This window comes from Convolutriloba macropyga, chromosome 7 (assembly GCF_964194025.1).
Source record: "Convolutriloba macropyga chromosome 7, txConMacr16.3, whole genome shotgun sequence".
Lineage (NCBI taxonomy): Eukaryota > Metazoa > Xenacoelomorpha > Acoela > Convolutidae > Convolutriloba > Convolutriloba macropyga.
In genome coordinates, this window is record NC_134474.1 from 39,495,525 (window position 1) to 39,562,500 (window position 66,976).

A 66,976-nucleotide genomic window follows, 5' to 3' on the forward strand; every position below is an offset into this window, starting at 1 on the left:
ACTGTAGCTCAATATCACTTCCTAGTCGGCTTTCATGAAAGAGATTGTGCTTTATGTACACTGTACTTAAACTTTCGTCTTCCAGCAGTAGCTATTTTTTACAAATTTTTTAGAACTGGAAATTTTTTCACAAGAGTCATCAAAAATAAGTCAATACTTTGTTCCATTATTAGGTAAGTTCTGTATCAATTCAAAATCAACACCTTGTACGATTTCAATGTTCTCTTGTTTTTTGACAATAGTCCGTAAAGAGATTGATAGTGTTGATAAAATAGTAACTTTTCTAAATGGGATATCGTACTTGGAGATTCGAACTTTGTCTCCAATTTTAAATCAAGGTTTTTTGTACTCAACGATAGGGTTTCTGTAAAAAATTGATAAAAAATCTGAATTTTAAACGTTTTTGGGGGATTTACCTATAGATCTGTTAACTCTTGTGTTCATAGTGTTAACGAAACTATCCATTTTGTGAACGTATTTTTCACCGTTTTCCTCCATGTAGCGATAAATTATGTTTTTCAAAGATCTAATTGCCCTTTATGCTACAGCAGCTTTTGTTTCACTTCTTGTAGAGTAGATTTTGATATCTTTACTCTTGCAAATTTTTTTGAATTCCCCCGAACTCAGTACCTTGATCAACCCACACTATATCAGGTTTAGTGTTCTTCCTTAACAGTTTTTCTTCCTTAACAAGGCAGCGACAGCATCAGAGGCGTTTCCTTGACTTCATTGATTGAACACGGACCAGGCTAGAGAAGACGTCAACAAATATCAATAAATATTTCTCACCGTTATTAAATTCAGACAATTTATCCATTTCTTTTGGAGAAGTTAAAATATATCCAACTGTACTCGACAAAATGGCGATCCAAACTGTTGTCTCCTCACAAGTCTCAGATGATGCAATTCTTACAATACAACAAGCTAAAATCTATAGTTTGACAAAAAACTACTAAAGACCGGTTACACGTCTGTCCAAAACATTTCCAAGATTGACGTTCGTGATTATTGTCATCAAAGACAAAATTACCTTATTGAAGTCCCTTATCAGTGTGATCAGTCATTTATACGCTAGCTTCTTCCCTAGAGATAAAGAAACTGTGCAAATGAATTGAAACGTAAAAAAACAAAAAAAATGCCAAAAATTAACAAAAAATAAGAACTAAACATAACACACAACCAAATTATTGTTCCGTCAAATAAATCAGTGAGAAAAAGCATCAAAATTGTAAAAAAAAGTACCAAAATTAGGAGCAAGACTATGAAAGAATAATAAAGTATGGGAACACATTATTTGTAGATACTTTTTAGCCAATTCATTCTCTAATACTAATTTCAGAGAAAAAAATACAATTGAAAATGATAAATTACAATCACGAATACAAACGTTAAATCTTATCAAAAAAATCAAAGTCCAAATCCCATAAACGTAAACCTTCTTTTCGGCACAGTGAATAGTCTTCTTGTGTCGATACGGGTAGTTGCTGCAATTCCATTCCAGCAGCGTCGTTTTCTAATAGTTTGGAAACCTTCGGACAACCAAGATCATCAAGATTTTCCACATCCTTACAAGAGCAGGGTGATAAATTTTTGCATTTTTCGAGACCTTTATTCAAGTACTCTATTGTTGGTGTATAATAGAAGCCAGCTCAGAATAATCAAGCTTTCCATGGTTCCAATTTGTACCGTGCTTATTCTTTGTATTCCATTTTGCTTAAAAAGTTGGTTTATAGTCTTTAGGTTGGAGAAAACTGTATTTCCAACTCTTTGACAATTTTTCCTTCTAAGCATTCAATATCAAATACAACGAGTGCAATTATTTCTTCTGGAATGATTTTTCGAAAAATGATCAACAGTCTAGCATTTGGAAAATACGGATGACAAATTTTTATAAAGATGCAAAAGAACAGACAAGTAATGTGACCCAAGAGACATGAGCTCAGAGTTTGAGGTAACATGTAACAATAACCCGGTCCTTGGTTTGTAGTTGCTTTAACCGCTCCAGCAGAATCGTGTAAAATTGCATGTAAACGGAACACTTTCGATTTTGCTAGGAAGAAGTCCAGAATTGAATTACCGTAACCAATAAGTCCTTCGTGGGGGAAATTTTGGTCAGTTTCCTCCAAATTAATGTTCTGATCCCAAATTTTACATGCAGCTAGGAAACAATTTTTTCGTTTTTCGTAGTTGGGAAACATTGCAAAAATACCACTGTAACAATTGAAGATGTTTCAAAGTGTGAAAATATCCATCAAATTTTATCTTTATTTTTATAAAGTGATACTGGTCTTTTTGAAAGTCTCTAAATAAGAAAGAGGGCCAGGAAGATGTTCCATCAATTTTTTGTATTCTTCTTTTTTGAGTTCAATTTTGTCAAAAACTCCATTGAACTCCTTTCCAACGATGTGAAATGGAAATTTCTTGTTTATCAGATTGATATATTAAAGTAGTGCGTCGTAGTCCGTTATGAATAACCCACTTTATTTCTGAAAAATTGAACTCACTGTCAAGTTTATCAACTTTGGGAAAATTTAGAGCTTCAAGAACCGTATCAGAAAACTTTTTTAGTTCGTAGTGAAGTCTAACGTGGAGTACTTTTGATTTATTTCTTAGACTCAGAAAAATATTTCTGGAGGAACCAATATTCCAACTCATTTTCAGGTTGAAAAAAAGGAAAATGAGCAAAACATATAAAATTAAAAAGACAAATACATTATAAATTTACACATTGAAATGTACATTGCTGAATATAAGAAAACTCCTTCAAATTTTGTATCAACTCCTTCATTTCATTCAGAGTGTAGCTGAAATATGTCACTTGTTTGAACTCATTGTTCTTTCGACAAAAAAACCCGAATTTTTACAAGTTGAAGCTGGGTTGTCCTTGATGTTTTGGAAGAAAGTAACATAGAGTCTGCGGTTTCGTTCAATGCTAATCTCTCTCACTTTGTGACACTGTTCCAGAATGTGTTCCATGCCTATGTTTTTGTCGAATTGAGGTTGGTTTTCTCCCATCTCTAGTTCTCCATTAAGAAGATCCTCCTTGAGGAAGCAGAATTTTTCAAAACTCATAGTCTCCAATTCGCATCTACTGGTACTTTTCAATAGTTCCACAGTTGTCTTTTCTAAAGACTTGAAAGGTTGGTTCAGTTTGAAATTGTCCGTTTCTTGAAATCTGGGACACAGTAAATCTCCAAATCTTTTTAAATTGGAACCAAAGTACATATAAAAAGGAACCGAATCAGTTCCTGGTTTTGGTGAGGATTGAGTGTACATTGAAGGAGACTCGAAAGAAAAGGTGATATTTTAGAGAGAGAGAGAGAGAGAGACATTTCAACAACTTGAGCTGAGAGTGAAAAAAAGTTTAAATGATGTTTTTTTTTGTATGCAATTCCTCTCTATAACAAAAATCTTCCTTTTATGGTAATGACGTCATTTATACCCATAAAAGGTGTGCTAAATGATGTCAATTCCTTATAAGGAAATTATTCGGAATTCTTGAGGTTCGGGAATTTTTAACCAGAATTTCAAAAGGATGCTGGTGTTTAGCTCGTCTGTGTTGCATTAATGAAAAATGGTGCTTGAAATATTTCGAACAATTATAACAACGAATTTTTAGAAGCCTACTGTTTCTTGAACTGTATCATTTGGAAAATGATTTTTAAGAGTTTTGTTCCGAAACAGAATTTGTTACCTCTAAAAATAGAAAATTACGTTACCGTGTTTTTTGTTTCAATATATAGGTTCTATTCTGTTATCGCGATATAGAAATGGCAGCAATAATGTGTCAGGTTTTACCTCAATTTTACAGAGATTATTACGACGAAACATTATTAATTTCTGTATCAGTTAAGGAGTATAAACCTTATCTACTCACTAATTAAAACTCCGTTGCTGCTCTTAATGACAATTTTTGTCCATTAGAGACTTGTCCCTACCACATTATTCTCATTTCGTCCGCAGTGAAAGAGATTTTAGAGAAAATAGAAAAATGGTCTTATTTTTATTAAACAGTCGATTGCTTGTACACACTCTATAAACATCAGTTCTTTGGTTCCAGTATGGAAGATTCAGGACTGGTCTCTACCCAGTTAACCAGAGCGGTGGAGCACAACTTGAAGAATAAGTACGTGGAAAAAGTACCCAGTATCTCCAAAAAACGATTAAGTAGAAAGAAGTTCAAGCGTCACCTACTACGCGCTGAACAAAGAAATGCGATCACTCAAACCCTTGGATCATCTTTTCTAGATAGAATTCATTCCCTTAGAAACTCAAAGAATAAGAGTGAATTTATGAAGATTTCTGATTGTGTGTCAGATGGTCATCGCATAATTGATAATCCTTTTTTGTGTCTTGAAATTAGAAAATAACGTATTTAATTTCTTTTTTGTGTTTTGTGATTATAATTTGTTTTTATAATTTGAATTAACTTATTGTTTAAAATCAATTTTAAAAAAGTTTTTGAAAATCAAAAAATTGAAAGAACTTTTTTGTTAAAAATCAAAATTTTTTTTCAACGTTTTCTTTTAAAAAAAATGCATAAATGTCGAAAAGATGTTCAAAAAGTGTCATTTAAAAGCGCAAAATGTATTCAATTTTCTTCATTTTACGATATGGTTTTGAGCAAAAAAAAGCTTTCTTTACCTTACATTCTTAAATGACAACTTTCGAACTTGTATTGTTTTAATAAATATCAATTTTTTAAACAAAGGTGTTGATTAAAAATCGAATAACTGATTCAGTTGTTTTCTTAAAAATTAATTTTTAAATCGGCTTTTTCTTGTTAAGAAGCAGAATTTTTGTGAATGTGTTTATAAAATTTTGACAAAAGTTGCAGTTTTTGCTTGAACATAGCTTGCATAGTCTTTGGAGTAAAGAAACTGTTCAACTTGAAAAGAAATGAATTAAAACAAAAGTATAAATACATCACAAAGTACTTTAAAAGTATTCAAGTATAAAATTTATAATATCAAATTTACTCAAATAGAGTTCTCTCAACGGAATCTGTTTGCATTTCATTGCCATATGTTTGGACTCTTTCAACGATTGCTGGAGGTTCTGTAGGTCGAACACTGATGGGAGTAACCAGAGCCTCATCAGTCAGCACAATTGGGTTGTGAGCTGTTCCATCCTCTATGGAGGTGGTTGTCATTGACGGTGTAGTCGACATATCAGTCGAACCATAATACTGAGCTGGATCAATTTTTTCCAGATCGTTGAATGACCACGTGGTGCTAGTATTGACACTCATTTCGCTTTGTTCACTGCTGCCAGCATTGCTCACTATCTGGAGAAGGCTGTTTTGCGGCTCTGGACTGGATACTTGACTTGTCTCGGGTGTATCGAACCAATTGATGGGAACCTGTCCTTCCTCCCACGGAAATGTGTACTGAATGCTTCCAGCAACGTAGTTGTCGGAAAAATCTGTTCCATTAACATGAGGATAGTGATGCCCACTTATCACAGCAACTTCTTGACCCATTGCGTGAGTTCCAAGCTGATTCTCGGTGAATGGAACCTGTCCCTGATGATATGTGTCAAACTGTTGTCGCTGGGGCTCAATGTGCCACACTGTAATAGGTGGGGTTACAGCAGACTCGTATAGCCCGTTCGATAAGTCTCTGATGCTTATCCGAGCAGTCTCCTCTGTGAAAGAAACTGAGTACAGAAGACTGTTGTTCTGCACTGTAAATTCCATTTCTTGATGTGGCGAGATGAGAAGAAGGATTAGAGTTAAAGTTAGTTGAGATAGAGGTGATGTTGTTTGAAGAGAAGAGAAAACAAGTGATGCTGGGTAAATTTTCCAGCTCTATTTATACTAAACTCCAACCAATGAGAACAAGGTATCCAAAAAGGGTAATGTTTAGCAGAAAAAGTGACGTAAAAAATGTTTAGCCAAAAATGAAAATGTATCAGTTGTAAAGTGACCAAAGAAGGAATCAACTCATAGAAAATCTAACAAAACTATACGAAGCAGGTGAGCTCAATACTGAATAGTGACCAAAAAAGGTAACTTTACTTTTACACGTGTTACCCTAAGTAACAGCCAAAGATGGATAAGTTAGAGGAATTCAGTTGACGTAATTGACCAAAAAATTCAAGCTATGATAAATTCTCTCCATCTCGTTAAATCTCAAATCAACCTCGGAAAACTTTTTAAATTTGGAACTAAATTTTATAATATAAATGTTGGGGAGTCGTATTCCAAATCGTACTCTTACCCCCTCTGCATTGTAGTCCTTATAATAATGAAAGAACAGCGCACTCTGCAGAGGTGAAGTAATTGTTACTGGTTCAGGAATTGGGATATAATTAGATTGAGACAGATGTCTGTACTGCTCCATAATCTCTGGGACAGAATTCAATATGAAAAGCATTTCATACTTGTTGATGTGTAGTTCTGACGACAAATTGAAAGATTCTTTTGTTATGAAGTCGTCATACTCGAATTTTTTGATAAAGAAAGTTGCATATTTAAATCCTTTACTAAATCGAATGATTCTGTTTTTTCAGTAAAAACGTCCAAGAAATTTTAAAAGAAGTAAGAATCAACATCAATTTCGTCTACTCTGTAAGCATCAGCGATTCCTTCCTTCCTTTTGTAAATTTTTTCCAAAAGTTGTAAGTGATTCTTGATCAACATTTTTCACAAATGATTACAGTATCAAGTAAAACCCTGTTAATATTAAAGAAAATTAAAATAGAAAAAGCAATGCATAAAATGATATCATCTATCTTGAGAATAAGATTTTTAAAAATGAAATCTGATTGGATGGGAGGTTCTATTACAACAACATTATGTTGTACAACGTAAACCTGTTCTTCAATAATAGATGGAAACTTTTTCTTCTCTCTCTCTCTCTCTCTCTCTGCTTGTTTCGAAAGCTTAATTATGCGCAGTTTCTTTTTTCAATAAAATTAAATTTAATCTCAGACAGTAATTTTTATTAATATTTGAGATACACAATTTTGGATTACATCCACTTAAAATACTGGAACAATCGGGAATTTTTAAAGAGTAATTTTCTGGTTGTATTTTCTTTGGTGAAAAAAACCTGTTTTGAAAAGGAACAAATCAAGTGAAGCTTAACAAATATGAGTGAGAGGAAAATGAGAAAGAATGTAAAGTTCAAATTTTTTTGCCACGGAATGAATTTGTACATTTAAACTGAAAGTTAGTTGTATGCAAAAATTTCGCAATCTCGATAATTTCAATTTTCTAGAATGTTCTAACACGATGCTCGTTTCTAAAATTAAAAATGACTTCATTTCCATATGGAAGTGATGAGTTATTGCTGATTAAAATGAAAGTTATTTGATTATATGTATAAATGTCGAAATCGGGATCATATCAATCTTCTAGAATGTTCTGATATAATGCTTGTTTCTAAAAACAGAAATGACGTCATTTCCATATATGGAAGTGATGAGTTATCGTCGAGTAGCTCAAACTATATAGCAGCTTTAGTTTTTATACTTTCTTGTTTTTTCATTTTCAGTTGCTCAGCAATTTACCTGAATTTTACTCAATTCTTCTTGAACTAACATAACAAGGCCTGCTCTTGATAGAAATCTCCCAGCCAAATGCAACCAAAAGGTGGTGAAGAAGAATATGCCAAAACATAAACAGTCTTGTGATAGTGAGACCTTATCTTGTCCCAAATGTCCTAATTTTTATACAAAGAAGGAAGACTTGAATTATCACCTTGCCAAGCATCATGCCCCGAAAGATGCCCCAAAGCTTAGTATTTTGTGTACTGTGTGCTTGCAAGAATTCCGGAGCTTTTATTCTCTTCAACAACGCAGGAGGAGAAAGCATGGAACTTCGACAAAAGTTGGGACCAAATCGAGTGAAAAGCTCAAAAAAGTCCTAGAATCAGAGGAGCTAGACCAGAACAACGAGCGATTGCAGCAGAAACTAAGTGCTTGCCAGCACTTTTTTAACGATACGGAAATGGAGAATGGGAGACATCAAGTGTTCAACTTCAAGTTGTCCAAGCTCGATCCCAATGAGATCAACGAGAAGTTAAAGGAAATTTTTGCAAAACTGAATTGCGCTGACAAAGTGAATCTGGCTCTTGGATTTATCTTGCGCAATGTGGACACAGACGAGTATCGGTACCTTTTTGCACATGAGAACAACACTCCTTTTGAAAAATCTCATTTACTGTGCTCAAAAGGAGACTTGGTCTGTCTTCAAGACAGAATTGAAAAGATGGATCTAGTGGAGAGGTGTGCACAGGAGAGGGAAACACAAAGTGGCGGTTTGCTTTGACTACTAACTTAACATATTCTGCGCTCTCCTAAGCATTCTAATGGGTTGCATCAATGCCGTTCTTCCTGAACAATTACTCAGACGATCAGATGTGAATTGTCTTCTATCGAATGGTTACTGCGAGAAATACAAAGATTATCTCAGCTTATTCCGAGCTATAGCTGTTCACTTTTATTGATCATCTGAGTTGGAAACGAATGCAGCAAATTTGTTTGGTTCTTTTCTTCGTGAATCCGGACATGATGCAATCAACTTCAGAGGAGTATCAATCGATCACCTCGTGTTTGTTGAAAATGCGATAAAGCATAACATCTTTATATATGATATTGATATAGAGGAAGGAGAATCTGTCGGTGAACTTGCAAAAAAGTGTTGAAATGTACGACAAGATCATTAATTTATTGCGTTACAACAACCACATATGCTATATGGAAAAAATTAATACATTCTTTAAACGATTCCGTTGCCCCAGTTGCGATACCTTTATAAAGCATGCAAGTAATTTCAACCGTCATGTAAAATCTTGCAAAGACAGAGTACAGCATATTTACCCAAAGAGTGTGTATACATTGCGCGAGACCTTATTTGATAAACTCGATGGGTTTGGAACTTCCTACAACGATGATCAAAAATTGTTCAAACACTTGGCTATTTTTGAATCCATCTGAGTTCCCACTGAAGAGCTAAAAGATACAAATACAACTACTTGGATTGGAAAACATGAGCCAATATCTGTTTCCATTTCATCTAACTTGATTGAAGAACATGTGTTCTTATGCGACAAAGACCCTAAGACCCTGATTGTTTCTTTTGTCGAAGCTCTTGAGGTGTTGGCTAACAAGAGTAAAAGCGAAAAGCAAACAAAATTTGCATCAATTCAGGAGATAATCAAGAGTCGAGTTAAAACCATCTTTGAAAAATTGAACGAACGGAAAGGTCACACACCTCCTGCATTTGATTTCGAAGATGAATGTATTGAGGATGAGAAGGAAACTGATATGTCCACTCAGTTCCTAAAAATTCAGAAAAATTGGACTTGCAACAACACTTGGAGCGTTATATCAACACATTACCTGTATTTGGATTCAACAGTGGAAAGTACGATTTGAATCTCATCAAGTCCTACCTTCTACCTCATCTCATTCATGAACGGGATATTCAACCTACAGTAATTAAAAAGGCGAATCATTTTGTTTCCTTTAAGTTCGGTGACGTGCAGTTCCTTGACATTCTAAATTTTCTTGGAGGAGCTACATCTCTCGATTCATTCCTCAAAGCTTACAAGACCAGCGAGACTAAAGGATTCTTCCCATATGAATGGTGCGATTCTCCAAATATACTTAACACAACTTTTCTTCCCCCCTATGAATGTTTCTTCAGTAAATTGAAGGATCATAACCCCTTGGAGAAAGAGTTCACTGATTTTACAAAGTTGCTGAACAGTGGACTATCTCAACAAGAAGCTCTGAAAAAATTGAGACTGAAAGAAATTCCCCCATCTGGATTCGATAACTACAATTACTTCAAAGTGATTTGGGAGGAAGAGCAAATGTCTACATTTGAAGATTTTGTCAAGTGGTACAACAACCAGGATGTTGTTCCAACACGGGAAGCGATACAAAAAATGATGGAATTTTACTACAACAATGGAATCGACATGTTAAAACTTGGATGTACACTTCCCAATTTAGCAAACATTTGTCTTCACAAGTCAACAAATCACAAATTTTTCAAATTTTTTGAAAGTGACAAGGACTTACATGATAAAAAACGTGAGGACATGACTGGTGGTCATCCTCTTGTGTTCGCAAGAAAGGCAGTAGTTGATCAAACCTAAATCAGGAATTCAGAAAACATGTGTAGATCTAATGTGGGTATTGATGCTAGTCAACTATATCCCTTTTCAATGTGTCAAGAAATGGCAACTGGTGGGAGCTCGACACAAATTCTCAGAAATTCAAAGCTTGAACCAATGAATTGCAAAAATTTGAGAACATGGTCATGTCTTATCTTCAATCACAACGCCTAGAATGCACTTTTGAGAGCTATTATACAACCGGGAAACAGAAAAAGACTCACTGTTTTAGCGGGGATGGATTTTGTGCTAATTGCAACACGGTATTCGAAGCCATGGGTTGTTATTTCCATTTTTGCCCAGGTCAAGAAGCTCCAGCAAGCCTCTCGGACGAGGACATGTCGGCGGATATAACAATCCTAATACACGTCGGCGGCTATAACTAATCCTAATACATGACGGCGGCTATAACTAATCTTATTACATGTCGGCGGCTATAACTAATCTTAATACATGGCAGCTATACCAATTCCAAATACATGGCGGCTATACCTAATCTTAATACATGGCGGCTATACCTAATCTTGATACATGTAGCCTATACCTAATCTTAAAACTTGGAGATTCTATTCCTAATCTTTTTACATGTAGCCTATACCTAATCTTAATACATTAAGACCGCTATACCTAATCTTAATGCATGCAAATTCATTCCTAATCTTAATACATTAGGGAGGACCCAAATCCCGAAAAAGCCGCTATACCCTATCTTAATACATGGGGGGTCGTAACCCCCCCTCGCCCCCCCCCCCCACCCGAGGAGGATCGCTCATCTATACACTACTAACAATTAATTTCAAAGGGATTATTATCATTAGATATTAACTGAAATCAATAAAATGTTAAATTATATCTGCATAGGAAGAACTTGAGACCTGTATTTATTCAATGTTAGTTATACGACTACAAAAAGAACGACAAATACTGGCAAAATCAAAAAATCAAAATAAACTTCGTGCGAAAATGGCAGTGAAGCCGTTTAAACCATAAACTTGTGACGAAGAGCAATTAAATGTTCGATTGTGCAATATTTCAGAGCCAATGGAACCTATCATGAATGTTATATTTTAGAAGGAAAACTAATATCCTTTGAAATGTACATATACGTATTCTCAAATATTAGTAACAGTAGTAACAAAGCCGAGAAACAAATGGTTGAAATAGAAACCGATATAAAGATTCAATTAGGCTCATTGGAAACTCGTTGTGACCTGTCTTTATAGAAAATAAGCTACAAATCGACCAAAAAATGATTTGAAATTGTCAAAGCTCAAAAATCCAATTGTTTTTGAAAAAAAATGTTTTTAAAAGTCATAACAGACATAAGCTGTCAACAAAGAGATTAATTAAGTTGCAACACCTCAGGAAGCCATTTGGGCCTGTTGTTTTTGAGATTAAGCCACAAGAATACAATTTAACAACAAATACAGTCAGAAGCCAGAACTTCACAAACAATTATACGACACCAGTGTTCAAGACACTATATTGATAACTATAACAGTTTTCAAGACACCATATTTGTAAACTTCGCAAACAATTATACGACACCAGTGTTCAAGACACTATATTTATAAGATATCTACAAAAACTGTAAGTCATCACTTGCTTCTCATCTAAACATGAACGGGTCTTCCGTATAAAAAGGACTATTGAGAAATGACAACAATAATAAACCCAAAAATTGAACAGTATAGAAATCTAGAAAATTATTTATGAAATTAAATGGTCGAAGCCATCAGTCAAAACATAACTAACAGAGAAGTAAATGTTTGAATCGACAAAGGTCTATTAGACTTCTTGTTTGTGAGATTGAATTACATGGCAACAAAAATTATCAAAAAAAAATTAATTTGAAAGTCATTAAAACAAATAGCTATAAACTGAATTCTTTAAATAGGTTCAGTTATACGTCCTGGGGAAGCAATTTTTATCAGGTAAATTTTGTACAAGAACGACAAACATAGGCAAAAATTTATTAAAAAATGCACTGAATTTTGCCAGAGACCTGTGTCTTAGCCCGAAAGCAAACTATTCAACAAAATCTGTTATCATATTCAGATGTGCCTTTTTCAAGGCTGTGCATTCTCCAACTATAATTTCCTTCAATTTAACCTGTCTTTAATGTGGTAATTCGACAAGGAAACAAAGTGAACCTATTAAATGTGCAATTATTATCAAAAATAAAAAAATGAAAACTCGAATGAAAACCAAGAAACCATTAGTTAAATACAAAATCGTTGCAAAAAAAATTGTAACTAAGCAAAATCGATTTCGGCGTGTTTTTACTGAAGCTACTCCAGAAGTTGAGACGAATAAAATAAAATGGTAGCAAAGTATAAAAATTCACCGACTTTTTCTAAAAACAAAAATATTCAAAGTCAATAGAGAAATTAGACATATATTGAAACCTTTCTATTGGTTCACTCATAGCTCTTAAAATCCCAGTTGAATCTTTGATTTTGGAGAGTAAGTCGTTGGTCTAAGTAAGTATTATAAATGAAAGCAAATTATAAGAGGCCCAAAAAAGTTTACGAAAACGATTAGTCAGAGCTATAAAACCATGAGCGTATCTTTGAAACCATAATATATGGTTGTGGGTCCTCATTTTTTAGTATCTGTCAATAATTGAGCCTTGATTTGAAATGCTTGTCAGTAGTTTAATTGAAATCTATAAATGCGGAATATTTTGAAAAATGGCCGCGCTCCTTACGGTGAAATCTAAAATTTAACCGTAAGGATCCATGGTGAGATCAAGATCAGACCTGATATTGCTGCTCGCCTAAGCAAACACCCAATTGTTCAACTGGTTGCAAAGTCAATAAATTTTTTCTATATCAAAAATTAACGATGCTTTTTGTACAATTATCGAGTTTAAATCATCGGAAGCTGGCAAAATTATGATTCCAGAATACTACTTAAGCCAGTGGGAGTACAACTAACTCTCTTGTTGAGAGTACGAAGAATATGACCGCAGTTTTAAGGTGGCTACTTTCGGCTATTTTAAAGAAAGTGGCTAAAAAATATTTGATGCCGTTATTGAAGTCTGAATTTTGAGAAATTTTGCATAAATTCTGGGCAAAAAACTTTGATCGAACATTTCAGCAAACCTCCTCTATCTTTGATGACAAAATCAATCCCACTACCGTTAACGATTCTAACTTGTTTTACAAAATTGACGAAAATTTGGTCAAAAATTCCCAAAATGTGGATAATGACAACGGAATTTCTTCTATTCACTAAACTTTAACCTCGATAACTTCCTGTAAAATTCAAAAATGGGAAAAAAATGTTTTTGGTTCGATGTTCTACGTTGGACAGGCTTTCTTATTATAGCACTCACATCTCTCCAATGATATTATTAGTCGGCCAAAGTTGACAACAAAAAACCATTTGAGTCTCGAATTCCTCCCCCCTCAAAAGTGATGTGGAACAATAATGTGCGATTGGATTATGTCCTGTGTGCCAACAAAAGGGTGTGGGATCATTACAGGAAAGTGAGCACGAATACAAATTGAAGTTGCTAATTGATATCAGATTCAAAATAAACTAACATACCTTGCACTAACTTACATAAATTTCATAAATGTCTGAGTTTCAAGAAAATGCTGATCAGATCCGTCCAAGTTTTTGCATGTTGTCCACACTTTTTGAGGGAATTGACAGTCCCTTAGTGAGGAATCTATTGAAATGCTCCCTCATGCCCTTCGGCTCGTTTTTGGAAAGTAAATTTTGATGTTTTTAATAGCCTCTGTCAGCCTCCCGAAGGCTATTAGTTAGGCGCTCTCCTTTTTTTTTTACAAACCAAGAAATCGGTTGTTTTGCTGCTCTGTCTTTTAACATTTCAAAGAATTTGAATTGTTTTGAGGCGCTTCATTTTTGTTTTTGTGTGCTGTTATTTTTGTGCAATCCAAAGTTTTTAATAACCCTGGAGTAATAAAGGCAAGAATAAAGCGAGTGAGTACGCTTGAAGCTTGGTTTTCCAAGTACATTTAAAGTGGAGTGAGAAGTATGTATTTGAACAAATCTCAGGTTTTTGAAAGCAAAGCTTATTCACGTACTGCAATTTTACGTGCTGCTGTTTTCAATATTTCTTCTCTTGAGTGCTATAAATATGATACATATGTGTTCCACTGGCCCCTATTTGCAATTGATTGATTGATTGTGCTCATCGACCGGCAGCTAATGATTTTTATTACACTGACACCATTTGTTGTCATAAAATCTAATGGATTTTGCCCCTCTTCTCTTTTGTTATCACCAAGTATTGTTGGCTGTTAATGAGCCATAAATGAACGTAATTAATTGTTTGAGTGCATGGCTGGTGATTATCATGTTTTTGACAGAATATTTTAATGATTTTTGTTGAGACTAATTGATGTACTTTTTGTTGTGTTATCATTTCTGCTCATTAAGGACAGCTCTCATAGGTTTCAAATATTAATTTAATGTTTCAGGTCAAAGCTAATTCTTTCCATGACTTTGACTTTCATTCTTTTCAACAAATGTCATTGAATTGTTGAGTTTTACAAATTTTTGTTAACCAATTTGCTGTCTTTTCTCTTATTATCAATGACATGTATCCCCGGCTGCCTAAATAATAGAATGATTCGTTTCACTTTTTAGCAATCTCATTGATGGCAGATTTTGTCTGTTGCTAACAGGTAATAGGTGAATTGAATTGGTGGCTATGAAAAGGCAATTGTTTTTAAGCTTCCATTACCTGCTTTTCTCGGTTCATAAGCAGGTTGATTCCCCTGCTTTTCAAAAATTAACATTGATATTTATTTCTGGAATGTTTTTGCTTCTCTTGTAGTCTTTTTCCTCGAAAACAAGAAAATTTTTTCTGGCCTTTTTAGTATGGCGTAATTTTACTTCTAACTTTCTTAATAAGATAGCATTTGTTTCTAAAAGTTGAAATTTTGAACCTTGCCTTCATAATTAGTTGTATTGTCAATTTTTCAGCCATTGAAACTGCTTGAAAAAGTTTTGACTTTAAAGTTATAACATGCTGAGAATAAAGGATTTGGCCTGTAGTTCTGTATTTTGGTGCCACTGGTTTTCACAGTTACTGATTATTGCCTTTTTCTGCTCTATCTGTCATTGATAACCACAAGTCTGTTGTATTATGCACGCAATATAGGGACGCAATTTTTAATGTCGAAAACTGTCGGTGTTTAGAGAATTTTTAAACACTCAATGTTGGGAAAAAAATTTTTCATATATTTAATTCAGTTTTGCGCCGATAGGTTCAAGGGAATAAATGTTTGATTTTGCTGTAACAATTTTGACTCTGAGTTCATAAGCTACTCCAATTTTTTCTGTTACATGGTACTGCCAAACAGGTAGCGCCTATTTTTTGTGGTTTTGTTACTGCTTGTTGTTTGTTTCAGAGATATATCTATGAAAGATATAGTTTTTTTTGTGTTCGATTTTTTGTATTATAATTATCGGTTCTCGTTACCCTAACAACAAAAGTTTTCTGCAATACAAGTTTTTTGTTCGATTTTTTGTAATATAATTTCGTTAACGTAATATTCTGCGATACAATTTCTGTTTTGATAATTCTCAATTTATGGAACAAATTTTTGGCTTGTTTTGCTAATGGTAAACAATTCTTCTGGTAGCCAATTGGGAATTTAAATTTTGCCATTCAATTCTTTTGATTATAATACAGGACTTGTCTGATGTTTTTTTCTAAGATACGTTCACCCTTCTTAATGATTTCTGATGTCAAATTGAATTGTTTCACGCCGAAACATGAAAGAGAGCAAAAAAAGTGTTTTGCGGTTTTTCGCTCTAATTTTAAAGTGAAGTGAGAAAGTGTTGTTTTAACAACAACTCGCTTTTATTTAGGTCTTTGTTTTTTAACCTGATTTTTTTCTAAACAGTTTCCCCCATCCTTTCATTGTCTGTTCTCAGTCCTGCTGTTTTGTTTAGTGAATGTAATTTCTTAGATTTGTGTCCTGTTGTTTTTTTGTTATATATTTTCACACTTTTTGATAGTTTAAAACGGGATAAACGGCTAACACCCAGTCTGCATTAAGTTCTCAGTCTTGCTTAGAGGTTCAAAGCTGGCTTCAGTTGTCCTTCGAGAGCTTAGAATGGTGTAGCTGCTTGGACGGCCTTAATTCAAGGGTCAAAGGTTATTTTGTGCCAAAAATTGTGCATATTTTCACGTTTTTGTCGTATTCAATTTTTTTGTTTATAAGTCATGACTTGACGTCTGTGAAAACTGATAAAGTTCTATTGCATGATATTTTTTTTACCTTCCATAACTTTTTTGAGCTATGTTTTGGTTCTGCAAACAAACTTGAAAATTGTTATTCTTTGGCAATTTTTGGCATTTTTTGTTTCGCCAGCCTCAGGGCTGCGAAAACCTCCTCTAGAGTCTCATTTTGCAATTTGATAAATTTTGATTTTTTTTAATTATCTGATAATGTTTTTCATGTTTGAACTTCAACGATATTTTTGTCATTTGTTGGTGCCTAGCTTTAATGGCCAGTAAACCTCTTTCAAGGATGGTGCTTGGGTTAATGGATATATTTAGATGAATCAGATATGGCCAAAAGCTTGAAAAGTGTTACCAACTATTATGTTTTTGTTTTGTTTGTTTGTTTGATTATTTTCATTTTCTCAGCTTTTGAGATTGTCTTTTTATCTGGAATTATTCAGTTTATCTGCTGGTCAGGTACAATAGTTATAATTTTTTGATTCACGTCTTTGTATTGTCTTTCAGGACTTGTCATGCTATGATCTACTCGTACTTTTTTTCGGCTTTTCCACGTCAATGAGAAGTCATGTTAGAGTGGTGATATTAGTCATGCTGAACTAGTAAAAGGACTGCCACATTGAGTTGGTCTCAGGCGTCATTTTTTCAAACTCGCTCTAAAGTGGAGTGAGAAATTGGTGTTTAAACAAATTCCGAGTGAAATTTTCTTTTGCGTGCGTCAAATTGACATCTGTTTTCATTGTCTCTTTTGCGGTTTTTTAAAGTGATACAATTGTGCTTTAAATGCGAATTTGTACCGGTCAAACATATTGCTTTCCAGGATCTTGTCGTTGTTCGTTTTCAAAAATTTTGATGAACTTTTGAGTTTCGCATATTGTACTTGCTGCTGCTAATTGAAATTTATTCCAATTAAAGAATTTCTGTGCGTAGCTATTGCTTTCGTTGACTTTAAACTTTTAATGAGTAAAAGGTAGAAGCTATTTCATTGTGTTTTTGGAGAACTGTTTTTGCCAATTTAACTGTTAATGATCAAAAAGTGGAAGCCAGTTCTTTGGTTTTTGCCATAATGGTTTTTTTTTGTGGCCTTTTTGGTCTACTTTTTGACACGTCTCATTGGTTGCTAATGAGGAAAAAGTGCATCTAGATGAATGTATGACATGCTGGGAATCAATATTCTGGTTTTCACAATTTGAAGTTTGAAAGTTGATTTTTTGATCTTCAATTTTTTGTTGTTTTCTGGTAGTCCTGTTTTGAGCTATGTTTTGGTACTGCAAACAAACTTGAAAATTGTTATTCTGTGGCAATTTTTAGCATTTTTTTGTTTCGCCAGCCTCAGGGCTGCAAAAACCTCCTCTAGAGTCTCATAATAGGCTACTGTTTAGTTTTAGTGATAATGGAATTGCGTTCCACATTTTGATATCCATATTTTAAGCCATTTTTTGATCAAATTCGCATTATTTTTCATTATTTTTGCAATAAGTTTCAATTTGTTTTTCTTGTCTCAGGGGCTAGATAGCCTCTTCAAGGTTTGATACTCTGTTAATGCACAGCGGCTAGTGCCAATGAAATGATTTTGAATATTTTGGATCTATAGTTTTTGCAATTTGATTAATTTTGATTTTTCTAATTATCTGATAATGATTGTCATGTTTGAATTTCACCAATATTTTTGTCATTTGTTGGTACCTAGCTTTACTAGCCAATAAACCTCTTTCAAGGATGGTGCTTGGGTTAATGGGTATATTTAGATGAATCAGATTTGGCCAAAAGCTTGAAGAGTGTAAGCAACTATTATGTTTTTGTGTTGTTTGTTTGATTATTTTTTTTCTCAGCTTTTGAGATTGTTTTGTTATCTGGCATTATTCAGTTTATCTGCTGGTCAGGTACAATAGTTATAATTTTTTGATTCACGTCTTTGTGGTGTCTTTCAGAACTTGTCATGCTATGATCCACTCATTTTCGGCTTTTCCAAGTCAATGAGAAGTGATAATTGAGAAAACAACAAAAAATTGAAGATCAAAAAATCAACTTTCAAACTTCAAATTGTGAAAACCAGAAAATCAATTCCCATAATGTCATACATTCATCTAGATGCACTTTTTCCTCATTAGCAACCAATGAGACGTGTCACAAAGGAGACCAAAAAGGCCACAAAAATATAAAACATTTCGGCAAAAACCAAAGAACTGGCTTCTACTTTTTGATCTTTAACAGTTAAATTGGCAACAACACTTCTCCCAAAACACAAAGAAATAGCTTCTACCTTTTGCTCATTAACAGTTTTAAGTCAACGAAAGCATTAGCTAAGCACAGAAATTCTCCAATTGGAATAAATTTCAATTAGCAGCAGCAAGTACAATATGCGAAACTCAAAATTTCATCAAAATTTTTGAAAACGAACAACGACAAACTCCTGGAACGCAATATGTTTGACCGTTAAAGATTCACATTTAAAGCACATATGAATCACTCTAATAAATCTCAAAAGAAACACTGAAAACAGATGTCAATTTGACGCGCGTAAAAGAAAATTTCCCTCGGAATTTGATTAAACACCAATTTCTCACTCCACTTTAGAGCGAGTTTGAAAAAATGACGCCTGGGACCAACTCAATGTGGCATTCCTTTTACTACTTCAGCATGACTAATATCACCACTCTAATATGACTTCTCATTGACTTGAAAAAAGTATGAGTAGATCTTACCTCCTCAATGAATTCAACTAAAGCATCAACCGTGCTGTGTTTAGTTCGAAATCCGAATTGCTTACAGCATAGTAACGAAAGTTTTTCTAGGTAGGAATAAACGCGCTTGTAAACATCTTTTTCAGTAAGGATATTGGTCGGAAAGGATTCAGTAAGGATTCCACACATTTATTAAGGAAATTGGTCGGTAGTTATTTTCGTCAAGTTTAGACCCATTTTTGTGCATCGGTATAACTTTTCTTTTTTCAGTTCTTTCGGAAACTCACCTTTGTTCATCGACAAATTTATTAGGAAAGTCAGATACCTAACTGTATCAGGTGACGAGACTTTGACTAATACATTACTTATATCGTCATCACCGCTTGAGAACTTATTCTCCAGATTACTGATTATTTCAGCAACTTCACGCTCTTTTGCTTGAAAGAGGAACATAGATTGTTGCACTTTGTGGACCAGACATACAAATTCTCCATTGAGATGTTCACTTATCTCAGAGCCAATATTTGCAAAGAATTTTATTAAAGAACGCAGCATTAACCCGCAAAGAAGGATTTTCAATGTTATTGCTGCATGACTCGAGTATTGATATTTTTTGCTTTCATTTTTTTTACCAGTGAGCTCATTTAGCATATTGTATATTTGTCGTTTATCCCTTTTAAAAGAGTTGAACTTATTCCTGTAGAACATGGCTTTTGTTATTCTAAAATTCTTTTCAAATAGCAATCTCGCGTCTTTGAACTTTTCTTTAGCTCTAAAACTCGACTTATCTTTCATCCAGTCTGCATGTGCCTTGTTCCTTTTCGTCCTTAAATTTTAAAGTTTATTATTGAACCAATTGGGCAGGTTTTTTGTATTTATTTGTTGATTGTGTCAATGGCGCGTAATCATTTACAACCGACAAGAAAGCCTTATTAAAGACATCAAAAGCTGTAGAAGCATCTGGGGCTAAAACTATATCCTTATCTACCTTGGATAATTCTGTTTTCAATTCAACCTGAAAACTGTCCCTCAAATTTTTATTTTTCAGAAATCTCGTATCTGTAAAACTGACAAGGTCTGCAGTTTTTTCACCGTATATTTTCAATTTTAAAATAATCGGGTAGTGATCAGAAAAACTTTGTAGCTCCAGTACATCAGAATTTGGGTGTTTGACATTATGATAAATGAAATGATCAAGACAGGTGGCTGAGTGTGCCACAACACGTGTTGGTCTTTCTGGTGCTAATTCAAATCCGTTTGCGGTTATTAAATTTTTTTAATCTCTTGTCAACTGGTTATTTTTCAGCGTATTTTTGTTTATGTCACCACATATAACCGTTGGACATGCAGAGTAGCACTGTGTTTCAAAGAACTTTTCGAGTTTAAATACGAAGTCTTTCTTATTAGCTCTAGGTTTATTATAAATAACAATCAGATTAACTCTTCTGTTATGTATACTAACTTCATCAAAAATGGACTCTTCGAATGGACTTTTACAAACTTTGACTAAATTACATGAGTTTCTTAGTTGAATCATGACACCGCCACCTTTAACCGTATTTCTGCTTTTAACAGCTAGATATTTTTAGCCATTTATTGAGTAACTATTTATGTTGTCGTCATTTGACAACCAGGTTTCACTTAGACATAGGATATCAGGCTGAGAATCCAAACCAAAATCAAGTGATTCTTGTTCCGCATAGTGTTTCTTAATGGATCTCACGTTTAAATGAAGAATTGTTACATCAAACTGCTGATCCACATCTACAAAATTTACAATTTCGTTATTTAGTTTGTCAACATCAGAACCCAACATCGATCCGAAAGGGCTGATTCCTTTGACTTTGGCTATAGTCGTGCCGTCCCGAAAAGGGCGTTTCGAAACAACGCATTACATCTGCAATGTTGTAACTGAGATCTAGACCCCCTTCGTATAACCCGTTTATTTTGTATACAAGGCCATCTGCTTTCCATTCGTAAAAAGTCGCACCCTCTCTGGTCCAAGTTGCGTTGATTCCAATATCACTGCGCATCAAATTGACAAAAGCCAATCGTTCTCTGCTAATATCTTCGTAGATTTTGGCTCTATGGTTGGATGGAATGATCTTCTTTTTGAGCATAGCGATTTTAGTTGACCTACGAGTAAATTTAACAATGACGGGCTTGATATGAGCTTTCGATGGCAGTCTGTGCTAATGAAATATCTTGTTCCTCCAACTTGACTCCAATTTCTGAAGCTAAGTTGACCACTGCTTTGCTTGTCTCTTCGTATGTTTCCTTCCCTGAGGATTGCTCTGGTAGCCCGAGTATCTTAATGTTGTCTCGTCGGTTATACGTTTGCAGGATTTCTGTCTCAGATAGTGCTTTTAGTTCTATTTTCCGTCGCTCAAAGTTGCTGTGTTCTTCTAGCTCTGCTCTGAGGTCTTGAACTTATCTTCGACAATTGCCTTGATGGTTTCACTTAATTCTTTCTTCAATTTCTGGAGAACGGTCGGTATTAGGTCTTCTAATGCTTTCTGGATGCCAGCTTCTATTGAAATATTTACACGGTTTTCATTTAACAGTTCTTCGGGACTCAGGGACGCACGGGAGCGTTTGTTGTTTCCTTTAATAGGAGGTGTATAGCCTCTAAACTTAAGCTGGGGGAACTCAGAACTATTAGATTCTTCTGCTATGGTAAAACACTCCTCTGAATTGTCAACTGTCTCATTGTTTTCTTGCATGTGTGCTTGAAGGACTATTGATAGGAAGATGCGCAGATAATGGCTACAGTTGCTACAATATATAAAGATTAATGACAAAAAGCTATAAAGTAATATGAAATAAAGTAAAGTGGAATCCTCTTTGCAAACAAACTCCCAGATCGCTCCAAGTAATGAAAAACTCAAAAACTACCGGGAGGACTGCTTACGAAAAGGTAAACGAAAAAGCACCTTGAATGCCCAAACAAGGAATGATGATAATATACAACACTAGCAACTGACACTTTATCTACAGATCATCTGCATTTTCTGATTGGTCCCGCGGTTTCTGAGCCAGTTTTCGTAACTTTTGTTTCTGTTTGATGCTTTTTGACTTTCTTTTTCTGGTCTTAGATCGCTTCTTCAGAGTTAGTTTCCTAAGGTTACTCTCGTGTGCCAAGATGATATTTACAAATTTGATTTCAATATTAACGTCAGGGTGCACTTTGTGAATTTCTGGGATAAACCACGGAGATTTCTGTTTTCTCTTTGACAAAAGATGTTTCCGAACTGAGATAATAAGTGAAATTCTGTGTTCAAAGAGCTTATCAAATATTTGGGGCGTGCCGAAACGTCTATTGTATAGTATGGCTTTAATGTTCTGTTGAAAAGCTTTAATGTTGCTACCAGCTCATCAGTGCTCTGCGGGGTGTTGTTGTTGGTTCTGTGCGGGATGATTGAGTTAATCAAAATATCGTGCAAAATAATCAGATCTGTTCTTCCATTTAGGCTTCCATGATTCAGAAGATGTTGCAGGTTTTTGAATTTAGAAATACAATTATTGTTGAAGCTCAATCCAGGTCGCGCGATTATGTTTCTGTCTAAAGATTTCTTCTGCCAACTTGGTAAAAAATTGATGGCTATATACAAACAGCTCGCTCCAACAATGAGAACCATAAATACTTCAGATGTTTACTTTCATGCCTCGCTGGCTCATCTCTGAAACTATTTAATAAGTTTATCACAACAATTAGGCTAAAATTTTTGAGGTCTATTAAAGTGATACATATATGCTTTAAATGTGAATCTTTACAGGTCAAACATATTGCTTTCTAGGATTTCGTCGTTGTTCGTTTTCAAAAATTTTGACGAATTTTTGAGTTTCGCATATTGTACTTGCTGCTGCTAATTGAAATTTATTCCAATTGGAGAATTTCTGTACTTAGCTAATTCTTTCGTTGACTTAGAATTGTTAATGATCAACAAGTAGAAGCCAGTTCTGTTTTTTGCAAAAATTGTTTTTTTTGTCGCCTATTTAACTGTTAATGATCAAAAGGTAGAAGCTATTTCTGTTATTTTTGTCAAAATGGGTGTATTTTTGTTGCTTTTTGGTCTCCTTTGTGACACTTCTCATTGGTTGCTAATGAGGATTAAGTGCATCTAGATGAATGTATGACATCATAGGAATCGATATTCTGTTTTTCACTATTTGAATTTTGAAGGTTGGTTTTTTAGTCTTGAAGTCTTTGTTGTTTTCTGGTAGTCTTGTCTTAGAATCGTTAGAAAGGTCATAGATTTTGCTTTCTATGATTTCGTCGCTGTTCGTTTTCAAAAATATTGATGAATTTTTGAGTTTGGCAATTTATTGTACTTGAGGTTGTCAAATAATTTAATCTCAGTAATGATGGGTTCATTGGGTTGCTAATTGGAATTTATTCCGAGAAAATTTTTCTTTGAGTAGCTAATGCTTTCGGTTACTTCTTTTTGCTAATGATCAAAAAGTAGAAGCCAATTCTTCTGTTTTTGAAAAATACTATTTTGTTACCTATTCAACTGTTAATGATCAAAAAGTAGAAGCTAGTTCTTTGGTTTTTGCCCAAATTGTTTGCATTTTTGTTGCCTTTTGGTCTCCTTTGTGACAGTTTTCACTGGTTTCTAATAAAAAAAGTGCCTCTAACTGATTGAGTTCGTAGGTTTCGATATTCTGATTTTCAAATTTTGAAGTTTGAAAGTTGATTTTTATCTTTGCGTTCTTTGTTGAATTCTGTGGGTCATGTCTTTGACTCAAAAATTTATATTCCATTTATTGTCGCTTCAGTGCGGCTTAATCAATTTTTTGTGCTTCAACTTCTGGCTCCTTTTTTCAATGACTGAGGCACATTAAAATGATACATATGAGCTATAATTGTGAAGCCTTAAATCTCCTTGTTATTGCTTTCTATAGTTTGGCTGCTGTTCGTTTTCAAAAATATTGATGCATTTTTGAGTTTTGCATATTGTTGTACTTGCCGCTGTCTAATCAGCTAATCCGAGTAACGATGAGTTTATTTGGTTGCTAATTGAATTTTATTCCAATGAATTTTTTCAGTGCGTAGCTAATGCTTTCGATGACTTTTATTTAATGATGATCGAAAAATAGAAGTAATTTCTTTGGTTTTTGCAAAAACTGTTTTGTTGCCTATCTAACTGTTAATGATAGAAAAGTAGAAGCCAGTTCTTTGATTTTTGCCCAATTATTTCATTTTCTTGCTTTTTTGTTCTCCTTTGTGACACGTTTCATTGGTTGCTAATCAGGAAAAATCTAATTGAATTAGTGACGTCAAAAAGAATCGATATTGTGATTTTCATAATTTGAAGTTTGAAAGGTAGATTTTTAGTCTTGCATTCTTTGTTGTTTTCTGGTGGTCTTGTCTTTGACTCAAAAAAATTTTCTGTATTATATTTCGCCATTGATTCCCAGTGAGCTGTGTTGTGCTTTCTGGTTGCCTAGGGATGCGGTGTCAAGCATGCGTTGGGTCATTAATTGTTCGAATTATGTTTCACAAATCAATAGATCTTGGAAAACGAAATTTTCTAATTGTTTCTAATCTTTTTGTTCAAATTTGCGCATATTGGGTTATGCGTTTTTTGTCCGATTTATTTTTATAATGCTGTAAAACTAATAATTGTCAGGTCACTAAATCAGTTCTTCGTATTGTAGTTCGGGACTTGTCCTGCGATAGTGTTAGACTATTTTCACGCTTTTTTTCTGATGTTTTTTAGCTTTCGGAACGGAATAACCAGGTAAAGCTCGGCGAGCATTAAGTTGCAATAGAAGCAGTAAGCTGACTTAGTAATCATTTAACTGCGTAATGTTCTGAAATTGAAGGGAATTCTAAATTCAAGGTGAAAGGTCACTTTTGAAGTTTTTGACCTCAAAATTGTGCTGTTTTGTTTTTTTTTCTTGAACAGGATTTCAATTGACTTTTGTTTAAGGTTCTAGTGGTCTTGTGGCGGCTCGTCATAACCTTTTAAGCTGTGTTTTGGTAATGAGAATTAATTACAAAATTGTATCTTTTGCAAATTTTTTAGGTTGGTTTATAATAATATTTGGTCACATAAGTATGAATATTTTTGGCAAATTAACAACGAATTTAAGAGGTTGAGTTATTTTGGATTTTTGTGGTTTTCAATTTTTCTGAACTCAAGTGGTCAAGCAGTTTTGAGTTGCTGCTGCCCTCACGCTCAAAATTATAGAATTATAAATTTGGTTATGATGGCTTTAAATCAGGAAGATGTGTTCTTCCTGATTTCTTTTTTGAGTTAATACCTGATTCTTCCAATAGATGCATGCCTATTTATCGAGCAATTTGTGTTTTTGATTCACAGTATCATTTTCCTTCCCTTACGACAGTTTTGATTTGAGAGCATAGTGTTCAACTCTATTATCCTGAAGTTGTATAAATCTTGAATTCCGATGGTTTTCTCTAAATTTTTGCAACTGTTTTGTTTTGATTTGTTGTGATCAATTGATCTGCTTGTCTGACGGCAGAGTTGTTTGTGCTTTCTACTGTTCTTTGGAATGTAATTCAGGACTTGTCCTGCTATGTTTTTGTAAGATGTTTTCACTTTTTCTGATGATTCAGCCTTCGAAACCGAATAAACATGTTTTAAATGCTCCGTTAGTTAGTTATTCTGCATAGTACAAGGATGAGCTTATTTTGATGACATGAGTATGAATAATTTTAATAATTTAGCAATAATTTTTTATAATTTTAAACTTTTTGGAATTTGTTGTTTTCCTTTTTTCTGAACTCAAGGTGTCAAATTTTTTTGAAGTTTCTGCCACGGCGGGCAAAATAATAGGATTACAACTTTGACATTGCTGACTTTGAAATCAGAAATATGAATTCAGGAGGATCTGTGTTTTTTCTTTTTTTAGTTTTTGCCTGCTTCTGCCAATAAATGCATGGAATAGACATTGAAATTGGGAAAATCAGTGTTTTTCCTTGTTTTTATTAGTTTTTGCCTGCAGATGCATGCCATATGCAGCAAGTTGTGCATCTGATTCAGAATTTTTTTACTTTATTCAGAGTTTCATTTACTTTGCCTAAGTTTTGAGTGGAAAACGCTATCTGCTTTGAGTGGTGATAAATAGCTTTGAGTGGTGTTCAACGCTTGAAAAAATTTTAAATATTGAATTCTGTTGTTTTTCTCTAAAAATCCGCAATTGTATCTTTTTGATTCGTAATGATCATTTGATCAGTTAGTAGAGTTTTTTGTTCTTCCTACAGTTCTTTGGAATGTATTTCAGGACTTGCACTGCTATCCTTTTCTGAAAGATGTTTTCACACATTTTTTGATGACTTAGCTTTCGCAACGGGATAAACAGGTAAAGCTTGGTGGACGTTAAGTTCAATTGAGGACCTCAATTGGCTTTAGTACTTTTGGTGCCTGATATGCTGAAACTACTGAGGCCTAAATTTAAGGCGAAAATGTCAGTTTTGGCCATTTTAGTCCCTGAATGCAACATTTTTTCCTTGTCTTTGTCAGTTTTTAATAGTTTTGTGAATTCAAAGTTCGGTCAGAGTTTATATAGCTATTATGTTATTAGAAATACTCTTTTTATTTTATTGTATTTGTTTTATTTTTCTAGTTAATGCCAACTTCAACATCAGAGTCTACGCATTTTTTGTTAATTTTTTCAAATTTTCAAAAATTTTTGGCATTTTTTAGTTTGATTTTTTTAGCGCAAAGTAATTTCTTCAAAATAGTTAATGGAATACACATTAGCAACGCAGAAATAATTTTTATCATCTGCATCTCAATTTTTTTTAGCTGAGTTATTTTTTGCTGATTTGGATTATTTACTTGTTCTACTCTAGGTGACCAATGAAACATTTCAGGCTCAGATTTGGGTTAATATTTAATTTTTCATGACCCAGATAAGTTTGTGAGGATATGAACATCACAAATTTCAGCAAGTTTTTAGTTTTTCCATTAATTTTGTTTCGGATTTTTCTTTGTACTTCAAATTATTTTATTTTAGTGCCCAACGAAACATTTTTCTTGATCAAAACTAAGTTAATGAACAGATAATAGCATTATAGGAGCTATTGTGAGTTTTTTAGCTCCTAATTTTAATTTTGAATTTTGGTTTGGGTCATTTTCTTCCCTCTGCTTGGCTCGTATATATCCAGAATTTTTGCAGTCTGCAGGTTTGCCATTTTGTAGTTAAGCAGGAGTTATCCGGTTTTCATGAAATTAATGTCCTTGAACGTAAATGAAGTTCTATTTTTATTTAAATTATGAGTTGAAGTTTTTTTTGTTTTTCAACTGCACTTCTTCAACGTGTTCCAGTTAATCACTTTTGCTACCAGTTTATCAGTAGCGTATCTTGCTGCTGCGATCTCGAATAAATTTTAACCACAAAAATGTTTCTGAGCAAAATGGCACCAGAGATTTTAAAGTTAATTTCAAAAAAGGGTCTTTGTGGTTTTGTTTCTGCTTGTCGTTTGTGTACTGAGAGATATCTATGAAAGTTATGTTTTTTGTGTTAGATTTCTTGTACTATAATTATTGGTTCTCGCTACCTTAACAATCAGAGTATTTTGCAATACAAATTCTGTTTTGATCATTATCAATTTGCGGAACAAACTTTTGGCTTGTTTGGCTTATGTTATACAATTTTTGGTAGCCAATTGGGAGATAACAATTTTCCATTCAATTCTTTGGATTGTAATACAGGACTTGTCCTGCTATATTTTTTATAAGATATGTTTATACTTTTTCATGATTTTTGAAGTCAGATTGAAGTGATTCTCGCGAAAGACGAAACAGCATAAAGCAAGTGGTTTTGCTGCGTGAAGTTTTTTTTTGCTGTATTTTTAAAGTAGAGTGAGAAAATGTTGTAATAACCAAAATTTGTTTTCCCGCTATTGACGTCTTCTTGTTTGTCTGATTTTTTCTAAACGGTTTTCCCAGTTCATTCATAGTCTATTCTCCTTCTTGCTGTTTTGTTTAGTAAATGAAAATTTGATTTGTGGCAGGACTTGCAGCTGCTGTGAAGGCCGTAATTCAAGGTTAAAAGGTCATAACGCCCAGTCTTTTTTTAATCCCAAAATAGTGCAATTTTTAATGGTCTGTTTTTTGACCAGTATTACAGTCTTACATCGACGTTTGTCAATGTTGATATGGACTTTTGCAAGATATGATGACTTTTTATGATAATTTTGAAGGCTATGTTTTTTATACTGCAAACGTAAACACGTAAAATGATTTTTTGCTGTTTTTTTAAAAAAACTTATTGAGGTTTCCAGCCCCGGTGCCAGGGAGCCTCAACTAGAGTTAAATGATGTGTTGGTGCATTGTTCCTAGGCTTAAACATTTAAAGGGAATGGCTTTAAACATTTAAATTTCTCAAGTTACTGCAATTTTTGAAAAGTTTTCAAACTTTCTGAAAATGATCCTTATGTCAAGAGTTTTTCGATCTTTATGGGTCAGTTAAACTGAGTCTTGCTGATGATTTACTCGACCGATTCAAAAGAAAAAATAATGGCTTGAAGCATATTTTTATTGTGATATTTGAAAATTTTCCAAAAAATTTTACAATATTAAGTTTTAATGTATTTGTCATATTTTTCAAGTTTTTCTGTATTAAGTGGCCAGTAAAACTTTTTCGGAGCTTGTGCGTAGGGTAATGGTAATATTGGAATGGAACAAATTTGGCGTTTAAGGTAAAAAAATTGAAGAGTTATAGCAATGGTTATTTTTGCTTAGTTTGTTTGAGTTTTTGGTGTCCAATCTTTTGAGACTATCTGCTGTCAGTAGTTTTTAGTGTTTCATTCAATTTTTTAGGTTGTCTTTCCGGACTTGCCCTGCTATGTTTTTTTAATGTTTTGTTTTTGATCTTGTTTTTCGTTTTATATTTACGGTTTTCCTGTTTGACTCGTGACTTACACCATGTCAACTGAATGGATTTTATTATTTTACGCATTGAATTACGCATTGTATTGAATACGGTCAATGTCAAAAGAGCAAAATCAAAAGAAAGGGATAAACTGATAAAGCTCGGTCATTAGTTCATATTGCATTAGGATATCAAATCATTAGGCTATAGCGATTGCTAGATGAAATTAGTTTTAAGCTGAATAGATTTCAGTTTAGAAGCTGAATGAAGTGATGTTGAATATAGTAAAGAGTATAGTAATGACTATTTAAGTATCTTAGTTGTTTTGATGAGTTTATTAGACAGCACTGGCTTTTCAATAAGGAGTGTTTCGTCTCTGATTTGCGAAATACAGGCAAGATCCTGATAAAATTTTAAGGTGCTTGGTACGTGTATGAATGTGGCCTTAGAACCCAAGAAAGTCAATGAACTAATTAATAGCCGTCGTCAGCATCTCAAAAGCCGTTACTCAGGCGCTCTACTTTTATACAATCCAAAGATTTGGATTGTTTTGGTGCGCTGTCTTTTTTTCGATTCGGAGAAGATTAATGGCAGTTAATTGCTCTCAAAGTTTGTGGCAACTATATAAGTCGTGTGGTCTTTTTATACGATTTTGCATTGAACCGATTTTTTGTCGGAATTTTCTAACTTTTCATATTCAAAAAGGGGATAAACAGGTGGCGCCCGGAGGTCATTAAATTCTCTTAGAGCATTTCGGCTTATTCAACTCATGAGTATGCGATTCACCGCGAAATTGTTCTGAGGAGACAATTTTCGGTTGCGATAAACGATTCTTAGCCTGAACATCTTGACTCCACCTTAAATAACATGTTACCCAACCCCACCCTTCAGTCACCCCCTCCTCTCCAGGGCTCCACGGTCCATCTTCCTCCTGGGGATTTGGACCCTTCTTTCGTCCAGTCATCTCAACTCAACCCCACTCACTCATCGCTTGACCCTCCTCCCACTCCGCTCACCCCATCCCCTTAATGCTAAAATCCCTAAGCGCCGTTGGCTACTTAAGGCAATCGGTCGACAGTAGTTTGAGAGCAATTCGACTGACGCTAGTCGGATATGTTCTTTTAAATCTTCTAAACTTCTATTTTGAGAGGAAGTTTTTAAAGGAAGTTAAATGCCGCACGTGCGAAGAAGTGTTCAGGCGAATCTGCCGAACAGAAGTCAAAATCAGTAAGAGTTTAAGTGTGGGCTTTGTTCAAGCATCATTTTGAGAGAGACAGAGAGCAAGAAAAGTATGTGTGAAATCATTTTGCGCCTAGCGCACGATTTCTTGATAACGTGTCAACTACTTTTTCAGCCGAAGGTGTATTATCTCTATTATATAGGCTAGTAATAGAACGTTCGGAATTATTTTTTCAATGTTCTCTACTTTTCATGTTTTTTTATTCTTGAGCTTTTGGGTTTGTTTTTCATGTTCAATCTTTAAATAGTGCTAGTTTGAATAGTGAAAGTGTGGTTGTCGAGGGGAGGCATCTTAATTTTATGCAGGTCAGTTCTCATGAAAATAAATTCAACGGTTTTTCTCTAATTGTCTTTCCGTGTGTCTGTTGAGTGATATCAGATACTTCAGGTATCAGATCTGCATGGTAACTGAGCAATTGTCTACATTGTGTACTAAGATCAATAACTCTTTTTGATATAGTTTTTAATTGCTCTCCCACGAAATTTGCGGCAATTATTGTTGTCTTTGATTATGCAAAATTTTTGCTTTACAGTTTTGATAATTTGCTCCATAATACTTTTTTTCGCCTCAAGTGTCTTTAGCTCTCTTTGAACCTTTGTTGGCTCTACGAATGTGAACGGATGGATCTGCCGATGAGGCAGAATTCCCATTAGAGGCTTATATACCCTCCTCTTACTCAGTGTGGCTGGCCTCCCTAAGCTAAAGCCAGCTGGAACCAAAGCCGAACCCTCGCATCTGTCTTTCAAGAGCAATTCTTTCTACGGTAGTCGGTATTCGCTTTACCTATTTAATCTTAACACTCAAAGGCTGGATTTGATGCAGGTCAGAACTAGCTGTACGAACTAGCTTGCTCTGTTTACATTAAATGAAGTATTAATTTTTCAGTTCTGAAATGGACCTGTTTGCTTGTTCAGGAGAGGTCGGCCAAGCGGCCCTAGTTTGGAATGAAATCTTCCAAAGTACCAAGGCTGCCAACACCGCCCCTCCGTCTCTGAAAAACGTCTCCAGCGCACCTGTGCTTACTGCCGTCCATAACACTATGCTCGGCCACCAGCACCAGGCGTCGTCCAATGAGAACAACGCAGCAACAGGAGGTCTTGACCAATCACAATCGAGCTTGAACGAACACGACGAGGAGGAAAACGCCGAATCATCTTTCACCGGAACCTCTGCTTTCGCATCCGATAATGTTCTAATAACAATCGGCAGCAAAAGTGACAGAAGTGAAAGTATAATATCGGAAGAATTCCTAGCTCATGACTCGTTACCGAAAACTAAACGTGTGTCGAACAAGAATTATAGCTCTAACAATAGCAGTTGTAGTGGGTCGAAAGGCATCAACGGAATCACTACTTCGGCCGGCTTGATTCCTAGTTTGGTAAAGGACGATTTGGACTTGATGATGAAAAACAAAGCTGCGTCTCGGCGAGATTACCGCTCTGATCGTGAGTTTTTGAACGGTGAAATGGCTATTCGGAGAATTTTGGAGCCGAAAAATTGTCCTGGCAATTTGGATATTAGATTGTCTCCTGGGAAAGAAAAACTTAATTTTAGCAAGACTCCCTGGATCCAAGAAGGTAAAACGTACCCGGCGACAGTTGTTGGTCTTCACGAAGAGATCCACGATTTCTTTAATTGGATTTGTCCCACTGAAGCTGAGTGTACAATGCGCAGCGAGGTCGTGAAACGTGTCCAAAACGCTGTGAACAAAGTATGGCCGGCTGGTTATGTTGAAGTTTATGGAAGCTACAAATCTGGATTATATTTGCCAACAAGTGACATTGATTTGAGTATTATGGTGTCCAATGTTAGTGCTCAAGATATTGCGAAGTGGTTGTCGCTGCTTGAGAAGCAGCTCAAAGCGGATAATGTCTGCAGTGATAACGGAGCGAAAGTGTTACCACATGCTGTTGTACCGATCATTAAATTAACTGACCGAATAACCAATGTACGTGTTGATATAAGTGTGAATATCGTGAACGCGAGCAATAGTGCCAAACTGGTCTGTGAGTTTGTGCGGAAGTTTCCACCCTTACCGCATTTGGTGTTGGTTTTGAAGCAGTTTCTGCTGCAACGTGATCTGAACGAAGTCTATCAGGGAGGCTTGAGTTCTTACAGTCTCATTTTGATGGTGGTCAGCTTTTTACAGCTTCATCCTAGAGCTGAAGGCTGTAAGAGTGCTGACGTGAATTATGGTGTGTTGTTGATTGAGTTTTTTGAACTGTACGGGAAGAACATGAATTACTTGAGAGCGGGCATTCGGGTGAATGACGGAGGATCGTACGTGCCAAGGAAGGAGAGACAGGATGCTCCTTTTCTGTCCATTGAGGATCCGCTGGACAAGGAGAACGACATTGGAAAAGTGTCGTGGGCTGCGCAAATTGTGAAGGATGCTTTCGAGTATGCATATTACACGTTGATGAGAGCTGTGACTTCTCTTACCGGTAAGGACAACCAATAAATTGACTTTTCATCTATTCTATTCAGTCCTTTGGATGTCGAAAGGAAATATTTTTTGAGAATTTTAGTAATCCAAAGGAGAGTAGCATTAATGGGTTATTATGAAACGAAAAGTGAATAATGACAGAGAAAACGTCATTACGCAATTCTCTGAGCAGATATCATCAGTTCAAGTTACCGGAGTGTATAACAAGAAGGCTCGCATGATTCTGTGCGTGGCAAGAATGTCCGCATTCGAATCTGACAGCATACAATGCATCATAGTACCGTATCTTTGAACCATATAATTGTCATAATAGTGGTTATCAATAGAATGTTGCTCTGAGTACAACCAGTTCAGTTTCAAACTTTATTCTGTCATTGTTTGTTAGAAAATCTAGATTTTCTTCATCAATTCATCATGTGTTAAAATTTTACTCATAAAGATCATTTTTTATTTTTCCGGATCGGACAGAGAGTTAAGTCGGTCAAAGAGAAGTAGATCGGAGGCTTCTGATTTTTTAAGAAAACCTCTCAGCATGTTTCGAGAACATGTCTTCTACCCTTCAAACACCGTAGTCATTTAGAAGTCACGTGAATACGCGAACAAATTACATTTCGAGAAAACTTCGGAAAAATACTCTTTTTGTTAAAAAGTTTGTTTAGAACGACATTTTCGTTTTTAAAATTAACTCAGCAAACTCACATTTTTCAAAGAGATCCTTTTATGAATGCTGAATTTCCTTCAATGAATGCTGAATTTTACAATGAAAGATCATTTTTCAATTAATCGTTTTACATTAAAAAACTGACATTTTAAAAAGATCCATGAAAGAGTTGAGTTTTATTGTTCGACATCTGAAAAGACGTGTCGATTTACGACATTTTAAATTCAAAATTAGTTAAACAAACGACATTTTACTAAAAAATAGATCCTTTTACATTAATAAACTCATTTTTAAAAAAGACTCATGATCGAAATGAGTTTTATCGTTAGAAAGTTGAAAAGACATGTCGAAGAACGACCTTTTTAATTCAAAAATTAATTAAGCAAACAAAAATTTTCAAAAAAATCCTTTTACCTAAAAAATTTGGAAGAAACTAAATTTTTCAAATAATTAGAGAAATAAATTTCTTTGAGTATAAATTTTTGTAAAATATTTCGAAATAGAAACTAAATTTTTGTGTGAATTATCAATTGATCAGTTACGTCTTTGAACAGTCACAATTTTGATAAAAAACCATTCAACAAAAATCTTCTTAGAAAAACTTTTTCCCGAGGAATTCATTAAAAAATGCTTCTGTTTTTTATGGGTAGTTTGAAGCAGTTAATGTTTATTGAAAGTTCCGTTGTTCTTGCTCAAGGAAATTCGACAGCTCTATCTTGTAAATCCAACACACTTGTTATTATGATGTAATTATGATGTAATAATTACAATAATGGGATCACCTTAGATTTCTTTGTTGTAATTAAGATAAAGAATTTATTATTTTTTTAAATCTTTGCAAGCCTGGAACACTATTCTTTAACTTGTTACTATTCTTTAAAACTCAAATCTCTTTTGTATGCCTGAGCTCGACTTGGCTTTTATCAAAAGGGGTTGTCAGCAAAATCTCCAAGTCTTATTGCATAGGTAATTCATTCCACTCAAAAGTTTAATAAAGAATCGAAAATGAAAGAATTAAATTTCAAGCACCGGCTTAATAACAGAAATCAGAAGCGATATTGAAATTTACATAAAATTTGATTTAGACAGTTTTTGCGTCTCGGGGGCTGGCGCCGTATCTGACCGACATGCGTTCAATTTCTGACTTGTATAAAGTACACTGTACTTATTTAGCACGACCAATCAGCTCTTAATTACCAAGCTAGAAACCATATATAAGAAAGAGCAATTAACAAAGCGAAAAGACTTACCAGAATCTTGGGTTGTTACACAAGTGCTGGAGTCTTATAAATTGGGACAGTTTGGGTGTAAAAATGCGTCATTGGGTAGTTTTTGTTTAAGAAATGGGTGTTTCGGTTGAATTTGAGTGGTATTCGCTTAAATTTTCATTTAATGGAATTGAGGAATGGGCTCTGGAAGAGTTGCCAACATTCATGAAAATGTTGATTGCGAAATATTTATTTTCGCAGGAAGACGACGACAATTGACTTGATGCCGGCCTCCTTTATTTTTTCTGTTGAACTTGATTTCTTTTTTCTACTTATCTGCAGTAACTACTGCCGAGTAGATACTGTCGGTTTCGGTTTAAAGCATTTCCGACTGCCTTTTTTTGCTTGCAGTTAATTTTAGCAGACTCCTGTCTTGTATTGTTTCTCTTTTCTTAGCCAGTCGTTTTTCTGTTTCTTCTTTATTCAACTCCATTTGTAGTTAAGGCTTTAAATCTTTCCTCGTCTTTGTTTTGTGTTTTTGACCTTGCATCCTTTATCCGCGTTTTCAATTGTTCATTTTCGGCCTTTAATCGCTTCTCTTTTTCGGCTGACCAAAGCTCCTGATTAAATTCTTGATTAAATTTGCATGACAAATTCTCTATCTTTAAGATTTGATATTTCACTTCTTAAGGCTCTAGCCTGTTTTGGTGTGTGGAATCATCCATTTAAAAGTACTAGCTCTCGATGGTTTCTCATTCTGGATTTCGGATCATTTTGTAGTAACTAAATTTCCCCACAAAGGTTCTTCTGTGTTAACAAGGGTGAGTTGTCCGTGAGACTGAAGACAATCATTCTTTCTTTTAGCTCAGGCTTGATTTCTACCTTTTCCGGAAAGTAATTTTTCCTTTTGACCTGGCTTTTTTTAGGTACATTTTATTTTCTTGGGAATTCTATACTAGCACATCAATTCTTCATCTGTATTGTCCTTTTTAAAGGATGCAGCGTTTGTTGCTGTTAAGTCCGCGGGTTAAAGAGGCGCGCCGAGGATTTTTCCATCGTTGTTTCGTTATTTGTAGGAACGGAAACGGCGGAGTTTTTGTTGGCACCGGGCCAAGTGTTTCCGGTGTCTCTACATAAAGCGGCATGCATAAACTGGGAATATCGGCCTCTAAAGGACCCCTAGTTTTCTCGACTTCCTCGGCCCAACATCCAAGTACGTGGCTGAACAATGGCGCCGAGTCATTAGATGCAATCGGGCTGTTTAGGATCTCGCCAAGCGATCGGTTGTTGTTGTTGCTACTGCTGCTGTTGTTGTTGTTGTTCTTGTTTCTGCCTTCTTTCCTCATGAATGCCATCAACATTTTGTACTCTGAAATTTACATCGTTAACTTTTTTCGTGATGACATAAGTTCCCATCCAGTGGCTTTTGAGCTTCTTTGACCTGCTTTCACAACTGGTGAGTGCACCAACACAAGATTTTGGTCTCCGTATGAGGCGCCGTATTTTTTTAAATGAAAAATTAGTCGTTCACCTTGCTCCAAAGCACATTTTGAACGTATATATTGAAAAAGTGTTGTTGTGAACCAATTTATCGTGAACTGCCGATTGAAAATTACTTGGTGTTCGTAAATGGAAAGTGAATGGGTTTTCTCATTTCATGTGCAGACATAATTCAGAAAGGTGACTGACCAGTTGATTCATGAACGGTTGACCTGTAGGCCATCATTATTCCTTGTAATAACCTAGACCACTGAGTTTGATTTTCTTCAATATATAGTCAAGCCTTCCTCTAGCATTCCATTTATTTGCTCAATTTTGTCGTTTCATGGTGCATGATAGGGCGTGGAGTACGTCGGCTCATTTCCCAATTTATGACAAACATTCTTGTAAAGTCTGGAAATCAATTTGACACCATTGTTCTTGTGAATATACTCCAGGACTTTAAACTGGGATATCTATGCATCAATCAGAGAATCACAGATAGTAATTGGTTTAATATCTTGTAGAGGAATTGCCTCGAGCCACCGAGAGAATTATATCAGCTATCATGAAATATTTAGGGCCTTTGCTGATGGACAACGGACCTAGGATATCGCAAGCTATATGATAAAGTAGTTGTGAAGCGAGCCATGTCAAATCAACATGGAAACCCGATATTTTTGTTTCGGACACTTCCGTTTTTGACATCAATCACAACTTGTGAACCAAGCGTCAACATGGTCACCAGGCCAATAGATACGTTTATCAAACCGCTGCAGGGTTTTAGCAGCCCCGAAATGACCAGCGGCTCTATAATTACGGAACATAGTTAAAATTTGAACACTTCTGTTATTGGAAAAAAAACTTGCTCTATTTGAACTGAAGCAGCTGTGTCTATAATCTCGCGATAAACACAGGCGGTAGGCAAAATCAATGATTGAAATGTTGCCAGTACTCTATTAGATCTGTCGGCTCCCAAAAAGTTCTTTGAGGCCTATTTTGAGGGAACAACCAATTACGCACGTTTCGCAAGGTGTAGTCATCGTCCTGTGACTTAGCAAAAGCAATTTCGAGCTCTACTGGGGGTTCTAACTCAACGGCTAACACATTGTTGATAGTATGTTGCAAAGCATCAGCATGTACTATTTGTGCTCCTGTTCGGTGTTTGATTTCAAAGTCAAATTAATTAAATTTTTAAATCCATCTAGCTACCAAGCCATTGGGTTCTTTGAAATGTACAGCAAATGAGTACAGCCAAACGAGAGGCCAGTGATCAGTTTTTACTTCAAATTTGCGAGCAACAAGGTGTTCTCAAACGTAATGCGTAAAGTAAACAAGACCTTATAATTTTCGATTTGTTGCTGAGTAATTATGCTGTCTTTTCTGTAATGTTTTACTAGCATAATAACTTTTGGTTGACCACCTTGGCTCTCAGAAAGCACAGCTTTTATACCTGAGAGACGAATTTGAACACAAAACAAAAGGATCGGTCTCCGTTTGAAAGCCGAAATTCGTAGCATTCAGTAATGCTTTTGCAAATACTCCAACGCTTTTTTGCGATCTTCCGTCTAATTAAGTTGTTCTTTTTGTTCAATGAGTTGTACAGAAGCTTCTCCGTTTAACCAATATTGGGAATGAATTTTTGGTAAAATCCTGTTAATCTTAAAAATGCGCGCACCTGCCTCAATGTTTTCTGTATAGTGTTTGCGTTAGCGGCTGCTATTTTAGCATGATCCGGTCGAATTCCATCCTTGGAAATGATGTGACCAAGAAATTGGATAGAATTTTGGAAAAGTTTACTTTTTGAAAGCTATTTTTTAAGATTTGCCTCTTCTATTCTACCCAGAGAAGTAGCTAGGCTCTTAACATGTTCCTCAAACGACCTGCCATAAACAATTATATCATCAATGTACACCAGTACAGTTTCGTAAGTTAAACCTTATAACACCAGTTCCATTAACCTTTGAGATGCCCCACGTGTTTTACAAAGCCTCATTGGCATTCGTTTCCATTGATACAGACCAAAATGTGTTATAAAGGAAGTCAGATTTTGATCTTCTTCATATTGAATTTGATGGAAACCTGTTCCTAGATCCAGGTTTGAAGAATGACAGCTACCTTGTAAGCTTACTTGAATATCCTAAATCCGTGTTAATTGTCAAGATATTTTAACACTCTGAGCGTTCAGCTTACTATAATCTATCAATCAGTAGCTGGCGTCTTTCTCTGGAACTAAGTCTGTGGGGGCTGATCATTCCGAATTGTTCGGTTCTATAAGATCATACGAGAGGAAATCGTCAACGAAAATCTTTGAGAGCTTTCCGTTTTGTTGGGTTCATGGTTTTATATGGAGTTCTACTCGGTTGAGCATCCTGTTAAAGATTGATTTGAAGTTTTTGTAAATCACATCTTCCCAGATCTTTTTTTTCTCGTGCAAGGATGTGAGTATGGCTCATAGTCGTTGAGCCACCAGCCGCTGTTCCATGTTAAGGTTTTGAAAGACCTCTACAAAGATTGCCTCTAAAGATGGCCGAACGCCTGTTTGGGGAGTTTTATTGAACGAACGATACAATTCTCAGGTGTCTTAATTAACGCTGCACTTCTTTGATTAGCTTACAAAGTGATGTTGCTATTTATGGGATTCGGGATTCGAACTTAAACTTTATATACGCGAGCACTGATGAATTAAGTTAATCTCACTGTTTGTCTAATCGTTCAACCAAACGAATTAAATCAACACAATTTGTTCGCCTCAGCAACACAGGTTAGGTTTGAGTTATATCTGGTGCGACGTAGGCCTACATAAAACAAGACGTTCGCTTCTTGGCGGAAGCACCTATAGCATTAACGTTTACCGAATTTCCGTTGAATCCGCTCGGCGTAATAGTGGACGGACTTACTTATTCTAGAACTCCTTCATATTTAACTTGCCCAAAAAGATAGTTTGTATTTGTGCTGACGACTCAAATCCACTCCTGAGTTTACTGGGACACTTATATCAACAGCAGCGTAGAAAGTTCCAGCCAGCTTTTGCGCTGCCGTAAAACCATTCCCACAATCAGCGAGTCTGTCCCACGAAAGACAGCGGCACTCGGTTCACAAAGGCGGCGTGTATGTCAGATGATTCCAAGCACGCGAGGGAGAAATCCGTCCTCTTCATAGTCGATTTCGTATATCACTGATACCGGCACCGGAATCTATTAGAGCGGTGAAGAGGATATTCAAAATTTTAAGACGGGTGATCAGGGATTGAATCGCATATATTGGATCCAGTTGTGTCATTTAGTAAACTCAATAAGACAAAATACTTTATCTCAATTTATTACGTTTTTGTTTGTTCAGTTTCTTCTTGTATGAGAACTAAAACCACATTACCAACATTTGCGACAAGCAGTTTTAGTATGCCCCTTAAGATGGCATTGAAAGCAGACAATGTATTTATTAAAGTGAACGCGTCCACCGACGCTTAGCGAACGAGATGAATTAGAAGGTCTGCAAGGTGACCTAGAAGGAGAGTTTCTGCAGAACGCTACTGGCGAGGAACCGTTTTGTTCCTTCGATTTGTCCTATTCTGTCGCTCCCTAGAGTTAAATTGATTTCGAGAAAACCCCTCTCTCGGTGGTTGTGAATTTTATTCGGGCCCATATGGTCTATTTTGTCGCCTAGAGTCTATTTTATGTTTGGAGTTAATTTGACTGACAGTCATTTTCTTCAATCATCGAATCCATTCGATTTATCAGTTTATCAATTGATCTTACCCCTTGAGTGCCTGTTTTTGAAGCAACCTGTTTCTGTACCAACGCCACCATGGTCTGGGATCTAATCTATATATTGAATCTAAATTCACGGCTTTTGTTGGAGCAGCGCTCATGGATGTCTAATTTCTAATTGTAAGCAATTTTTTTTTATTTCTAATCAAACTTTTTGATCAAACAATCTTTCCACAAAGCTTGAATAACGAAATGTTCTCTAATCTCCTCAGAGTCATCAGGATATGCTTTCTTAGCAGGAAGTTTTAAATCCGTCAGGAGTTCCGTAACTTTCTCACTCACCTCGAATTCGTTCTCTTAGAGCTGCTCGGAAAAACTCCTCGGAGATTCTAGATATTGTTTCTCAAAAAGCATCACTAAGGCTTTTGTAATCGTTTCTTGTATCATTGTCCAGCGAGTGATAGTGTTCTATTGAACCAGCTCTCAACCTTTATGGAAAAATCTGATCTTATCAGTGTATAGCTGATTGCCATCAGCATCCAACTCAGGATTACCATAGCATTTTTAAAAGAGCCAGCCAGTTTTGCAAATAACTTACTAACACAAATTGAGTGGTATATGCGATATCTCCCGTGCCATTGAAAGTTTCCGGCAAAAGCATACCAGTGGTTTCCGTCGAAGTGGCCATTTCGACACGCAGCGTACGTTTGTTTTCCTCGTGGTTACGAGCAAGATTTTTAAGTTCTATATACTTAATTTTTACTGATTGGTTCTGCCTAAGAACACAAAATTTTCCCAATTTTTGTTTGAAAATTAGGCGGAACCAATCTAAGTTGCCTCACTACTTTATTTTATTCTCCAGAATAATTGTTAATTTTCGATTAAATTTATACCAATTCAGGGTTGTCATTGCGAGACAACTTTATTTTTTGAAACCTATTTTCTTTTGGCAGTGATTGGGGTTTAGGAACTGTCACCAATCTAGCAACCCTACCCATTACTATTCTTTAAAACTCAAATCTTGTTTATACGCGTGAGCTCGACTTTGGTTTTTTGGTTTTTTTTGTCAAATTAGGTTACAAGCAAAACTCTAAGTCTTGTTGACTAGAACCTTTATTTCACTTCCATTGTTTTCTCTAAGCTTAGTAAAGAATCAAAAATAAAAGAATCAAATTTCGAATTTCAAGCGCAGGCTTAATATGGAGTTAGAAATCAGATTTTGAAATTCACATACAATCTAGTTTTGAGTTTCTCCGTGTCAGGGTGTTTTCGTCATACCTTACCGACAAGCGTTCAATTTCTGAGTTGTATAAAGTACACTGAACATATTAAGAACAACCAATGGACTCACCAAGCTAGAGACCATAGGTACGAAACGGAAATAAACAAAGCAAAGTGACTTGCCAGAATCTTGGGATGTTACTCAACGTCTGGAGATTTTTGGAAATTGGGGGAATTTGGGTAATTTTGTTGAAAATTGGGTAAATTAGGCAATAATTGTGTGAAAATGGGTCAGGGTAAATTTTATTTAAAAATGGTGAGAATTGAGTAATATTCGCTGCAATTTACATTCGTGGCACTAAACACAGTGTGTTGCGTGGATCTCATAATAGATGTGAGTTCTCTCAAGTTGGGGAGCCAGATGTTGATAATTGCGCTTTGAGAGAGAGCTCAATCATTGAGGAACGGATTTGGTCTAGTTGGTAATTCAAACTTCATACATTGGTACTTGCTTCCAAAATAAATGAAAATAGGCTATAACTAACTGTAATACATATGTACAGCCCTCTTTTACCCACTTTTCTGCTCACACTATGCTCTTCCTGTGTTTAGAATACTTATGTGAGCTTTCTTGTTTGTAATTAGTACTTTTGATCTTTTGTGTTTTTCTGTTTATTTCAGGTTTCACTGGTGGTCCATTTTTTATTGAGAGGCTGTAATTTTTAGTGCATGACACATAGGTTCTCCGTACCCCTCTGGCAACCGAACTGTAAGGAAAATACAAAAACCATCTTGTATTTAGGTTCCACAGTGAATAGCTTCCTTAGCAAAATAATCGAAATCAACGAAGAAACCCAGGACTACCGTCACTGGATTAATGATAAATGGAAAGGCTTCGTCACAGCAGATGAGGCACCTCCATTTGCGCCTTACTTTACAAACTACGATAAACATTACAATCCTTACTTTTATACACAATACGATGAAAAGTGCCTGCAAATGATGAAACTTGCACAACAAGCGCAGCAGCACGCTGCAGTGTCTAATGTTGTGGGACCCTCCCCTTCTTGTCCTCAGGGAATCATACCCTTTCCCAATCTCTCCCTCCTTCAGTCCGGTGGTGTTCTGACTACCCACCCCTCCACTACGGTGGTCAGTGCCCCGGCTACCTTCACAGCTCTATCTACCTCAGCCAACGGGTTTGTATATTCCTTGTCAATTATAGGCGAAAACTATTAAAATATCCGTAAATATCAGTTTGAATATGGTATTCTTGCACCTTAAGCTTCAGCTTTTCGGTTCTATGTAAATTTTGGGTTTCTATAATTTCTGATGATTTGTCAGAGATGTAATGACAGCTGGAATTTCCGGATTGTTAAGATTTTTTCGGATCCACTTTCAAAGTTGCGTCCTTATCTATGCTACTTCTTGTAGTAAAAATGCCCATTGGCCTTTCGGGCATATCTTAAATTCCTTAAGCTACACGAAAACTCTTTCAAAAACAGTGCGATATAAAAGAAAATTGCGCTGTTGGTAAAATGAAGTCGGGAAAATTCGGTAGATACGCCAAAAAATATGCCGCCAGAAAAGCGCTGGTGTGTGCAGCTTCTAACAATTTTTGTTGACATATGCTAATTGATAAAGTAGAATTATGTTTTATGCAGAAGCAGTGTGACTGGCGGTGCTTCCAATAACTCAAGTAGCGCTCAATCAACGGCCAGCGACTCGGAGAACTCGGGAAACGGGGCCGAACAGTCGAGTAGCTACAGCTATGGTTCCAATGAAAACCATCATCAAGTGCCTCTTAGTATCGCTGTCAGTATGGCCAACTCTAATGTTATGAACGGGGTGGTCAACAAACGGAGCTCTGAGTTCCATGGAAATTATCGAAATCGCGACGAGAAACGTCAAGCAATCTCAGTCGCTAATGCTAACGGGGGTATGAACTCGGGCCCGAACGTAACCTCTCACCAGCACCAACCTGCTCCCAGATACTTGAACAATCAGCAGGGTAACTTCCCAATGGAAGGAAACAAGCAATCACATCAGAATCAGGAACGATACAACAGACCTAGACATCACAATTGGTCAAGACGACAAGGTAGATTGATTAATTGCACCGGAAGGAAGTTAGACGCAATCATTGTAGTCGTGTTTTTAAGGATCAATCATTAGTAGTATACTCTGGTTTTCATACGAATCGAAGGTGATTATGTGCTTTTATTAATAGCCGCACAGCGATAGGTGGCGCTATTATTGGACTTCTCTTGGTTTTTTACGACTCGAAGAGGAGTATTGGTTTTCTCTCGGTTTTTTATTACGACTCGAAGAGGAGTATTGGTTTTTACGACTCGAAGAGGAGTATTGGTTTTCTTAAGGTTTTTTTTTACCGGAAGTACTATTCGTTCAGACGCTGTTTTGACCTAAAAGCGAAAGTGAGAAAAATTGCCGTGTGAACTAATTTTTTCTGAGCGAGAGAAGTTTTTTGATCATGCGCTGCGTTTAGTGAATGACTTTTTGACTTTGAAAAGTAGTTTTTGACTGAATGGCACATATAGAAAACCGTTTTTAGCCGTTTTTCGTCTAAGTGGCCCATTTTTTTGCTTTTAATTTGGTTTTTTGTAGAAATGATTTTTATTCGGTGCTATATTGAAATGTAAACCTTGGAAATTAATAGCACAGTGTTTTGCAGAGCCTGAAAACGCGTTTCAAGTTCAAAATTGGCATAAATTTCTTGATTTTTTAATTAATTCGTGACTTTTTTCCTATTATTTTCTTCATTTTTGGATCTTTTAGCCGTCTTTTTGTCAAAAGTCAGTCAATATGACAACTTCCCGTTGACAATTCATATACTCAGTGCCTCTTTTTACCTCGATGTAATTTGTTTTTATAAAATTGTACATGCTTATCCGATTTTGGTAGTTTGTTTCCTATTTTTCTCAGTTTTTTGTCTGTATTTTGATTTTAATTACTAGAAATATGCTTTTTGTGCAACTTGAGGGGAGGGGCTTTAATTTCGTTTCAATAAATTTTTTAGCGTTAAATTTTTGAAAAATAGTTAATTTTTTAAATAAATGCAGTCCTAAAAATTTTTTGACCTTTTTTTTGCAAAATGTTTCAATGTTTCGTATGTTTGATTTCTGCTTTTTCGTTTTTTTGATCTGTTCAGGAGGATAGATTTTTGTCTCCGATGAATTGTTGTCTTTTCAATGTCTCGAATGCTGAAAAATGAAATGGTGTTAGTTCTTCTTGTTTTTTTAAATTTGATTGTAAGAGTTGTGAAAGAGTTTGATTGTAAGAGTTGTGAAAGTTGTAAACTTTCACAACTTTTAAACTTTGATTTGAACTTTCAAAAATCAAGAATTAGTCTTTGTTACGGTGTTCCTTACATTGTGTCCATATTGTTCACATTCTAGCTTGTATCATTCTAGCTCTGTCCTGGCACCTACATTTATACTGGTTATATTGATTTTTTCAGTTATTAACAAATTGAATGATTGATTTTTTTAGTTGATAAAAAATTGAATTGTTTCAACTTTTTCTCAAGATTTTTTCAACTTCTTTTCAAGATTTTCGTTATTTCTTGGGGTTGCAATTGATTTCATTCAACATAAGGCAGTACTAAGAGTTTACTAGAAGGCTTTTTCCAGAATTTCCATTTACTACTTTTTGTATTTTTTTCCGACCTTGGTATTGTTCTGGAACAATTTTCTGCCTTTAAATAATACTCTGTTGCTTTTCTATGATTATTTTAATTTTTGAATTAGTTCGAAATCATGTTGTCTAGCATACATACAAGAAGAAAAAAGTATACGTTGGTTTTGTGTAAATTGCAGTGATGAGAAATCTAACTGTTGTAGTTTTCTGATTCTTAACTTTGAGCATTATTTTTGAAAAATTTAATTTAGTTTTTTTAGTTATTTTTATCTGCCGTTTGCTTTAGCGATCTTTTTGAGATTAGAATCATGAATTATTTGAGGGAAGTTGATAGCCCTGTCAGTTTTTTGAGACTGTCAGTTTTTTGAGTATCCTAATTATTTTGCACTTATGCTTACCAAACGTTTTCAATAATAAATATTTTTGCGGCATTTTGTTTCTCTTGGTGACAGTGGTTTAAATTTCACCAATTTTTAGATCAGACCGGGGGGGGGGGGTAGTAATGAGTTTATGGTTTATTAAAAAAAGGTAATGTTTTCAGCTGCAATTAGGGTTTTTGTCTAGTTTTTACGCTTCGTGCCGCTTCCGGAATTCTTCCGGCTATGGTCTTAAGGTTTTTTTTTACCGGAAGCACTATTCGTTCAGACGATGTTCTGACCTAAAAAATAAAGTGAGTAAAATTGCCGTGTGAACTAATTTTTTCTGAGCGAGAGAAGCTTTTTGATCATGTGCTGTGTTTAGTGAATGACTTTTTGACTTTGAAAAGTAGTTTTTGACTGAATGGCACATATAGATAACCGTTTTTAGCCGTTTTTTCGTCTAAATAGCCAAGTTTTTTGCTTGCAATTTGGTTTTTTGTGGAAATAATTTTTAGTCGATGATATATTGAAATGTAAATCTCGGAAATTGATAACACATTGTTTTGCAGAGCCTGAAAATGCGTTTTAAGTTCAAAATTGGCACATATTTCTTGATTTTTAATTGATTTTAGGCTTTTTTTCTATTAATTTCTTCATTTTTAGATCTTTCGGCAGTCTTTTTTCTCAAAAATCGGTTAATATGGCAACTTTCTTTTGATAATTCATATAATCAACGCCTCTTTCTACCTCGATGTAACTTCGCTTTATAAAATTGTACATACGCTAATCCGATTTTGGTAGTTTTTTTTTAATTTTCCTCAGTTTTTTGTTCGAATTTTGGTTTTAATTACTGGAAAGTCTTTTTGTGCAACTTGAGGGATTTTAATTTCGTTTCAATAAAAACCAACCTTTTTCTGCGTTATGTTTTTGAAAAGAAGTTAAATTTTTTTCATAACTGCAGTCTCAAAAATTTTTGACCCTTTTTTTGCAAAATGTTTCGTATGTTTGAATTCAGCTATCTCTTTTTTTCTGTTTAGGAGGATGCATCTTTGTTTCGGATGACTCGTTGTCTTTTCTATGTCTCGAATGCTGAAGACTGAATTGTTTTCGTGTTTCTTGTTTTTTTTTAATTTGTAATTTAACTTTCAAAAATCAAGAATTGATCTTTTTGTTACGATGTTCCTTACATTGTGCTCATATTCTTTACATTCTAGCTTACCATTCTAGCTTCGTCCTGACACTCACGTTTATATTCGTTATATTGATTTTTTTAAATGATAAAAAATTGAATTATTTCAACTTTTTCTCAAGATTTTTTCAACTTTTTTTCAAGATTTTCGTCATTTCTTCGGTTTGCAATTGATTTCATTCAACATAAGGCAGTACTGAGAGTTTTTTGGATAGCCTTTTTCAAAATTTTAGCTTATTATTATTTAGTGCAATTTTCTTCCGGCCCTGGTATTGTTTTTAAACAATTTTTTGCCTTTGAATTTTATACTGTTGCTTATTAATTTTATTTTTGAATTAGTATGAAATCATGTATAGAATATATACAACAAGGAAGAAATTTGTGTTGTTTTTGTCTGAATTGAAGTGATTTGAAATCTAATTGTAGGGGTTTTCTGGTTCTTAATTTTGAGCATTCTGTTTTGAAAAATTTAACTCAGTTTCTAAGATGATTATCTGCCGTTTTCTTTCGCGAACTTTTTGAGATTGGAATCAAGAATTATTTGAGGGAAATTATTAGCCCTGTCAGTTATTTCAGCCTATCAGGTTTTTGGCCATCCTAATTATTTCGGAATTTTAACTTTTTGAACAAACGCTTTTCATAATATAAAATTTTGCGACCTTTTGTTTCTCTTGGTGACAGCTGTTTCAATTTCACCAAAATTTAGATCAGACCTGGGGAAGTAACTAGTTAATGGTTTAATACAAAAGGTAATGGCTTCAGTTGCAATTACGTTTTTTGTGAAGTTTTGATGTTTCGAGTTGCTTCCGGGATTTTTCCGGCTATGTTTTTTTTTTACAGGAAGTAGATTTGTTCACGCGGCATTTTACCTAAAAGCGAAAGTGAGAAAAGTTGTCTTGGTGAACAGATTTTCGCTAAGCGATAGAAGTTCTTTTATCATGCGCTGCGTTGAGTGAATGACTTTTTGACTTTGAAAAGTAGTTTTTGACTGACTTGCACGTATAGATTACCGTTTTTAGCCGTTTTTTCGTCTAAGTGGCCCCATTTTTTTGCTTTTAATTTCGTTCTTTGTAGAAATAAATTTTATTGGATACTATATTGAAATTTCAACCTCGGAAATTGTTGCCACAGTGTTTTGCAGAGCCTGAAAATGCGTTTAAAGTTGAAAATTGGCTTATAATTCTTGATTTTTTAATTAATTTTTGGCTTTTTTCAATTTCTTCTTTTTTGGATCTTTTAACCGTCTTTTTGTCAATAATCAATTAATATGACAATTTCTCTTTGATAATTCCTATACTCAACGCCTCTTTCTACCTCGATGTAATTTTGTTCCGTAAAATTGTACATATGCTAATCCGATTTTGGTAGTTTTTTCCGATTTTCGTCAGTTTTTCGTTTGTGTTTTGGTTGTAAATGCTAGAAGTAGTCTTGTACATCATGAGGGACTTGAATTTCGTTTCAATAAAAATAGAATCGTTTTTTGGCGTTAAGTTTTGAGAAAACAGTGAAAACTTTTTCATAAATGCGGTCTTAACTTAAAGTTCTTTGACTATTTTCTTGCAAAATGTTTCAATGTTTCTTATTTATGAATTCTGCTTGTTCCTATTTTTTGATCTCTTCAGGAGGATAGATCTTTGTATCGGATGATTAGTTACCTTTTCTCTGTCTTGAATGTTGAACAATGAAATGTATTCGTTTTTCTTGAATTTTTTAAATTGATTTTTAACTTTCAAAAATTAAGAAAGTCTTTTTGTTGCGGTGTTCCTTGCTTTGTGACCATATTCTTCACATTCTAGTTAGTTTCATTCTAGCTTTGTCCTGGCACCTAAATTTATTTTCGGTATATTGATTTCATTTGTAAAAAATGAACGATTTCAGCTTTTTCTTAGATTTTCGTCATTTCTTTGGTGTGCAATTGATTTCATTCAACAAAAGGCGGTACTGAGAGTTTGATAGCCAGCTTCTTCCAAAATTTCCACTTATGGCTATTTACTGCAGCTTTATTCCGGCCTTGGTAATAATTAAAACGAATTTTTGCCTTTGAATATTTTCTGCTGCTTATGTCTTTTCTATGATGAATTTTGTTTTTCATTTAGTATGAAATCATGTTGTCTAGCTTATGTACAAAAAGGAACAGTATGTGTGTTGTTTTTTGTCTTAATCGCAGTGATTAGAAGTGTAATTATAGGTGTTTTCTGATTCTTAAATTGGAGCTTTCGTTTTTGAAAAGATTTAATGTTTCTAAGATTATTATCTACCGTTTGCTTTCGCGATCTTTTTCAGATTAGAAGCATGAATTATTTGAGGGCTATTGATAACCTTGCCAGCTTTTTTAGACTATCAGGTTTTTGACCACCTTAATTATTTTGGATTTTTTAACGTTACCAAACGTTTTCAATAATATAAAATTTTGCTGCATTTTGTTTCTCTTGTTGACAGTGGTCTAAGTTTCACCAATTTTTATAGCAGACCAGGAGAGGTAGTGAGTTAATGTTTAAATACAAAAGGTAGTGGCTTTCGCTGCAATTACGGTTTTGTTAGCGAAGTTTTTAGGCTTCGAGTCGCTTCCGGAATTCTTCCGGCTATGTTTTTTTATTTCGTCATGATTTTTGTTACGACCATATGACGTCACAGCCACTTTGTGTTCATTCGTTCATGTTATTTCAACTGAATTGCATGCGTGACGTCATTTTTCGCTCTTAGTGGAGCGAATTTTTTGGTTCATTCGCGTGATCAAATTTTTGGTCACACTTGACTTACCTCACTCTCAAAAATGACTTCCTCACTTTGAAATTGACTTTTTACTTTAATTCAAAGAGATAAGGTCAAATTTAAAGTTTTTCGGAGCTGTTTTCTTGGTTAAAAAATGTATGAAAAATTTCTGGTCTGATTTGCATTTTTTAAATGTTTGTCGGATTTTGAGCGAAAATATCCGGCAGACGTGGAATTTAGCTGCAAATTCGAGTTCATCCATTAAGGGTTCAACTTATAAAGCCTAATTCATTTTTTTAGCCTAAGTTGCCAATTTTATTTGAGCACTGCTCATTACATAGTCTTTGCCATGTTCGGGCTGTAGTAATCCTAAATCATCCTAATTTTATTTTTCGAGGGTGAGGTAAATCATTTATGATAGAATACTATCACGCAATCTGGTTAACAACTCACTTCGAGAAAGGATGTCGTGAACATAAACATCTGAAAAGTGGCATGAACAGGTGATCAAAAGGAGCCTTTTGAGCTTCGCGGCGATAAATAATTTCAAATGAAAAAAAGCGTCAGTTTTGAAGACAAAAATAAAAACCAAGAGAATAGCAATACAGCTCTGCGCAGCTAGCTGCTTGGAAGCTAAAAAATAGTTTATAGAGCAGTATCAAAAATCGAGTGTTCGTTTAGTGCATTTGATCCCTCAAAAAGTAAGTACGTTGAACAGGATTTTTAAAAAAATATATTTTAAAAAAGTTTTCACTCTGCTTTCCTTTGCGTCGAAATTTCTGATAAGACTTAGAAGTCAAACTTACTAATCGGTGCTTTTTGGCATTGTTTGTTTAAGGAACGGAGAGCAAAGCTTTTTTTCAATTCTTTACTGTAGTTTTGTAGACACTCTCTTCTTTCTGTTCTAGTGTGGATTTGAAGTTAGTCCCTTTTTGTCCCCTCTTCCCTCATACCCGCTTGGAATAAATGATCGTCTATTAGCCGCAAAGCGATAGATGAGGCTTTTTTGGCCTTCTCTTGTTTTTTTTAAGATCTGATAAAACTTTTTTCGACTTTGCTGTCAGTGAGAAGTCAAATTAAATTAGTGATCTTAATTATTTTCGAGTAGTAAAGGAAGTGAAAAAGCGATTAGGTTTGAAGCGTGATTTTTTTCGAAGTACCTTTATAAAGTGGAGCGAGAGGTTGGCATTTGCTCTAATATTAGGTTTTTGAAAGCCACTTTTCTTGTCACGTGCGGCAGTTTGACTGATGAGTTTGACATATGTGTTCTAATGGTACCTACTTGCGATTCATTAATCTCAACGACAAGTAGGTAATTCTTTTTTTTACTTTGACACTATTTGTCATAAAATGTTACCTAGTATCATTAATGACAGTAGTATTGGTTACTAAAGAGGAAAAAATATCCTAATAAAGTATATTAGGTAAAGCGTATAGTTTTTACACTATTTGCTTTCAAAATTGTTTTGGTTTTTTGAGTTTTGAAGGCATTTGTTGGCTTATCAATTAATTTCATTAGAGAAAGGTCTCATAAGTTGCAATTATAAACTCTTTTAACTAATACAATTATTTCAGTTTAAAGTCAATTCTTTCTATGACTTTGACTGCCATTTTTTTCCAGAAATATTTCAACAAAGATTTTGAGACCTGGTTTTCGCAAAAAAAAAGTTGATTCATTGGTTTTACGTGTTTGTGTTTTGAGGTTTTATTGCTTAGTCCCGAAAAGAACAAACTGTTATGGGCCTTCTAGTGCTGCGCCATTTTTTGCCAACGTTTTCATTCACGGATATACAATTTGTTTCGAAATGTTTGCTTTTGCTAATCGTGTCTTCATTTATATTTCTGTTGCCAGTTTTTCAGTCATTTGATCTCCAATGAGGTCTCTTGTGACTCGTAAAGTTTTAGGCTATGCTGCGCCCAAGGATTTGGCAAGTAGTTATGTGGTTTTGCTACTTTCACGCCACTGACTCCCTCATGTACTTTTTGCCAAGTCGATTTTTGCCAATTTTGGCCTTTTTGCTTTATCTGTCTTTGATTAACACAAGTTTGTACAATGTACTGATTCGAAGCACGCGTGCAGTAATATTTTTCTTAAATTGTTTTTTCCTGGATTCTGAAAACAGTATTTTGAAGGAAAATTTGTAATTATTAGATTTGTTTCTTTGCCAACATTTTTAGGAGTTTTGTTGACCGTCTAAGTATAATTTTGGGTCAATATTTGATTCTGTTCTTTGTATTGTATTCAGGATTTGTCCTGCTATGTTTTTTTTCGTCGACAGGATTTTTACGACCATATGACGCCACAATCACTTTAAATCTGCGTCGTGTTCCTTCGTCCATGCACTTTGAACTGAATTGATCCGTGACGTCTTTTTCTTTTTGTGTTTCAATTTTCGGTCACATTTGACTTACCTGAATCTCGAAAATGTCTTCCTCGCTCTGAAATTGACTTTTAAATTTTTATCATGGAGATAAGGTTAAGTGAGTGCGTGTCACTCTAATTGAAGGGTCTCTGAATGCAACCAATAGAAGCAGCCGTACGTTATCAAAATATAACATCTCAGCATTTCAAAAAGAAGTGTTTTTGGTCAGTTTCTTTTACTATCTTTTTGTAAACTGCAGATCTACGAGCTATTGCGTTTATTTTCTGGCAATCTGCCATTTATGTTTAATAGGTTGAAACACTTACTGTACGAAGCACCGCATTAGCCATTCCCCCTGTTTTTAACAACGAACGTGGAAACTTCTGTCCCATTTTGTTCAAAATAATTCAAGTGTGTCATTTGACAGTGTACGTTTGTCTTTTTATGCTTCGATTTTTTCCAGTATGCTACCGGCTATATTTTAATGAAAATTTTTGTCTAGATGTTTTTACATCAGTTGATTTTTGAGTTTTCTGTGCAATCTAAGTTGTTTGCTCATTCCGAATTTAAGCTGGACTCAATTAGCGGCAGAGCACAACTGAGTTAAATAAAAAATGCGCCAAAATTTGTTACGTTTTTCACTTTAAATACTAATAGATGTATTTATAACCTCTGATAGCGTTAATTAAAGCCCCTAAGTGAACCTATTGTTCATCACATACAAGCGCTGACATTTTTGATTGAAATGTTGAAATTTAATCTTCGAAAAATAAAAGTTATTTATTTCGTCTTACGTATTGAGATTTTGTTGCTTAGTCCCGAAAAGAACAAACTTTTTGAGCCTTCTAGTGCTGTTTGATTTTAATCAGTTCGTTGGATCCATTTTTTGCCAGCGTTGTCATTCACGGACATACAATTTATTTTCTAAATGTTTGATTCTGCTAATCTTGTCTTCATTTATAGTTCTGTTTCCGGTTTTTGAGTTATATTGATCTCCTAAAAGGTATCTTGTGACTCGTAAAGTTTTAGGCTATGCTGCGCCTAAGGATTTGGCAAGTAGTTATGTGGTTTTGCTGCTTTGAGGTCACTGACTTCCTCAAGTACTTTTTGCCAAGTCGAGATGTTTGCCTTTTTGCTTCATCTGTCTTTGAATAACTCAAGGTTGTATTATGTACTGATTCGAAGCACGCGTACAGTCATTATTCTGAAAAATCTTGGCAGAAAAAAAATCTAATTATTAGATTTGTTCTCTTGGGCATATAGGGTTAGGGGTTTTACTGGCTGTCTTAGTGTAATGTTGCTGTAAACATTTCAATTGTTGGGTCATTAGTTGATTCTATTCTTGGTATTCTGTTCAGGATTTGTCCTGCTATGTTTTTTTTTCGTCGACAGGATTTTAATACGATCATGACGTCACAATCACTTCAAATCTGCCTTTTGTTCCTTCATTTATGCACTTTCAACTGAATTGCGTCCGTGACGTCATTTTTTCTCTTAGCGAAGTGTTTTTTCCCTTTTTTGTTTCAATTATTAGTTGCACGTGACTTAGCTGAATCTGGAAAATTACTTCCTCACGCTGAAATGACTTTTTAACCTTTATCAAAGAGATAAGGTCAAGTGAGTGCGTGTCACTCTAATTGAAGGGTCTCTGAATGCAGCCAATAGTAGCAGCATTACGTTATCAAAATATAACATCTCAGCATTTCAAAAAGAAGTTTATTTTGTGGTCAGTTTCTTTTACTATCTTTTTAAAACTGCTGATCTACGATGCTATTGCGTCTATTTTCTAGCAATCTGCCAGTTATGTTTAATAGGTTGAAACACTTACTGTACGCAGCACATCAACTGTCATTCCCCTTGTTTTTAACAATGAACGTGGAAAGTTCTGTCAGATTTTGTTCAAAATATTTCAGGTGTGTCATTTGACAGTGTACTTTTGTTTTCTATTCTCTGATTTTTTTCCCAATATGCTACCGGCTATGTTTTATTGAAACTTTTTGTCTATATGTTTTTACATCAATTGATTTTTGAGTTCTTTGCGCAATTTTTGAGTTCTTTGCGCAATCTAAGTTGTTCTCTCATTCACAATTTAAGCTGGACTCAATTAGCGGCAGTTTACTACTGAGTTAAATGAAAAATGCGCCAGAACTCCCATTTTTCACTTTAAATCCTAATAGATGTATTTTTAACCTCTAATAGCGTTAAGTGAAGCCCCTAAGTGAACATATTGTCCCTCCCATACAATCATTGACATTCTCAACTGAGATTTTAGGTTTGTTACAAGGCGGCTATCAGCAAGTTGGACCTCACAACAACAATAACTCCATAGCCAATCTTGCCAGTGGAGGAGGTGGTGGTGGAGGGGGCAACTACGGGGGAAACAGGAAAAACAATCGGAGTCACTTCAACCGCGGTTATATGAACAACTCTGGAGGACATTCAAACTATCATCGAAGTGCCAACTCGCCTCTGGTTGTGAGTTCAGCCCAGCAGCAGAACAAGCTGAACCCCAGCCAGGGCCCAAACACTCAGCATCAAGGTGCAGTTTCACTTCTGCCAGGTGTCTTATTCAACGGCGGTGTTGACAATGGAGATCTGAACACTGTTGGAAATAATTTGAGCAATGTTGTGGTACCTCAAATCTCGACCGCTGGAAACGGCCATCAACTAATTATTCAACAACAATCCCAGCATCCTTTTTTCAATTCCCAGCAAAATCATCATAACTCGAGGATACCCCCTAGGCATCAAAACCAGTATCAGCAGCATCAACCTCATCACCCAGTTCCGACATCATCACCCTCTTCTACCCTCAACCTTACCCAACCCCTCGGCGACTACACCAATAACATCGCCATGAATACCTATACCCGGAAAACACGTGGCACTGGTGGGCATGTTACCAAAAACGATAACTCCGAGAGTACGCTAAGCGAAGGTGCCAACTTGAGCGAGCAGCTGCAATGTAACTCCGATGGTCCAGTTTCTGGCAGCGGAAACGGCGAGAACCTTAGCTCTACTTATTACACTTCACTGCCTCAAGCTAGCGGGGACGCAGCCCTGATTGGTGCTAATGGGGACCTACCGCAAAGCAGCAGTAGTTACAGCAACAATGTCAATGCTAGCAATAATGTCCACCCTAGGCTCGCTGATCCTCATGATGAAAGCAACGGCAACCTTGGACTCATGCCTGATTTATCGCTACAATCAAACAGCAATTTACCTCCCCTATCCCTAAAAACGGGTTTGAGCAATTCATCATCTATCGCCGGGCAAACTGTATCCTCGAGTAACAATGCAAAAAGAAACAACCCCCCTTCCTCTTTTCAAAATTTCAACAACACCTCTGAAAACAACACCATCATCTCATCATTCTCTGGAGCAGAAGATAATCCAGTGTCTCAGATTAGTTCTTCAGTGTCAGTTCCTTCCAATATAAATTTAGGACTGCAACGAGGAGAACAAGGTCAGCAGTATTTGACCCTGAACTCTAAGGATTCTGAAGACCGACTTGAGGCCGAGACGTCGACGTCACAAGAGAACAATGTAATGACGTTATCCTATGAGAGCAGTAGTCATGACACAAGTTTATCAATACAGAACCTCTTCAGGCACCAGACAGACTCGAACCACCAATTTCAAAGTGCCAAAAAACAGACACCACCACACAATTCTACGCCATCGCTAAACCCAACTTCGACAAATCTGCCCAGTAATGCTTAACTGAGGAGTTATAGTTGTTTAATCACTTCCTTTATTACAGGTCAGTACTTCACACTAATAGCTTTTGTCGTATCGTAGTACCTTTTTGGATCAGGATCCTGTCAACTATATCAGCTGTACGTTTTGTGTACTTCAGTTATTGATCAGACGTTATTATGTAGTCGTGAGGGATTATTGTCTATAGTTGGTGTTGATTTGTATAACAACTACATGATTATCCGGCCAAGTTACTGACCGAGAAATATCAAAAAGAATATGGAAAATTTATGACACAAACTGATCTGTTGGTGTGTGCCTGTGTGTTCGTATTAAGTGTTTCGTTGTAGAAGCAATTAAAAGTTGTCTATTATTTATTTGCCTATTTCTGCTTTCGAATCTTGTACCCTTAATTGTTACTGCATCAAACAAGCTTAGCTCCCTTCTCATTTCAACTTCAGAAAAACAGCAAACGACTCGACTCCTCTTCTTAAACGAACCAACCATTGAGCTATTTTTTTGTCATGCTTCAAGTTAGTTTCACCTAAAGCTAAAAGTGTTGAGTGACTTATACGCGTAGTGCTATATAATGCTGCTTTCAGCAGTGGTGGTGTATGTGACAAATAACTCATTTAACTATTTGTCTGATTTGTAATGCAAAAATGTGCTGATTTTGAAATCCTGCAATGTTTCAAAATCAACTCAAAATGCAACATTTGACTTGTATTATTTACTTGTTTTGAGTACAATTGGCTACATTTGATGTTTTGCGGTCGTATAGTTTCCAGCATAGTATCTGATTCGTCAACTTTCTGATCTTCCAACTTGCTGTTTCTAGAGCCTCCAGTTTTTCATCTGTTGTATTGCATCGAGTCATTTTTGTCTTTCGTCATACCTTTTGAGTATTTAGTCTTTAGTCATAAATTTTTTGGGGAATGACTAATGCTTAATGCCCTATGTAATTTATAGAGCTCTAACCCCATACCACTGTATCCCAAAGTCAACATCACGACTTGCTGGGGGGGTGTTTTGGTAAGTTAGGGGGACAAAAACCAGTATAAAGCTGGTGCCAAATGATTAAATTTCTGTACGTCGAACGATCTGCTCGCGGTGTCATGGTTGTCAACGACAATAGGCTAGTGACAGAGTTGACCTTTAATTTGACTTAACAGATGAAATATTTGTGGGCTTTTGATGTTAGCGGCTGATGGAAACAAGAAAAAGTATATAGTCAGGCTTTCTTAACTCTACTACTATTCGTCCGAGCAATATTGTTACCTTTAAAGTGATTGAGCGTTATCAAAGTTTGTGTTTGTTTTCGTTCATATTTATGAAAGCTCACTTAACAAGTCAAAGAATTGCTATTGGGTAATGTTCTTTTTGAATTGAATTGTTTCCAAAACTAATTGACGTCAAAACGTTAAAAAGTGAGAAACAATGTCATGAAGTTGCTGCGTGCTTTCTGACACGAGAAATATTAATCCCTTGAGTTTGGCGTCGTAACTCGTTCATTACAATCATCTGAACACTTTCCTACAAACATCAATTTGTTGCATTCCTGAATGACAGCAAATGAACTTAAATATTTGTGCTTTTCAAATCTGAACTATTAAAATAGTGAGTAGATGGTTATTACTAAAGGTCAGTAATTCTTTTGAACCAAAACAGAAACGAGGAACCCAATTTAGCATTCTTTGGCTTGCGATGCATTAATCGCCTTTATCTGATGCTATCTTTATATTTTGCCTTTTTTCTTATATCATCAAACTCGCTTTTGTTGATAAATGTACGCGAATCATCTCCACTCCCCCCGCCTTTGGACATTGAAATAATCCTCAGAATTATCATCTGAAAACAGCAATACCACTTGTTATATACAGGGAGGGGGTTCTGTAATGAGGTGATTTGTTTGCATTCCAATTTTTATAAAAACTCTTGTAAAGATAAAAAGTATATATGCCTAAAACTAAACAAAAAGATTTTACTAGTCATTTTTATTTTGTGATGAATCTATATATATGTATGATGTAACAGCTGAGCCACATGCCACTGATAGACAAAGAAATCCAATCAACCTAACTATCGTATCAAAGAATTGCAACATTATTGGCTGCTCAGCTTTTGCATAAAACAGATGTGAAGATTTTGCTTAATCTTTATCTTTCAAGTCTGAAGAGATTACTTGCAAAAATAAAGTAAAACTTTTGTTGGACTTGTTTTAATCTCTGAATCAAATGGAAAGCTCTGAGAATAATTTGAGGCATACAATTTTCGTTCCAATGCGCGTGTTTGGCTTGGCGTTTATGAAGTCCACAGTTTAAGTAGAGAGCTGATATTGTCGGCATGTGTCTTCTTTTTGATGACGGAAATAGAAATAGCAAAAGATGTCTTGAGTTTTTGATGTTTTACTAAGTTTTTTTTGCCTGTGATTGACTCTAAATCGGGTCAGAAAAATCGCGAAGAGGTTTATGGTTCGGTCTACAGAGATTTGACCTCGAAACGACGGAAGTAGGATTTATGGTGACAGCTAAATTTCTCAGACGTTCTGCAGTACAATCGCGAAGAAAATTGAAGCTTGTTACCTTTCGTTAGGCGTTGTATTAGAAGATAAGGAATTTCAGTTGAATCATTGAATATGAAATCAACAAGAACAGATTACTGGGTTAACAAACCTTCTGTTTCAAACTGTCAAAAAGAGAAGGTAACTTAAAGCTAGTATCAATATAACACACAAGTTAGTCCCCTCGCAGTTATAACTTAAGTTTTAAAAATCAGCCTGTTTAACTCATGATTACAAACTAAATGTGGTTTGATTTTATTACAGAAGTTTGAAGTTTCATTTCATTTTTTGTAGTTTGACTCATATTTGCAGGAATAATTCGGAGACGTTAGTTCATTAAACAGGAGCGCACCTCTCGTTCTTATTGAATACCGCTTGATTTTCGTTCTGCATAATGGTTCTTTTAAAAGAGCCATTTTACTAGTTGTAGTTGGTCTCGCCGAATTGTTGAAACTGAATAAATCGTTACAGAACAACTGAGAGTGATAACCGTTGATTGCTCGCAATACAAACTTCAAAATCACATAAATATGCAAGTCATACACAGTTAAGATTTTATTCAGAAATAATTCTTCCCACTCATCGAACTTTTTCATTTAATGTATGAATTAAGATTTTGTTTCGTAATATATAGCTAGCTCTAAGCTAAGAAAAACTGCAGCAACAATTTACTCCCGCACAATACTAGATGATAGGATTTATTTTTAAGTTAAAATTGTCTATCAATTGTTTTTGAAGAACATATTGTCTTAGTTTTGCAATAATGTCACATTGTTTAGATAATTTTTTTCACACACCTTCAATTTGGCTACGAAAAGAAAACCCAGAAGAAATTTAGAACACTGTTTTTGTACAATTGATTCTGATATTTGTCGGTGCGTTCTACTAGTGCATCAATAGTACTATGTTTTGATCTGAATTCAAATTATTTTCTATAAAACAGAATTTATATATTTGGTTGTACATGCCCTTTCAAAAATTTTGCTCCATATAATCAGCAACGAGATGGGCCGGTAATTATGTCCCATCTAATTTAGTTACTTCTTTATATTAGGGCAAAACTTTAGCTTGCTTCAGGCTCTCTGGAAAGACCCCATAGGTGAACGATAAATTTACGAGATAAACAAGGGAGGGCACTGTTACCCTAGCTGTTAAATTCAACAAGATAATGCTGACATTGCCTACTCCTAACGACCACTTATTATCTAGCTTCCTAACTCGCTTTGATTTCCTTTGTATCTGCTCTTTTAGGTACATAGAGTTAACTCTTTTTGGAAAAACTTGTACAAATTTAGACGACTGCTGCGAGCAACCTTTTTTTCCTATACAAGAAAAAATTCAATTTGCGTGTGTTCTATTTGTCGGATTAGTTTTGTTGTTATTGCGTACCATAAGCTGTGGGACTTCCTTCATACATACACACTTTCCTTTTATTTCATTAAGCATTGTAGGTTCTTCTGGAGTTACCAATGTAAGATTTGAAATTTTCCAGGTAAAATTGCTCCTTTGATTGTTTGTGCTACTGTTTGATTTTTTAATGTTGTTGTTGAACCAGCGCGGGATGGTTGTACGATATTTAATTAGTTTCCTTGGAGTAAACGGTTATTTTTAAGGCCTAATGACACATCCTTGTTACTTAGAACCATCTGTTTCGTTGGATTGCAGGCTCTCCTCAAGTTCAGATTTATAAGTTGAAACTAGCAAGGGTTTTTGTAATTGATGCATCTCGGGTTTTGAGGGTTACATTTTCCATTGCGATTTTTAAAGACCGTTTGAGAAGAACAGGATGATGATCGGTAAAAATTTTGATAATACTGCATTTTCAAGTACTTCATTTTCTGGCGCTAAGTTTTGGTATATAAAATGATCAATACATGTTAAACTTTTCGTAGCCCTTGTTGGTTAATCTAAGAAAATGTTGAAAAAATTACACATATAATACTTCATTAACTGGTTGCCCTTTTCGCTGTCAATGTTCATGTCACCGCATATAATAATTGTTCCGACCCACCTTTGTGGAGGAGGAACTATATACTCAAATGGGTTTTTTTTTGTTCAGTCAATTTTGGCCGATCGATATAATCATCGTAGAGAATTGTGAGTGGTATCATTAAAAAGCGTAAAATATGGAATGAAAAGATTTTTTCAATTTTCGCTTTTTATAGGGAGTTATCGAGGTTTAAAGTTTTGTGAATAATTGACGTAAATCATCTGTTTTTATTGACATTTTCGGTATTTTTGACCAAATTTTCATCAACTTTGCTGAAATCCGTTCAAATGTTTGTGCTATACTGTTATTGATTTTATATCTAAAGATAGAGGAGGTTTGCTGAATTCCTTGATCTGAGTTTTTTGGATTCAAAATTCGATTTTTTTTTTCGGGACAAGATTGGCTTTAGCATACTTATCTTAAATTTGCTGGAAGTAGGTAGCTTAAAACAGCTGCAATATTCTTTTTAGGCTGACAAAAGAGATAGTTCTACACCCGCTGGCTTTGAGAGTCTTCTGGAATTAATATTTCGCCAGTTTTTTGAAAATTAAAACTTGATAACTATAAAAAATGCATTTTTTTCTGACAAACTTAAAAATTTTGTTCAAAAATTGATCTCTTTTGCAACCATTTGAAAAAATGAGTTTTTTGTGAGATGCATAGTAACATCTGGGATGATCTTGATCTCGCCATGGATGCTCACGAGAATAAATTTTTTAGATTTTCATGGGGCGCGACTTTTTTCAAAATTTTTTGGCTTTGCAACTTTTTTACGTAATTTTCTTTTACTTACAACAAATTCAAATCAGGGCTCAATGAGTGACAGATACCCTTCACAAACAACTAGTCCCAACGAGATTATAACTTGGTTTGAGAATAAGCTCACGGTTTTTGTGGCTCTGACCAATTGTTTTGGTAAAAATTTTTATGTTATTCTTGAATTTTACTTTCATTTGTTATCTTTTTGCAGTTAAATGACTTATTGTCTCCAGTCACAGATCCAATCATTTCTTAGGTAGTTTAAATCAATCTAGACAATTCTTTCAGTTGTTTTCTAATGTCTGTTTTGACTTTGAAAAAAATTGTTTTAAGAAAATATCGGTTAATTTTTGAACTTTGCCACTATTTTTATCTTATTTCTCAACTTAGCGCACAAAAAGAAACCGATTTCATGTGGGTTATAAAATAGTTTTCGTGATGGTCCTATGTTGAACTTATGGTCTATTTTTCTTTATACTACGCGTTTTCTTTATTTTTTTTTATTTTTGAGCTTAATTGTATATTTTATGAGTTCATTTTGTTTCCTTGTTAAATTATCATATTACTGACAAGACCAATTGAAGGAAGCATATTTGGGAAAATGCACAGCGTTTGAAAGAAGCGTATCTGGATATGTTAATTGTTTTAGTTATATAGTTTATGCTTTTTGGGCTGCGACACAGTTGTCTCGCAAAATTTAAATGGATTTTTTTTGTTTGTGCCTATTTTTGTCATTTTTTGTTGGTGTACGTCCTATAACCTTATAACTATAGGTCTCAATTGCTTCCCCAGGACATATAACTAAATTTAGTTAGAGATTTCTGTTTATAGCTGTTTGTTTTAATGACTTTAAAATTTGAAATAAGAAAATTTTGTTAAATATATCCCTTTGCTTTCATTTACGTAACCATGTAACTCGATCTCAATAATTAGAAGTCTCAAATACTTATGTTGATCCATACTTTTTTGCGCTGGGTTATACGTTGTGATCTATTGCTTCGACCATTATTTTCACAAAATTTTTCGAGGTTTCTATACTGTTAATTTTTTGGGTTTATCTTTTTGTCATGTCCTCGTAGTCGTCCTTTTATTAAGAAAGCTGGCTGATGTTAAAATGAAAAAAGTGACAATTTACATTTGTTGCGAGCGTCATTTTATAATTATAGAGCCATGAATGGTGTGATCTCGTAAAATCGTTTGAAGTATTGGCTTCTTTATATATTTGTTGTTATTTTGTGGGGTCGTGACTTAGTCTCATTTTTAACATGCCCAGTTGGCTTCCTGAGGTTTTTCAACTTAATCCATTGCTTTTTGTTGAAAATTTAAGTCTCTTATGACTTTTAAAAATATTTGTTTTCAAAAAATATATTTCGTTTTTTGAGCTTCGTCATTTTTTTAAATAGTTTTTCGGTCAATTTGTAGCTCAGTCTCTGTAAACAGGGGTCACAACCCGTTTCCAGTAAACTAAAATTTGATCTCTATAACAATTTTAGCTTCAAACATTTGTTTTTTGGTTTTGTTACTACTGTTGCTAAGAGATTTAACAAAATAATTGAGCTTTTTCATACTTGTACATTTTATAATTTTTGTTTTCTCTTTAATTTATAACAATAATTGTAGGTTCCATTGGCATTGAAATTTTGCGCAATTGAACTTATGATGATGACATGTCTCAGTTGCTTCCTATGGAGATAAAAATGATCAGTTGATATCTAATGACATTAATAACGGTAAAATTAATTGTTTTCAAAAATTGAGACATGTTTTTGAATATCGCACCTCTTTGTTCTTTTTTGTCGACTTGTTGACCGGTTGCAGTGACGACAGGTCTCATATTTTTTCTAATGAAGTATAGGCTAAATTGTTTTGTTAAGCTTTTATCTGATGCTAGTTTCACATGATTTTATTTATTATAGTCATCGAGTTTTGGTCCTAATTAGTGTTCGTTATTTGATATTTTTTATTGTCCTTTCTAGTGGTCCTATTTTCAACGACGTTCATCGGCACTCTAGGGTGGAATTTCATTATTGTATTCGGTTCTACTTTTTTTAACCCCTATTCATTCAACCCCCTATCTTTTTACCTGGATTTGTTCACCCCTCTATCATTTAACCCCTCTATCATTTCACCCCTATATCATTTCATCCCGCCAATTAGCAGCCCACATTAAAACATGTTTTGACATAATTAAGTGGATAAACTAATCCCACGTTCGGTTCTGATAGTTTCATATCAAATACCACGGGCCGCTGAGTCATGGCCATGGCCCGCGAGGCATGGCCAAATGATTATATTGCTAATTTAATAATTACTATTTTATAGAAAGATTAAAATTTGGGTGAAATGATAGAGGGGTTAAACCATAGAGGGTTCAAATGATACAGGGGTGTAAAAAATAAGGTTAAATGATAGGGGGTTAAATGAATAGGGGTGACAAAGCGACATGATTGTATTCCATTCGGTGTTTATTGAACAATATGTATGTTGTTGAAAGTTTTCTAACTCTTCATCATTTGGTAGCTAATTAACTCAGAAATGTGGATGAGCGGGGCCGGAACCTTATGTGCCTACGCACATTACCGAGCCTCCTTGTTGGTATTGAAATTGTTCGAATTTTCCTCGAGAGAGGTAGCCAAATTTTTGACAAAACTCATTTTTTTAGTTCTTGGTTTATTGTAAATAACGGCTAACTTGAAGACTAACTAAATTCAACTTTTTACACTTCTGAAAACAAGCGATTGTCAAAATTATTTGATAATTGTCTTCATTTAGGGCAATTTTTGTTGCTTTGTATCATAACCTCGCTGTCATTTTTTGCGGTTTCTTATTTCAAAATCTGTATAACCAGTAACAAGATAATTTTTTGGCTCGTCGTTTTCCGATAAGCAAATTCCGTTAGACAAAGGAAGTCTGGTTGACGATCTAGACTGAGCACAACTGACTTCAAACTTCAGAAATTTCTCTAGGTGACCAGATGTTAACGTTCAGTACAGTTATTGATTTCGAATAATTTTGACGTATATTACAATTTAGAGGAAGAGTGCTTTTAAAGAAAATTTTTGTTTTCTTTTTGCTCACTCCGGAATGTTAACTTTTTTGACAGGTTAACGTTTTTGTCCACGACCTTTGCCTTTTCGTTGCCAATATCCGAGATAGAATTGAAAAAACAGATTGTGACGTTTAGAAATATTCCGCCCCCGAACAGACCATTAATTCTATTGACTCGATTGCCATTAATCCATTCGAAAGAAAAAAATGTTCCTTCCCGTAGGAAACGTCAGATATCCTTTCATCTTTTTTCATCCGATGCATAAGGATCATCCTATCTTTGCAATCTTCGGAGATTTCTTTCATTTTTCGGTAAATCAATTTTCTTAATTCGTCGAGTTAAGCGGACTATTATTGGATTTATAGAGAGCAAACTATGTGCAACCGAGATGTCTGTTTCCTCCCCTTCCGCACCTGCTGCCTGTGCTCATTCTAAGAATTGAGAAACGGTTTGATCATATGTTTCAAATCACTTCGTGTGATTCCAATTGTTTTAACATTTTCCTGTCTGTTGTATGTTTCGAGGAGCTCAGTCACTGGCCTTGTTTTTAATGTGGCTTTTCGTTTTTCCCAAGATAGTATTTTCTCATTTCTGCTTTCGAGTTTCTTCAATTTCTCATCAGCAATATTATTGATTTTTGTGTGAATTCGTTTCGCCTTGTTTCCTGTAGTTCAGGTATGAGTTTTTAGAGAGACGTTTTGAAACACGCATCTACTGCTTTGAAAGTATCTGAGTTTTCGTCAAATGCATCTATTGGACTGAGTGGGCTGCTGTCCCGGTTGGTTTGGAGTGTTACTTGTAAGTGGCGTTTGTACGTGCTCTTTTAGCTGTGGTATGCTTTTGCTAGCATACTCCTCTTCAGCGTGGTCATTTTCAAGTTCATCTAATTCAAAATTTTGGCTATCTTTTTTGTCGATTAATATCTCCATCTCTGATTAGCGTTACAAAGTTACAGTAATTCTGAAATTCTATTACAGTATAGACTTCACGGCCTCCAATACCAGTTCCAACAGAATCAACCCTCAAGTTCTGACAAGGAGGTTGAGATTTTAAAAAATCAGAGGAATTCTACACTTTGACAAATTCAATAGTCCACCGAGCGAAAGTCTCGTGATAAATTATCAACATCAATATTAACTAAAGTATTCAGTAATGATATTTCAAGCCTTACGATCAGTTCCAAGGCAATGAACCCTCAAGATCAGCCCGAAAGAACTGAAATCCTATAACATGAAATTGTTAAGCACCTTTTGATCACATTATTAAGCATCTTTTGAGTATTTTCGTTTTTCTGCTTTCTTGATTTCGACCGGTTTTTATGTACTTATCAGTTTCATCTGGTTTCATGACGCAGCACCGTTTCTAACAACTTGATTTCGATCGAAACGTCTGTGTGAATTTTTGAAAGTTGAGCTTGATAATAGTTAGCTAGATTGTTTCTTCTTTTTTGAGATGAGATGACTTTTCACACTAATGATTGTATCAATTTTTGCCTGTATAAGGGTATCCAAGAACTCATTGAGTTCCGAAACGCCAGTTATATACAATGGCTTTGATTTTGTTCCTTATGATGTTTGACTATCAATCAATTCCTTTACTGTCGATGGCTTGTTATTGTTACAGGGGTGAAGGTTTATATTTTATTCAATATCATGGCAAATAACGATGTCTCTATTTTTAAGGGGTGACTTTTCAAGACAATTTTTTGGCTTGATAATGTTTTGGCTGGTACGTCGGTTAATAGGGTTGAAGCTCAATCTTTTTCTGGCATATGTCTGACCGGTTATATCTTATACATCTTACTATCTTCTTTTAAGCTGTGGGTGTTGTAGTGGCTTTCTGAAGACAACTTGCTCGAATTATTGTAACCCTTGCGGAAATTCCATGCCTCGCTGTTTCATCCCTGAAATACGCATGTGATGAACTTCTCAAATATTTCTATTTAATAAATTTATCACAATATGCTTTTAGACATGAGACCAAGAGAGTGAATAAGGGGATTGCTTTTCCCCGACACTCTTTCTACTCTAAGTTCTTGGCCTGGTTGCGTAATGATCAAAGTATATATTTGGTTAATGGTTAGAATAAAGTGCAAAATTAAGGTGGTTTAATTATAGATTTGTTGTTAAACAAAACTGGTCGCGTGATAAGTGTTCACATTGTCTTTTGCACCCTACTATGCATTATGTTACGGCATTTGTTAGGATATCCGACAACCGTTTGCATTCATGAAATATTGTTTGCTTCAGCAGCAAAAAATTTGAGGAAAACCATTTTGAAACATTTATGGTCCTTGTTTTCCAATTTCGAAACTGAAAAATTGAAAAGTTTGCGAGACGATTGCAACTGCTTCTCATGAGGTAATATCCTCGTTGAAACACAAAATGAAATACTTGTTTACGTTCTCTAACTTTGCATGAAACCAGAAAACAACTACTATATTAGCGTGTCAGCACATGGGTAACCGGTACTGATGGCAGAAACTGGCGTCAGTTTATAGGGCTTCCCTTAAAATCTTGAAATCTGAGCTTCGAGTGTTTTCAATTCTTAATTGTATGTAAATCCTCTGGTTCAAAAGAAAAATTATGAGGAACAGGAAATTTTTTTGAATGGAAAATGAATTTAAGTTCTAATAAAAATCGAAAATGAATAGGAAAAATAAGAACAGAGCCAGAATGCTAGACACAGTTTTTCAAAGCTCTTTATATTTTAGCAAACAAAGCAAAATGAAAGCCAAAACTGTTTAAGAAAAAAAAATTTTGACTGTTTTTCAAGAGTACTTTTCAAAATCATAATGCAGCTATAAAGAGAAAAACAAGCCGAAAACCTTCGCACGTATAGTTTCTGTATCCATCGACAGACGAGTTTTTACTTTTATGGAAAATTTTTTAAAGAAATATCTCGGTTTACTGGACAGATGTACAAGACTCCGAACAAAAGCTGAAAAAATGCGAAATATGAAAAAGCAGATAACACTCAATTGTCAAATTAAATTTCAGCAATATTTTGGTTTCATGTTTTTTTCGGAAGAATCTCTAATTTCAGGGGATACGTACTGGAACACACATTTTTGCTGGGGCTCAAAATAGGCCTCATGTGGACTTGATTCATCTCCAAAACCATGAGCAACTGATCGATAAATTATTGACAATACTCAAGTTTACTCTTGATTCTTCAGTGGCAAAAAATTCCCCAAATAAAATTGCCAGAATTTTTCTGCGCAAGTTAAAAGCATCACACAATTTTTGAGGTCTCTAGCTATAATTTAGTTCTGGCATATAAAATCTAAAGCGGCGAAATTTCATTTTATTCCACACAAGGTAATTTTTGCCCAAAAAGCTCAAAAAACCTTCGAGTTTTTTAAAGAATTGTGGGGAAAAATGATTCCAAAGAAATCGATAAGGGAAAAATGGGGAAAATGATTCCAAACTCAGGTTTTCACCGGAGCAATTTCCGACCAAAACTTTCACTGGTTAGTTTTGTAAAACTTTAAAAAGGATCTGTCACTAAGTTAACCAACATTTTTCAAATAAAAAGCTCTATTTTTGGAGCTTTTTCGCGGGCTGCATGATATACGCACATGACTCCGAACAAAAACTGAAAGCTAATATGCAGTTTTCAAAGTCGCTTGATCTTGGCGCACGGAAGCCTTACCAGATGCGCATTTTTTGATAAGTGCATTAATCTGAAAGTGCAGCCTTCTATTTGAGAAAGGGTGTTCCTTGGCCGTAGTTTTTGCTTTTTTTTGCTAGATGAGTATATACTCTAGGTTCTCAATGTTC

At 35.0% G+C, this 66,976-nt stretch overlaps 2 protein-coding genes across 4 annotated transcripts in view; one reads left to right on the forward strand and one right to left on the reverse strand.

Moving 5' to 3' along the window:
• LOC142342273 (protein Dr1-like) overlaps positions 1-22,754 on the reverse strand; it is a 514,279-nt gene extending 491,525 nt beyond the window's left edge. For both annotated transcript variants that reach the window (XM_075393554.1, XM_075393553.1), the window contains exon 1: positions 22,730-22,754. The gene's annotated coding sequence lies outside the window, so the exon portion shown is untranslated. The remainder of the gene's footprint in view (positions 1-22,729) is intronic.
• Positions 22,755-31,021: 8,267 nt separating this feature from the next.
• On the forward strand, positions 31,022-55,819 carry LOC142342855 (uncharacterized). Of its 2 annotated transcripts, none has more exons than XM_075394486.1 (4): positions 31,022-32,576; positions 41,660-42,056; positions 42,522-42,958; positions 53,410-55,819. In XM_075394486.1, exons 1-4 carry the CDS (start codon positions 31,025-31,027, stop codon positions 54,858-54,860), a joined length of 3,837 nt encoding a protein of 1,278 aa, XP_075250601.1. In that variant the 5' UTR covers positions 31,022-31,024; the 3' UTR covers positions 54,861-55,819. The 2 variants fall into 2 exon arrangements, with proteins under 2 accessions (XP_075250601.1, XP_075250602.1); XM_075394487.1 differs by having other exon boundaries at positions 53,422-55,819.
• The last annotated feature ends 11,157 nt before the right edge of the window (positions 55,820-66,976 follow it).

Excerpts from the sequence above, each read along its gene's own strand:
- LOC142342855 (XM_075394486.1), top strand. The coding sequence starts at position 31,025 with ATGGACCTGTTTGCTTGTTCAGGAGAGGTCGGCCAAGCGGCCCTAGTT. Across the intron at positions 32,577-41,659 it reads AGCTGTGACTTCTCTTACCG|GTTCCACAGTGAATAGCTTC; the intron begins GTAAGGACAACC and ends TCTTGTATTTAG. Across the intron at positions 42,959-53,409 it reads CAATTGGTCAAGACGACAAG|GTTTGTTACAAGGCGGCTAT; the intron begins GTAGATTGATTA and ends CTGAGATTTTAG.